Below are 60,948 nucleotides of genomic sequence, written 5' to 3'. Positions count from 1 at the left end.
CCTCAAAAGTAGGCGAAAGGGAAAATATTTTAAAATAAATTATAGTTATTTTTCAGTAAAAATAGTAGTTAAAAATATAATTTATACGAAACAAATTATCACAATAATTAAAAGAATTGTTATTATTTCTAAAGACTTTGAATTTGAACATATCATAATATTTCAACATTCATTATCAAATATATTGAAATTATTTTGGACAATAATATTCTATAATTATTCTTAAACTAATAAAAAGATATTAATTTTACACATAAAATTTGGGCTCAATATTCAATAAATCAAAATTCACAACCTTACGATTTAAGCTAAGGCTTCATGACATTTGAGTTTAAATTACAAAATTAACCTGAAAACGTTATTTATTTATAAAAGATTTTTTTTGTAATTTACCAATTAAATTGGTGTTAGTTAACCTATGGTACCATCAAACACTTAATTAAGAGTATATATAAATATATACTTATCATAATTATTTAGTAATATTTAGAAACGGGATAATTCATATATATAAACATATAAAATAATCCATAATATAATATAAAAATATGAAATTAAATAATAATAGTATATAAAAATAGAAAGTTATAAAAATAAGAAAAAAATAAGAAATATAAATATTAAAAAATTATACTATATAGAATATTACCTTATTAGATTCATTTAACTAAAATATTCTATTACTTTTTTTAATGGAAAGGAGGCCGAAGCCGATACATTAATGTTTCACTCGAGCATAGTATATCCCTATGAAGGTGACACTGGAGGGGAGACGAAAAGTAGTCAAGAGCTTTCCAGGAACCATCTAAGGGAGCAGTCATTTTTGCGATGAAGTCAGAAGCTACGTTTGCTTCTCTATAGATCTTTTGGGAAGCAACATACCATGCACGGTTGTAAAGGTCGGCGATAGTACAAACCAAAGCCAGAGGACTAGTCGGGGATGGAGGAGTGACAAGCTGGAAAGCATTATTACTATCCGTCTGAATAACGATACGTTCAAAACCATTTTGCCTTGCAAGTTGAAGTCCTTCAAGAATTCTCCACAGTTCAACTTCAAGGACCGTAGAGGTGTCGATGTCTTTGCAATAAGCAAACAAGCAATCACCAGTGTGGTCACGAAAGAGACCGTCGATAGAGCCTCGGCCAATGACGTTGGAGAGCGCACCATCCGTGTTCAGACAAACCATTCTATTACTTTGCTTGGTCCATTTAATTTAAATATAAGTTTATTAAAAGTTATATATATTGATAGAAAATTACATTATTATTTTTAGCTCAAGGGTTATTTTTGTCTTCGTAGTTGATTCAATTTATTATTTTTGCTCCCGTAGATTTTTGCATAAATTTAGCTTTCGAAGTTGTTTAATTGCATTAAAATTATTATTTAGGGTTTAAAGTTAAGAATTATGTTTTTTGGTTTCATGTTAGGTTTAGAGTTAGGTCTAAAGTCTAGGGTTTAGATTTTACGGTTTAGAACGATGCAATTAAATAAATTCAAGGGTTAAATTGATACGAAAAAATAAGACTGAAAATGATAAATTAGGTCTAGTATAGGTACAAAAGTAGCCCTTAAACCATTATTTGTTGATCAATTCAATTGGAATATAAAAGTTTACTCTTTAATTTACGTGACATATGATTTTTTTAAAGTATTTTAATTAAAGAAAATATCTTCTAAGTGTACATCGAAAAATAGATTTCATATTAAAGTTTTTTATCAACTGTCACACTTAGTGTCTCACACAGAACAATAAACACAATGTCAACGTTGATAAAATTTACCGCCATATAAGTTAATGTCTCTTATTTTTAATGGAAAGTGATTTGTTTGTAAGTTTGTAACATTTGATTATTAAGTGATCCACTTGACACTTTTTGAAATTCGATGATCAATTTGCAATTTTACTAATAATTAAGTGGCATGTTGTTCATTTTACCCTATCATTTGTCACTAATCACAACTATTGGAGCCAAATGCATGTAAAATTATACTAATCTAATTTAAAAATAATTTGATTTACAATTAAAGTGTTATGTTTATTTTTTAAATCAAAAGATAAAAAAAGTTAAAAAACCAGAAACTACAGCAACGAAGTATGTTCAACAGATCAAAGGACACGAACATTTCCTAGTTCAAATGGAACAGAAGAAATTACTTTAATCAGGTGGCAAATGTGTACTCCTCATTGGATAACCATTTCTTATTTACTCTAAACCTGGACACACTGAATCTCTTCCTTTTCCTTTGATAATTAACAAATTTTCTTTCCGTCTTTCTCATCAATGATTTATTAGATTAGAGCCATTGCAATACAACACAAGCCCTTTGTTTTCTCACTTAAGCTATATTCCAGGCCGAAATAACGAAGAGCACAAGTAGAATCAAGAGAAAAAAATGGCAAGCGGAGGAGGGTATGGGGACCCAAGCCAGAACATTGACTATGTCTTCAAGGTAGTTTTGATCGGTGACTCTGCTGTGGGAAAGTCTCAGATTCTTGCACGGTTTTCTAGAAATGAGTTCAGTTTAGATTCCAAGGCTACCATTGGAGTTGAGTTTCAGACGAGAACTCTTGTTATTGAACACAAGAGTGTCAAGGCTCAGATCTGGGACACTGCTGGTCAAGAACGGTACCTTTTTTTTTTACTTTTCATGAAGATTTGTTTATTTCCCCTTCTTTTTGGTGAAACCTTTCTGTTTTCTCATAGATCTGTAGTTTGTGGAATGAATTATAAGCTTGGAAAATGCTATCTGAAATATGTAGTCATAGTTTGTTTGTTAGATTTACTGTTCACTGACAAGATATTGTTGTATTTAGTTGTATAAATTGTTTGGAGGCAAAAAGATTTTCAATGTTTGATAAATGGATTATGTAATTACTGTTGCTTTTAACTTTTGACGGGCTGGATGGACTCTTACAAGGTGATCAGTTGTCAATAGGAACCTCAGTTCTATCTCAATGCTCTATTTGATCAGATGAAATTGTTTGGAAAACAAGGCCTTGTATTCAACTAGGTAAACAAGGCCTTGTATTCAACTAAGTTCTTGATTTCATCGCATTTGCAACAAATTGTGATGTAGACGTCGGAGATTTGAGCATGTGCGAATTCATATTTAAGTTTGTGATGTTGATAAGCAGGCTTGTGATCTCTGTCATCCTTGTTGAATTTGAGCCATTTTAGTTGCAAACTTGCAATCCGTCCTGATATTTGCAGTAGTAAATAAGTGGTCGATGACTCGATGGGATAGTCTTGACTTGGTCATCTTTTAAGCATTCAACCTCTTTGTAATGGTTAAAGCATATGAATCTAACTCTTGACGGTTAATGTTTAATAGGTTATATATAATTGGTTTTGGTACTGTTAATCTTGCTGGTTCCACCTAGGACAATTGTCATTTGAATTTGATTATGGGGAATTGGGGATTCTTTTGCCTTACGGTGATCCTGTTTGGATATACAAACCTATCCATTTGAGTTGACCAATACTTTCTGCCTAATTTTTTGGCTTCTTATGATATGCTATATTGAACAGATACAGAGCTGTTACAAGTGCATACTATAGGGGTGCTGTCGGGGCTATGCTGGTTTACGATATAACAAAACGCCAGACCTTTGATCACATTCCACGTTGGCTGGAAGAGTTGCGCAGCCATGCAGACAAGAACATTGTTATTATTCTGATTGGGAACAAATGTGACCTTGAAAACCAACGGGAGGTACCAACCGAGGATGCGAAAGAATTTGCTCAAAAGGAAGGACTGTTTTTTTTGGAGACCTCAGCTCTTGAAGCGACTAACGTGGAGACGGCCTTCATGACTGTTCTTACTGAGATCTTCAACATCGTGAACAAGAAGAACCTGGTTGCTGATGAGAATCAGGGAAACGGCAACCCCGCATCTCTAGCAGGCAAGAAGATCATCATTCCAGGTCCAGCACAGGAAATTCCAGCAAAGAGCAACATGTGCTGTAGATCATGAGTTAATTGGATCCGGCCTCCTATTGTCTGTCAGGTTATTTCTTTTACATTCTTAACAGCAAATTTTCAAGGGTTTGGTATATCTGTTTGTATATTTTACATTGCATTAGTCTAGTTTGCAAGTGCAGCTAAACTAATTGCATCTCTCAGATGGGCAATTAGAAAACCAAAGTTTGCTTCTGAGTTGCAGATTGTGTCAATGTTGTTTCTTGAAGTTATATATTCAGTCCAATTATCCTGCTAAAGTTGTTGTCTTTGAATTTTTCCCTTGGAACAAGAATATAAATTGCCTACCAGGTCCAATAATTGCAGCATGTTGTATTTGTATGAATTATGGAAAGCTCAGATCTGCTGAAATGACAGTCCGAAGAGGCAGTTCTGTAAGAATTACCAGTTCTGCCTGCATGTTAGGGATGTTAGCTGGTCAATGTTTATTATTTAAGTTCAAGTTAATTTCATTCTTGGATCTCTATGTATGATATATTTTTGAATTAAATGAGTCGATTTTACAAAATAGATATTAATTTTAAATTCAAAATCACTCATGACCAAGATAATCACCTGGTTTGTTAGTAGATTGGTAATAGTGTTTGTATTCTTGATTGACTTTCTTTTTACTAAACACTATATGGATAATAACACGATTTATTACTATGTTTAATTTTTAAAAAATATTTTTTAAATTGTTCAATTTTATTGAAATCTATAATCTGATCTTAGTGGCTTGTTTTAGAATTAACATCAATTTATTTGAGTGTGGTTGGGAAGCCACAAAATAATTAGATTTTAGTATAATTGCTGGTAATTAATTATACCGATAATGGAACACTTCAATTTTACTATTCAACTTTTAAGCAAGGGCTGTAAAGAAAAAAAACTTTTAAATAAGGGGGAATTTGAGTAATTATGCTCGAAATCAGTCATAATGATTTAATAATATAATCAACGGGAATTTATTAATAAAAATATAGATAATTAATCGAATTTAATATTACACAATTAAAAGTAGGATAAACTATGTGAATAGTCTCTTATGTTTTCGGTATTATCAACTTTAGTCACCAATTTAAAAATCAAGGGTAAATGATCTCTAATGTTATTGATCTGTTCGATTTAAGTCCATCCGCCGTTAACCGTTAACGAAAGTGACAATTAAAAATTAAAAAAAATCAAAACTCAAACCCACGTGTTTTCTTATTCTTCTTAACGTTCCAAGTTAGAAAAAATCTGAAACAATAGAATTGTAAGCTTAGGTGAAGAAAGCATCGGAGTAGGTAGCGATCGAGCATCAACCATATCCACTCGTTCTAACAATTCTCTTATATATTTACGTCGACTTAATATAAGAGTACCATCAGAGCGTTTCACCTCATGGCCAAGAAAAAAACTCAATTCACTGAGTTCTTTCAACGAAAATTCCAATCCCAACATACGCACAACATCCTCAACCAAAGCATCATCACTCCCGGTGGTGTCATCAATGTAAACAAGAATAAACACACAACTATCACACTCCTGTCGAACAAACAAAGAAGATTCAGATTGAGTCCCAACAAAACCAATACTAAATAAAAAAGAACGAAGTTTAGAGTATCAGTTCCGAGAAGTTTGCTTCAATCCATAAAGCGCTTTTTCCAACTTGCACACTAATCGTTCACCATCGGAAGACACTTATTTAAAGCTTGGAAGTTGCACCATAAACACCTCCTCAATGAACTCACTATTAAAAAAACATTATTTACATCAACTTGACGAAGTTTCCCATTATTTTGAACTTCCAAAGATAAAATAACATAAATCGTTGAAGATTTCACTAGCAGACAGAAAGTATCATGAAAATCATGTCCCGGAACTAGAGAAAATCCTTTAATAACAAGCCTCGCTTTATAGCGAGCAACTGAACCATCAGGATTCCGTTTAATTTGAAAAAACTACTTGCACCCTATCGCAACCCGATCTTTAAGTAACGAAACAAATTTCCACGTGCCATTGTTGAGCAACGCCTCATATTCAGAAAAAAAAAATCAGCTTCTTTCCACTGAGGTGATGCGAGAGCTTGATAGACAGTCACAGGTTTGGCTTCACTTCGACCTACATTACATGAAAGAGCTTACGTTTGAAGATCCCTCGTTTGTTTCTAGTAACCATACGATGAGTATTCTCAGTCAAAAGAATTCTCAATAATACTCACAACATTAGAACCAGGACCCAAAGTAGATATAGGGACAGCAGCATCGGGGGCAGAACTGATCATCACACTGCCCTGCGAACATCCCACAGCACTTGCACTTGGTACACCTGGCACATACTGAAGATCATTTGGCTGTTCAGCAACACAAGGCACAAAATTGGAGGCACCAGGCCCAGCATTTAATGGTTCAAAATTCGGGACTTTTGGACTCCCACATGCCTGCCCATGCAACGCAACATCACCACCAAGTGTAGTGGAAACATCACGCAAGTGTTCACTAGGTAGATTATTAGCAAAGCCATGCAAAGCTTCATCAGGACCAACATTTAATGGTTCAAAATTCATGAAATTTGGACTCCCACAAGCCTGCCCATGCAACGCCACGTCATCACCAAGTGTAGTGGACATATTACGTGATGGATCACTAGGTTGCTTATTGGCAAAATCATCAAAGCTTCATTGCACGCAACACGACGACCAACGAACCCCACCACCACATGATCCGAGGAGGAACCTCCATTGACATCCCCAGAATTTAAAACTTGCATAGCACCAGGGACAACAAACAGATCAGCACTCAACGAGGAAGACACTTGAGTAGCAACTTGATCACTTTTAGATGAGCTAAACAGAAATACTAACTCATCAAACACAATCGGGACATAAACACACGACCATCTTCTGCTAAACAATGATAACCTTTGTGTTGCAGACTATGACCGAGGAAAGTACATAGTTACAAACGAAAATTGAATTTGTGAGATAAAAATGATCGCAAGCAAGGAAAGCACCGGCATCCAAACACTCGTAAACGATGATAGCTAGGCTCCTTCACAAATACTTTCTCAAACAGAGAAATGCCACCCAACACCTTGGTAGGTAACCTATTAATCAAATGAGTAGTCGTTACCACCGCATAGGACCAAAACTTCAAAGGTATCGAAGCTTGGGCCAACAACGTTAGAGTCATATCAATAACATAACAATGTTTCCGTTCCACAACACCATTTTTTTGAGACGTATGAGGACACTGACTCGATGAAGCATACCACCATCTTGAAGCACTTTAGACAACGAACGAAATTTATTACCCCAATCACTTTACATTTCTTTAATGCTCACACCAAACTGAGTATACCATCTTTTGAAACTGAAGAAAAGAGCTCAACGCTTGAGATTTATCACACAACAAATATGCCAAAACATGTTGAGAGAAAGCATCCACAAACAAAACATAGTATTGAAAGCCATTAGTCGAAACATGAGGGGGACCCCAAGATCCGTAAAAACTAATTGGAATGGAGAATTATACGTTGATTGAGAATCTTCAAACGGTAATCAATGATTCTTTCCCATTTGGCAAGCAACACAAACATATTTATTGAAACCATTAGTGATGTAAATATTACATGAAGTGCTCACTTTAAGAAAAACATCATGTAATACTCCAAAAATTTGATTAGTGACCAAAATGAATAAAAAGGAAGTTTGGCGGCTAAAGTATAAATTTGGAAAAGTTTCAGAACCAAAATTGTAATTTTTCCAAATAGATATTTTATCACATAAATGAATAGTTTACCCAAATAATGATGTTTTTGTGTCACTCGTATTTTTTATATGAAATTTGTATTAAAAGTTATAAATCGATTAAGTCTGAGAAAAATTCAGATAATTGGATCGAATCGAATAATTGTGATATTTTGAAGGATCATAAGATAAGGTTAATAAAGTAATTTCCATGCCTTAAAATGATAAGATTTAATATGGACAATTGGATTTAAGTTGATTTCCATGTTAAATCTTAGCCACTAGATTAAAAAGGATAAGTTGAAATTTTGGAACTTTAAAGGGCAAAGTTGGTAACTACTAACTCCATTGTTTAATTTCAGCCCTTGAATGATAAATTTGACATATGGCATGATTAGGATCATTTGATCTTAAGGTTAAAGTGATCATTTTGGATTAAAATGAATTTTAAATTCATTTAGGTTATAAAAATCCAAAAAGGACTAAAAAGAAAAAAATTTCAAGATTTCTCCATTTTTATGTGTTGTTGCTGTGATCTTTCTAAAGCACCTAGGTAATTTTTTTATTTGATTTTCAAACCTTTTTTTTTGGATTTAAGTTTAAGACATGAAATACAATTTTATCATTCATTGAATTATCTTTCATTTGGTGTAATTTGTTCATGTTGTTCATGCTTGTAACCCTAAATTTATGAAAAGGGTGGATGAAGATAATGATGGAATTTGATGTTTCAGCTTGAAAATGATGAAACAAGTGTTGTGATGTTAATTTCATGCTTTAAATGATGAAAAATCTATTAGTTTTCCTTTAGGGATCAATCCAAAAGGAGATGAAAGTTAAGGGGTTGATGTTTTGAATTGATTTTTATGTTAGATATGATGATAATATTATGTTGTATGTCTGAGTATGTTTATTCAAGCTTGGAAATGAGAAAGAATGGTTGAATCTTAATAGTGACTAAAATGACACTTTAAAAAAGTTTGAGAATTATATTCTAAGCTTGAAATTGATGAAGGTTATGGTAGAAAATTCAATACATGCTTGTGTTGTTTGGAGCTTGAAATCACTTTGGATGGTGATGGACTGTATTCGTTCATATGGGTTTCTTAAGGAAAAAATTATGAAAAAAATTCAAGTGACTTATTTATGATATTTTTATATTTCAAGGATTAATTTAGTGATTAATCATTGAATTTAGACTTGAAGTGTGAAATTTCTATTATTAGTCCTTAAAGCCTGAAAGAGAAAAATAAGGGTTTAAGATGAAATTATGATTTTAAAGGTGAATTTGAGTAAGTTAAGGTGGAAATGAAGTGTAGGAAACATTGTAATTACAATATTGCATTGGAATATTTTTTTATAAATTTTTCCTATCCCATATGTTTATGGGTTGGATGGATACTAACATGTGATTTTGATTATTCGTGTTACATGTTTGATATATTTATAGACATAAATCAAAATCAAGATCAAACTAACAACAAAAGAAAGAAAAAGGATCGAGCTTAAAGCTTAGTGAGACTTAAATATTGACTTGTATAAAAATGTCAAGGCGAGTGTAATGCATACATAACATGATATATGGATGTTTTATACATCATTAGAAAGACTTACGATGAGTCTACTTTACTTATATTTGCATGATTTAAATTTAGATATTAAAAGAGATTTAGATGAAGTAAAACTCTCTCGAAATTCCCCTATAAATACTAAGCAAACCTATCCGTTTTTTTAACATCTCAGAATTCAAGAAGTTTTCTTCTCTTAAAAAATATTTTCTCTCATTCTTAGAAAATATTATTTTCTCCCTTAGTTTTTCCGGTGATAGTTGAAGGTAAGGAAAGTTCTTGATCTCTGTTGTTGTGCTACTGTAGTTGATCATCAAGTTGTTGTATCCTAGGACACAGACGACCAAAAGATCTCGAGCACCAAAGAGTGGATGAAAATCTGTCTTAAGGAAACTGTGTAGAGACATGCCTCAACTGATTCATATCACAAGAACAAATATAAAGATTATCTTATTTCCTTTTGATTCTCTTTAATTTATAAAGAATTTGATTCTTTCTTTTACTTTTTCTCAGGTTCTATTATTGTCTCGGATTGTTACTCTTGGATAACAAGAAATGCTAAAATCGTCGAGCCCCAACTGGTTCTGCAACACTTGCCGAAGTCATCTAATATTTGTAAATATTGTGTGTGCGCAAATTACTAGATTTATCGGTAATAATATCCCTCCGATAAGTTGGAGAAGATATGCTTAGGACGCAAAAATAACCTTGTTCTAGGTAGAGTTCATCGTTACTTCGAATTCAGACTCCAACCACGTCATTCTTACTCGATAGCCCTCCATGACATTTCAAGGCGACAACTTTCCCAAAATTTGATACACCAACGCTGAGGGGTCGTACATGTTCTGCTTCACGACCGAGTCTCCATTGATAGGAACATTGAGTTGGTAAGCGATGTCTTGAAAGGTAATTGTCGCTTCACTACTCAGGAAATGGAAAATGTGCCTCTCGGGCTGCTAACGTTCGATTAGAGCCTTGATCAACGCCGGGTGCACCTTGAAGCCACGTAGAAATATGGTTGGATAAAGACCAAATTGTTGAAGATATATTAACATTCGTTTAGGCAGATCTTTCAAAGTCATCCCGCGCTGACGAATACTTCCTTCTCCTTCCGGTGGGACTTCGATCGATGAAACATGAACATTGTCAAGGTGCAATATCTCTACTTGGGAAGCCATTTTTTGGGATTTTTTTCTTAATTGTTTTTGGATTTAGCGTTTGATGAGAAAGCAAAACCCGAAACCCCTATTTATACCCAAATTCCATCGGCTCGAGGTGACGAGTTGCATATGATAGTTGACAAAAGGCTAGAAACGACTATTCTTTTTTGAATTCAAAGGGATCATCACTTCGAGGTCACGAGTCTCCCTTTTTTTTAATTTTCTAAATTAATTTTTTAATAAAAAAATATTTCTTTCATCATGTCGAGGTGACGAATCCCAATAAAATCAATAATTTAATAATCCACGTGGGACCCACCCATCTGGGTTTATTAAAAAAATATATTTAATAAAACCCGTCACCTCGAGATGGCGAGTTCAATGTGAACTATAGAGAATGTAGTAGTTCCCAAAATAATTTTTATGTTAACTCAATAACCTAAGTAATTAACCCGCCTGGGGTATTGGGTCAAAAAAACCTCAAGTGGAAGGAAGCTGTAAGACCACTAAGGGTGTGTTTGGTTAGGGAAATGTGAGATTCCCATGGGAATAGAATTCACATTCCCCGTTTGGTTGGCCGGGAATGTCATTTCCGGTAATCTTACATTACCAATAGTGGATTTTTTGGGGTATATTACCGGGATGTCATTACCTCTCTTTTCTTAGGTATTGTTGGATTACCTGCGTTTTGGACTAAAATGCCCTTTCAAAAATATCATTATTCTATCATTGAATAATAAAAATTCTACGAATTGCAAATTACATATTTATCCTTAAACTATTTTAGATTTATAAAAAAAGTCTATAATTAAAATTTTATATGAAGTTTAGGGGTTAAAACAAAATTTTACCCTTTCATTTAACCTTTTTATATTTTCAATTTTGTAAAAAAAATATATAAATTTTATGAATTTAAATTTTTTAAAGAAAATATATAAATATTTTCCAACTTGTAATAAGGACAATTTGGTCAAATATACATTCCAATAATCTTTTATTCCTTTAACTAAACACGATAATCTTACATTCATGCTAAACCAACCAAACACAAAATACAACATTCCCAGTAATCTTATTCCCTGATAATCTTTTATTCCCACTGGTAATCTTTTATTCCCACTGATAATCTTACATTCCATGAACCAAACGCACCCTAAAGGACTAGCTGAGCTTGAAGAGCATAGCATTGGTACTTTCATTACTTTATTTGTTATTATTTTAGTGTCTATTTTGTTATATAATTATTTTATTTATTATTATGCTTTAGTAATATTTAACAAACTACTAATTGCATCATTTTTTTCTCTCTCTAAATCAGATTAGTATCAAACCCCAGAGCATTGGAGATTTGTTCATGGAATTGATTTTCCCTAGTGAAGATACTAATTTTTTTACCCATATTATTATTATTATTATTATTATTATTATTATTATTATTATTATTATTATTATTATTATCATTATTATTATTATTATTAAATATATATTAAATAAATCTATATAAATAAATAATTACAGACCAATTACAACTGGACCGGCCCAGTTACAAACAAACCAGAACCGGTCCAGATTAAACCAGAAACCCTAAACATCTGGGGTTCCAGTTAGGGTTTCCTAACCCTAATTATCTCAGCCGCCATCTTCAATTCCAGCCGTTGGATCTGGTTTGATCCAACGGTCCACAGTTTGCCAGAGGAAACCCTAGGGTATCTATACCCTAGGGACACGTCCCAGCGCCGCCGCTGCTGCTTCCAGAAGCCTTCACCGCCACACCAACGTTCCAGCCTCCACCATGTCTGCCAAAGAGTCCAGAAGGCCGGCCGTAGCCGCACACGTCTCCCCCAAATGGTGAGTCACCACTGGGAGTCCGGTGACTCACCAAAGGGCATTCTTCGAAACGGAGAGGAAGAAAGGAGAGGAAGACAGAGGGAGAGATACAAAGAAACAGAAAAGAAAGAAAAGAAAAAGAAAGAAGAGAAACTTACTGTCATCGGAGAACCCCAACCGCCACCGGATCTCGCCAGAACCTTCGAAACGCCGAAGGTATTTTTGTAGATTCGCTCCGATTCAGAGCTTTTTAAGGGAAGAGAACACCGGGACCGTCCTTAGGACGGTCCGATCTATCCAATAGTATAAAAATAAAATTTTCCGGCCACCGGATGCGGTGGCCGGCGGTGACAGTCACGGCGGCAGACGGTTGCCGTCCGGTGACCGGCTTTCCTCCGGTGAGGGAAGCTAGAGAGAGGGGAGAGCTTTGTTCATTCTCTCTCAGTTAGAAAGAGAATGAAAATTGAAAAATGAAAGAGATGGCCCGAAGGGCCGGCTGTCTTGGGCATTAAATAGCCCTTCCCAAACGACGTCGTTTTGGGGAGGGCTATTCGTGTAATTAAAGAATAGTTAAATCATTTCCGCAGCCATCTAAACTTGTAAACTTTATATTTTAGTCACTAAATCGAATTTATAATAATTTTAATTCAGTCTTCGAATTTCAATTTTATTCATTTTAGTCCTTTATATTAAAATAATATATTTAGGATAAATAACAGATTTAATCCCTTAATTTTAATAAATAAATATTTTAATCCTTAGTTTATATTTTTAATTTATTTTATTATAATATCCGAATTTTAGATAATTTTATTTTAGTCACTAAATTATTAAATAAGAAAATAGCATGTTTAATCCCTATAATTTTGGTTAATTATGAATTAGATTTTAATTTTATTTTTACTGTAATTTAGTCAGTTATTTTATATGTTTTCATTTTCTTATTTATTGTTTTTAAATATATTGTTTTAGTAGTATGTTTATTATATGAATAAATATTTTTATATATTCATATATATATAATAAATAGTAATTTTTAAATATTTATTTTAATATCGAAGAAAAGGACAGTCTTAAAACAACTGGATGTCCTATTCTGATGTTTTAAAATTAAAAATTAAACAATATTATTTAAAATTTATCAATATCAAAGAAAAGAGCTGTCTTAAGGCACCTAGAAGTTCTTTTCTGATATTTTTAAATAAATAAATATTTTTTTATATAATTTTGAAATAATAAGATTATAAATTAAATATATTTTTGAATTTTTAAATTTTAATAATAAGAGACAATTTATAATTAAAAAGTACCAATTTTGGGCGTTGTAGGGGTGCTAATCCTTCCCTAAACGTAACCGACCACGAATCCCTTTTTATTAAAAAGAACGAATTTTTGATTATAAAACGCAGATCAGTTCATTTTTTATTAGTGTTTTCTTAAAACTCTTTTAAAGAATAATTTTTAGGTATTCGACCTACCTAACCCAAAAGGCCGATGGCGACTCCCAAATTATTTATTTTCAAAATTATTTATTCACATTAATTTTCCCTCCAAATTTAATATTTCGTGCCTGGACGAAAACCGGTTACGACAGCTTGGCGACTCCGCTGGGGACTGGTCAAACTTTTAAAAATCAATTATAAATTGTCTCTATTAATTAAAAATTAAAATTTATATATTTAATTTCTTCTTTTTTTTTATATATATTTACTTATTATTTTCATAATATTTATATGTTTTATTTGCAAGTATTTTATTTCATTATTTATTTTTCTGTCAAAGGTTTGAGCATTTCTCCTCACACACAACACTTGCATTGCATAACATAAAGCTCTATAATTGAGTTGTCCCTTTTAAGTGGGAGTGAAAGCGACGTCTTCGTGAGAATTTATTCTCCGTGTCAGACCTAGCAAGTAACTTCCGGGGTTCATATGCTCTATGTCTTCGTGAGAATTTATTCTCCGTGTCAGGCATAGAGAAATGTATCCCCTCGAATTGAACTCGATCCACTTTAGTCTGTGATGGACTAGGATTGAGGGTTAGCAACCCAAGGGGGCACTAACAAGGACAATTCGGGTACCTTTATTCTTAGATCTGAAACCTTGCATATAAAGAACCTTAGAAACTCTTCCGATCAGAAGTCATGCCAAAATTTTATCCAAAATAGGTATACACACAGGAGAAATGAATTCTGACTTTCCTGTTAATTTATTGTTTAAATTACATGTTTATTTAAATTATTTAAATTTAGAAAGGCATGTTTAAATAAAGAATATTTATGTAAATGTTATTATTAAATTTCTTTATTATGTAAACTAATTTATTTTCTTTTTGTGTGTTCTTTATTTTTCTGTTTGCATTGCATCATACAGGATAAAAGACATTGATCCTTGTGTTAATTGTCTCATTGGAAAGCCTTCATCTATGGATAAAAAGTGTTCAAATCAAGTAATTCTAAACTCAGAAGTAAGACAGTGGGCTGAGGACTTACAAAGACAAGAAGGAGATAGTCTGCAGGATGATTATGTATCTGACTTGGCCAGTTATGCTCCAGTTTCACTAAAAAGAAATGATATGCAAGATTTGCGAAGCATTTGGGAAAGTTGGGATTCAAACAAAAAATTGCAGTTTTATCAGACGTACGGAGACATCCCATATTTGCTCTATGTAGAAGTTGATGATGAATTACTCCGAGCCCTAATTCAATTCTGGAATCCAGGGTACAATTGCTTCACTCTCAATAAAGAAGATTTGGTCCCTACTATTGAAGAATACACAACTTTGCTACATATAGATGGGGTTTTGGAGAATCGAATCTATTCAAAGTCAATTAAAACTCAACCCTTTCGAGTTAAATTAGCAAAGATTGCTAGGGTACGAGAAGAATGGGTGGCATCCCGTACAAAACAAAAAGGCGAAAGCGAAGGCATTGCTTGGACCAACATTAGTGAAATTATTCAGAGCCATCCAGATTATAAAGTACGATTCGATTTATTTGCTCTGGTATATATGGTATGGTCATCTTCCCAAAAGTATTGGGATATGTTGAAGCTGCAGTGGTAGATTTGTTTGAACAGCTACCGAAAAAGATTAATTATGTTTCTGCAATCCTAGCGAGACCTTCAGATCGTTAAATGCTTGTAGAAGGCTAGGAGGTGGACGATTCTTAGGGTGTACCCAGTTGTTATATGTTTGGATCCGTAGTCATTTCTGGAGGACAGAAAAGGTTTCATACCGACGCTTTAATACGGATTATTCACCATTAAAAGAATTTCTGGAGCAGGAATGGCCGAAAGAAATTAAGAAGGATATGTGGATTAATGCCTTTAGAAATCTGCAAAGCAATGACATTGTTTGGCGAGCCCCGTGGCAAATACAAAGGGAATTTATTTACAAATGTGGAGATTATAACTGGATAATGCTGCTCGGATTATGGGGAGGAATTGGATATGCACCACTTCTGGTTATAAGACAGTATGAAGGTCGTCAATTTGTACCTATCACTGCTGGATTACAGTCATCTGAGTTCGCATTCCACAGCAAAAATTATAAAAGAAACATCATGGAAGCCGTTACAGCTTGGAAAACAACTTTTTGTATCCGAGCTAAAGCAGCAAAAGAAATGCTAACTCCTGATTATGAAGAATGGAATCTGTCAGAAAAAATGAAAATATTCCTCTACCAGATCAAAATGAGGATATCTCTATGGAAGATCGCATTAAGGTGGTTCCATCAGAGATTGAAATCTTGAGAGTTGAGTTTGAAGCAGAAAGAGAAGGCTGGTCGAAAGAGTTAGAGCAAATGAGACAAGATAAAGCTATGTTGGGGGTTGACATTGACTTTCATTCATCACAATGTGCAATGTTGAGAAAAGATAAAGAAAAAGGTGAGGATGAATACAGAGCCTTACAGAAAAATTACCAGGAGTTATATAAATCCCGAAAAGCATCAGGACCCAGCCAATCGACGGTACAGATGACCAGAGAATTGGATATCGAGAAAAGACGAGTTGAAGATCTGAAAGGAAAGAATAGCCGTCTACTCAAAAACCTTGAGAAAGGAAAGCAAAAAATGGAAGATTTTGAGGTCGACAGAAGAGAGCGAATTATAAAACACAAGGCTGAACACCGCGAGATCATGATTGAAATGCATAGAGAAAGGGATCGAGCCAAAGATTTAGAAGAGATGAAGAATGACATCTTTAATAAGTTTGAAGGTGAGAAAAATAGCATGTTCAAGGGATTTGAATCTGAAATGAACCAGTTGATTGCTGAACTTGAAGTCAGAGGCCAAAAGATGGAAGAATCCAATATTGAAAAGGAAAAATGGGAATTAGAAAGAAAAAATTTCAACACCAGACTTGAGGTAGAGCAAGAAGTGGCTAGAAATTGGATGCAAAGATGAAGAAACAAAGATGTTCAAATCCAGAAGCTTAATCAAAGAACGCAAGAAGCACGAACAAAACTTGAAGAAGATCTGGATCAGTCTAGAAATAAAAACTCAGAGTTTAATGCTTACATTTTGCAACTTGAGGAATCGTTGTTTCAAGAAAAGGTTCGGCTAGGACCTAATGATCTCAAAGAAAGTAATGAAGAAAATGCTTCACTGCGAAGACGCATTAGAGATCTTGAAAAAATTCTGCACAATTGTCAAGTCAGAATCACTGAGTTAGAGCAAACTCTTGAAGGGACGAATGAACAATGGCAAAAGTCAACTGAGTTCTATGTCGAAAGAAGTGAAGAAAGAAGCAATATGGTGTTCGAGGCCATGGTACAAATGAGCGATGTTGTTAGATATGTTGGGGAACTAGCTGTTGAAGCCAAAATAATTGAGCATCATGTTGATCCAGTTTCTAAGTGTGGAAAGAAGGTTTTATGGTTAATGAAAGAAATTATAGAGCTTAATAGGAAAGCTATGCCTTATCTGTAGTTATGAACTATTATAAAGAAACTTTTGTATGCCGATGAAAGTTGTTCTATGACAGTTAACCTTTTGGGATCAATGTTTTTTACATACATGCATTTTGCATACATTCATCATTCATTTCATAATTTTCACTATGAATTATTTTATTTATTAAGTTAAAATTCATTAATTAAAATTTGAAAAAATAATATTAAAAGATTTTTCAATCGCAGTTACTCTGGCCAAAAGAGAAATACTACATCACTACGGTACTAGACAAGCTACTAAGAGAATTATGGAGGATAAAATACAGCGTATTGAGGAACAACATCATAAAGAACAAGAAGAAATGAGAATGAAGCTGGAAAAAATTGAAGCCAGTATTGCAAATTCACAAGACAGTATGATGAAGAAGATAGAGGACATGTTTAAAAGGCAGGCTATCAGTGGAAAAATGCATGAAAATCCTGTATCTTTCGACCAAGAACCCATATATCCTCTAGGTTTTCCACCAGAACCAATTTATCACTCTGGTACTATACCTATACAAATCAATGCTCGTACATCTGCATTACAAGAAGCCAAACCACATGAAGATCAACAAGTGAATCTTGCATCTTCAAGCAAAAATCCGCTTATATCCGATGTGAAAATAGGCGATCTTAATACTGAGCATTTGATCCCAGATTTGAATGAGCTGAATGAGAAACAAAAAGTAAATGAAGAACTGACCAGACAGATCAAGAGCTTAGAAGAACGAATGAAATCTGTGGAAATAACTGAATCATTCTATGGGTTTGATGCTAGTGAATTAAGTTTAGTTCCCGACTTAATCCTCCCCATCAAGTTCAAAAGCTCCTGAATTTGATAAATATGATGGTACTACATGCCCTTCATCCCACATTACAATGTTTTGTCGAAGAATGGCAGGGTATGTGAAAGACGAGAAATTGTTAATTCACTGCTTCCAGGATAGTTTGACAGGACCGGCTTTAAAATGGTATACTCAATTGACCAAAGCCAACATTAGATCCTGGAAAGATTTGGCTAAAGCATTTTTAGAGCAGTATCGCCATGTAACAGACATGGTTCCTGATAGATGGACTCTCCAAAATTTGGAGAAAAAGAATAATGAAACATTCAGACAGTATGCCCAGAGATGGCGTGACACTGCGGCCCAAGTTCAACCACCCTTGTCAGAAAAAGAGGCCACAGTAATGTTTGTCCATACATTAAAGGCTCCTTATTTAAACCATCTAATGGGGAATGCAACCAGAAATTTTGCAGATTTGGTTATTTCTGGAGAACTCATTGAAAATGTCTTGAAAAGTGGCAAGATTGAATCAAATGACGGGTCTAGTTCCAAAAGACCTACTTACCGGAAAAAGGAGAATGAAGTCAACAATGCCAATTCTTACAGCAAGGATTCATCGAAAAGTGTTACAATAACCCAGCCAAGGGTTAAAAAAGAGGAAACAAACACTAATTGAGCAGATTCTAGAGGATCTCGAAAAGAAAATGAAAGGTTGTCTTTTACACCATTACCAGTACCATATGCGGAGATCTATGATTCGCTGTTAAAAGCAGATGTTATACGGCCTTATCCCTTGGTTCCCATGCAACCACCATTCCCTCATTGGTATGATACAAAGGCACACTGTGTTTACCATGAAGGAATTACGGGTCATTCCATTGAAAACTGTTTAGCATTCAAAAGGGTGGTTCAAAATTTGATCAACACTGGGAAGTTGGAATTCAATACACCATCTGCATCAAATCATCCATTGCTAAATCATGGAGATAAAAACGTGAATGTAATTCAGGAAGAGAATAGAAAGAAAGCAAAAACTGACATTTCTGAAATTAAATCTCCGTTGGTTTGGGTATTCCAACAACTCTCTTTAGCCGGTATAATTCCACAACAATTCAGGCCAAAGCAGAATGAAGGCAAGAATTATTGTGAATATCATCAGGAGCAAGGGCATAAAATTCAACTATGTCCTGAGTTTAGGGATTTGGTGCAAAAATTGATGAACAACAGAGAAATAGAATTCTTTGAAAAAGAACCAGAGAAAAAAGAAGATGATGTTTGCTCATCAGAGGATTCTAAACCAAGTCAAAGAATAAATGATCCTGTGATCATTAATGTGAAATCATCTACGGCGGTTCCTGCACCAATAAGGCCGAAAGTAGTTATCACCACTCCTCTACCATTTCCATATAAAGATACCCGCAGGGTACCTTGGAATTATACTACCAATGTTTCAATGGTAGAGGATCTGTTTCTCTAGAAAAAACAGAAGAGAAAATACAAAGTCTGAGTACCACATCGACGTCTGAAGCAGTGAGCGAGGTCGGTTTCTTTACAAGAAGTGGGAGATGTTACTCTCCCGAAACATCCAATGCTCCAGAACAAGTGAAAGCAAAAGGAAAAGCCATGGCAATACCTCAGAAGGTATTTGAGGATGAATCCCTTCCAGCATTCAATGAGCCTGTGACAGAAAAACAAGCTCAAGAATTTTTGAAATTCCTGAAACATAGTGAGTATAGTGTGGTTGAACAACTACACAAACAACAAGCGAGAATTTCTATTCTTGATCTCTTGATGAATTCAGAAGCACATAGAAATGCTTTGATGAAAATTCTCAATCAAACATTTATCCCCGAAGATATATCCCTCAATAAACTTGACAGAATTGTGGGACATATAGCCGCTGACAATTACATAACGTTCACAGATGATGAAATACTGGAAGGCGGAATGGGGTCAGTAAAAGCTTTGAACATCACGACACATTGTCATGGTCATGTGTTGCCGGGAGTATTGATTGACAATGGATCTGCTCTCAACTTAATGCCTCTAGTTACACTTCAAAGAATGCCTCTGGATCAATCACACATGAAGAGTTATCAGAATGTAGTACGAGCATTTGATGGTACTCAAAAAGAAGTGCTTGGGAAAATGGAAATACCGTTGTTAATCGGCCCAGTCGTGTACAATATTGACTTTGTGGTGATGGACATCCACCCCACATATAATTTCTTTTAGGGAGGCCATGGATTCATTCAGCAGGAGCCGTTCCTTCTTCATTACATCAGAAATTGAAATTTGTTGTTGATGGACAACTAATATGCGTCAGTGCTGAAGAAGAAATCATTGCGTCTGTAACAAGCGATGTTCCATATATCGACACCAATGATGATGCTCTTGAATGCTCTTTTCGAGCTCTTGAATTTGTAAATGCAACCTTTATTGCACAAGGAAGCAAAATTCCATATCCCAGATTGTCTGATTGCACCAAGATGACAGTACAACAAACTTTAGGCATCGGAGCTAAAGCTGGGAAAGGTCTAGGAAAGAATCTTCAAGGGATTTCAGTTCCTATTAGTATAAAGATGAAAAAAGACCGTTTTGGGCTAGGGTTTAAGCCCAATCTTCAGCAAAAGAACAAAGAAATGAAAAGAAGATGTGAAGACAGAAAGGCAAAATTGAAAGGGGGAGAAATCCTTTGGAAACACATGTCTTTCCCACAGTTGAGGACCACATTCAGATCAGGGGGAACAATTAATGTAGAACAGCAGCTTGTTGGAGCCTTTAAAGAAGAAAAGTTGGCGAAAGATCAAGACATAGTTGAAGAAGCTATGAATGGTTTATTTATCAACATGATCATGAATGACAACAAAACTGGCAAATACTTGGATAGGATTCGACCATGTCTTCCTGGAGAAACACTCACCAATTGGACCACTGAAGATCTTCCTATAGTTTTTAATATTAATGCAGAGTAATATTCAGAACTAATCTTTATGTTTAGCTCAAAAATATGAAAACTTTTTGTTATCTTGTAAAAGAAATTATGTTAAATATAAGGAACTTTCTTTAAAATTTTCAGATGGCAATCATTCTTTACATTTTTTTTACATTTTTACATTTATTTATTTCATAAATTTACTATATTCTTTCGGAAATATGTCCGACTTAAATTTGCAGGTGTCATCGTGTTAATAGCATGTGTATTCCTAAATTTAATCCAGTGATAAATTTAGAGCATCCTATATGTCTGGAAGAAATCAATGGTTGTGAGGATGAACTGGATGTGATATTCCTACTGAACTATTAAGATTAGTAGAAAAAGAAGACAAACAAATTCTACCCCACAAAGAAGAGGTTGAGACTGTGAATTTGGGAACAGATGAAGAAATAAAAGAGGTGAAAATTGGTACCACTATGACAGTCCAGATAAAACAAGAATTGATAAATCTCCTTCAAGAGTTCAAAGATATCTTTGCCTGGTCTTATCAAGATATGCCCGGTTTAAGCACAGATATAGTGATACACAAGCTTCCAATCAATCCAGAATATAAACCGGTTCAACAAAAGCTCAGAAGAATGAGGCCAGAAATGTTGTTGCAAATCAAAGAAGAAGTGATGAAACAAATCAATGCAGGTTTCCTACAGGCATCTAAATACCCAGAATGGGTAGCCAACATTGTTCCCGTACCAAAGAAAAATGGAAAAGTTCGAATGTGTGTGGATTACAGAGATCTCAACAAAGCTAGTCGAAAGATAATTTCCCTTACCCCACATAGACACATTGGTGGACAATACTGCAGGGCATGCATGGTTTTCATTTATGGATGACTTTTCAGGATATAATCAGATAAAAATGAATCCTGAAGACATGGAAAAAAACAACATTTATAACCATGTGGGGCACATTCTGTTATAAAGTGATGCCATTTGGATTGAAAAATGCAGGGGCAACGTATCAAAGAGCCATGGTAACTTTGTTTCATGACATGATGCACAAAGAGATTGAAGTATATGTAGATGACATGATTGCCAAATCCCGAACTGAAGAAGAATATATTCAAAATCTGAGAAAGCTTTTCCAGAGATTGAGGAGATATCAATTAAAGCTCAACCCCGCAAAATGCACTTTTGGGGTAACTTCTGGGAAACTTTTGGGATTTGTGGTCAGCAAAAAAGGAATCGAGATTGATCCAGATAAAGTCAAAGCAATTCAAGATCTTCCACCACCCAATACAAAAAAAGAAATTCGAGGCTTTTTGGGAAGATTAAATTATATATCTCGGTTCATTTCTCAATTAACTGACAAATGTGATCCAGTGTTCAAATTACTTCGAAAGAACAATCCTGAAGTCTGGAATGAAGAATGTCAAGAAACTTTGGATATTATTAAGAAATATTTATCCAATGCCCCAATTTTAGTATCACCAATGCCTGATAGACCATTAATTCTCTACTTGACGGTCTTCGAAAATTCGATGGGATGTGTACTAGGACAGCATGATGAATCTGGAAGAAAAGAAAAAGCTATTTATTATCTGAACAAGAAATTTACTGATTGTGAAATTCGATATCCACCAATACAAAAATTATGTTGTGCCCTGGTGTGGGCTACTCGAAGACTCAGACAATATATGTTATACCATACTACTTGGTTGATATCAAAACTTGATCCTTTGAAATTCTTAATGGAATCACCAGCTTTGACAGGCAGAATGACTAGATGGCAGATGTTATTATCCGAGTTTGATATTGTATATGTCAGCCAAAAAGCAATAAAAGGAAGTGTAATAGCTGATTTTCTGGCCAGTCGTGTATCAAATGATTATCAGCCTTTGAACTTTAATTTTCCCGATGAAGATCTGTTGTGCATATCCATGAATGAAGAAGTCAGAAATGATGAATTTGCAACTTGAAAGCTTTATTTTGACGGAGCATCTAATGCTTTGGGACGAGGAATTGGGGCAGTGTTAATTTCTCCAGAAAATGTTTATTATCCCTTTACAAGTAGACTGGAGTTCTTTTGCATCAATAACATGGCGGAATATGAAGCTTGTATCATGGGGTTGAAAGCAGCTATAGAAAGAAAAATCAAATTTCTCAAGATATATGGAGATTAATCGTTAGTAGTGTATCAATTGCGAGGAGAATGGGAAACAAAAGATCCCAAATTGTTGGAATACAAAATTTTACCCTTGAATTAGTGAAGGAATTTGAGAAGGTTACCTTCAATTATCTCCCTCGAGAAGAAAATCAAATGGCAGATGCTTTGGCTACATTAGCTGCTATGTTTCAAGCAACTAAGAAGGTTGATATGATGCCAATAAAAATGCAAGTATATGAAATTCTTGTACATTGTTATAGTATGGAAGAAGAGGTAGATGGTAAACCATGGTATCATGATATTCTGCAATATATCAAAAATCAAAGTTATCCACCAAATGCATCGGAAATTGATAAAAGAACTTTGAGAAGAATGGTTGCTGGATATTTTCTTGATGGAGAGATTATGTATAGAAGAAGCAATGATCAAATGCTATTGAGATGTTTAAATACCAGCGAAGCTCGAAACGTTATGGAAGAAGTACACAGTGGAATATGTGGAACACATGCAAATGGTCTTTCCATGGCTAGAAAAATAATGAGATATGGATACTATTGGGCTACTATGTACACAGATTGCATTGATTATGCAAGGAAATGTCATAAATGCCAGATATATGCAGACAAAATTCATGTACCCCCATCTCCTTTACATGTAATGACAACACCCTGGCCATTTTCTATGTGGGGAATAGATGTCATTGGAGCAATCACACCAAAAGCATCGAATGGACATTGTTTCATCCTTGTGGCAATTGATTATTTTACCAAATGGGTTGAAGCTGCTTCATACACCAATATTAAGAGGTCCACAGTCTGCAAATTCATAAAGAAAGAGATAGTTTGCCGATATGGTCTACCAGAAAGGATCATTACAGATAATGCTCTGAACCTGAACAACAAAATGATGACCGAACTTTGTGCACAGTTTAAGATCAAACATTCAAACTCAGTGGCGTATCGTCCAAAAATGAATGGGGCAGTTGAAGCAGCAAATAAGAACATCAAGAGAATCATTACAAAGACTACTGAAACTTACAAAGATTGGCACGAGAAGTTACATTTTGCTCTATACGCATACCGAACTACTGTTCGAACATCTACTGGGGCAACACCGTTTTCTTTAGTCTACGGGATGGAAGCAGTCTTACCAATTGAAGTTGAGATTCCATCGCTTCGAATATTGAGAGAAACAAAATTGGATGAATCTGAATGGATCCAAGCTAGAGTTGATCAATTGAACTTTATTGAAGAGAAAAGATTGAAAGCTGTTTGCCATGGACAGATGTATCAGAAACGGATGATGAAGTCTCATGACAAAAAAGTACATCCAAGAGAATTCCAAGAGGGTGATCTAGTATTAAAAAAGATCTTGCCTATACATAAAGATTTCCGTGGGAAATGGATGCCTAATTGGGAAGGGCCATACGTTGTGAAAAAGGCCTTTTCCGGAGGAGCATTGATCTTGGCAGAAATGGATGGAAAAATTCTGAGAAATCCAATAAACTCGGATTCTGTCAAGAAATATTATGCTTGAAAAAAAAAAAAAAAGGGGGGTTCAAGGTGAAAACCCGCAAAGGGCATCTTGTAACCAAAGGAAGGATTTGAGTTGAAAACCTGAAAAGGCAGCTCAAATGCAGGTTGATATTAGGCATCTGGCAATTGAACCCTCTTAAGATTTTGACAGTTTGGAAGAAACTTCACATCTACAAGCATTTCGACAACGTTTGAGATCTTCCAGACAAAAGCTTATATCATTACTCTAAATTGTGTCAACTTGATTAATTTAGAAATACTTATGCTTATAATTTGTTGAGACATTTGAATTTTTATTATTCTTATGCTTGCCAAAATTTTGAATACAATTCTATTTATTTCAAGTTCAATTTATTTGAGATTCAATTTATTTTCGAAAATTCAATTTATTCTTTTATATGAATTAACATAATTTTGAAATAATTTAAAGATTTCTGAATATCACTTTATGTTAATACATGGAATACAAAGTAAGCAAATCATCACTAGCTTAAAGCCATGAACATCAAGATTATTACACGGGATCCTACCGACAACAAAGTCGAATCCGCCAAATCTACTCATCAATTGCTCCAACCGATCACCATTCAGTTCTTGCACATCTGTTTTCAAAAATATACTAAGACAATAGAAGGTGATCTTTGCAGCACTGATTCCAACAAAAGGAAACAAGACATTGATATCACTGGGAAATATGTCTCTATACAGATCCTTGTGTATGGTTTTTAAAGAAAACTAGAAGTATTTCCACCTCATCAGGTTCAAGTGGAGCAACTTTATTCCTTCCAACCCATACTAGATTCCATTTTCAGCACTCATCAAGAAAATACTTCTGGACACTCAAAGGAAGGCCATCATTTCTTTGTCAATGGAAAAGCATCAACACATGGAGGAAGTAGAATAAGAGAAAATCTGTTCTTAATTGGCAGAATTAAGAATATAGCCCTTTTTAGTGTAGCAGCATGGAAATGCTTCGAATCTACAAATTCTGACTTTACATCGAATAAGTACTGTGATATCCCAGTCCAAACATTAAATAGAACAAATGAATTTGCCAATAGCATCTTCTGGAAGTGTTCTTTGAGTTATCTGACCTGGTTTAGCAGAACCAATCATTGAGTTTAGAAGATGAATTTGCCAATAGCATCTTCTGGAAGTGTTCTTTGAGTTATCTGATCTGATTGGACAGAATCAAGCATTGAGTTTAGAAGATGAATTTGCCAATAGCATCTTCTGGAAGTGTTCTTTGAGTTATCTGATCTGATTGGACAGAATCAAGCATTGAGTTTAGAAGATGAATTTGCCAATAGCATCTTCTGGAAGTGTTCTTTGAGTTATCTGATATGATTGGACAGAATCAAGCATTGAATTTGGAAGATGAATTTGCCAATAGCATCTTCTGGAAGTGTTCTTTGAGTTATCTGATTTGGTTGGACAGAACAATCATTGAGTTTAGAAGATGAATTTGCTAATAGCATCTTCTGGAAGTGTTCTTTGAGTTATCTGGTTTGGTATGAACCCAAAAAACCAATCATTGAATTTGGAAGATGAATTTGCTCATAGTAAAAATAAGGATACTCAATAGCATCTTCTGGAAGTGTTCTTTGAGTTATTTGATCTGGTAAGAACTACAGAACCAATCATTGGAATTGAAAGATGAACTGCATGATCATCTTCATTAAGAAGCTTATTTTCAAGTTTCTTCTGCTTCTTCCTTTTCAAAAATCATAGCCCAAGTTTTGCCTTTGCTTGTAATTGGGATCATTGCATAATGACTTCCTATCTTTTACTAGAAGAAGTACATCAGCAGCCTTAGTCATACTATTGAGTTTATTCTCCTCATCAGAATCAGAATTCAAGATTTCTCGGTATTAAAAGAACTATCGATATCTGTGAAATCATCTTGAAAGGTCACTTCATAATCAGATGAGTTGTTATCAGAATCAACATGTTGCCTGAATGCAAGCTTTTCAAGAGTTTATACTATTGAGTTTTATTCTCAAGAAGTTTTGTGACATTATATCTACATCTACATTTGTCAAAGATGATAGATTCTTTGATTTGAAGAAGACAGATATATTGGGTTTTTACAATTGAAGAAATACTCAATTCACCAGTCTGAAATCAAACAACTTAATATTCATGCATCATATTTAGGCATTTGCAAAAATAGATGCATTTTCATTCATTTTTATTCTTGTTGAATTTCTAACAGGAATTTCAAAGATTTTAGCAAAGATTCAAATCTATCATTTGAAAGATCAGCTTTTCCAGAGAAGTTCATAATGAGAAGAACTCATCTGAAGAAGGAAGAAGAAGTTCATAATGAGAAGAATTTGTTCAACCTTTTACCTGAATCATCATTTGATGGATCAGCTTTTCCAGAGAAAGTTCATAATGAGAAGAACTCATCTGAAGAAGGAAGAAGAAGTTCATAATGAGAAGAATTTGTTCAACCTTTTACCTGAATTCATCAAATTGATGGATTATCTTTTCCAGAGAAGGTTCATAATGAGAAGAACTCATCTGAAGAAGGAAGAAGAAGTTCATAATGAGAAGAACTTGTTCAATCTTTTGCTTGAATTCATCATTTGATGGATCAACATTGCCAGGTAGAGTTCATAATGAGAAGAACTCGTCATCTGAAGAAGGAAGAAGAAGTTCATAATGAGAAGAACTTGTTCAATCTTTTGCTTGAATTCATCATTTGATGGATCAACATTGCCAGGTAGAGTTCATAATGAGAAGAATTTGTTCAATCTTTTGCTTGAATTCATCATTTGATGGATCATCATCCCCAGCAGAAAGTTCATAATGAGAAGAACTCATCTGAAGAAAGAGAAGAATTTATTCAATATCTCCATTATAATCAAGTGAAGCCAAATGGATAAAAAATTTTATTATCTTTTCATCTTTGCCCTATTCTTGTTAACACAAGAATGAGCAAAGAGGGGCAGCTGAAGATACTAATTTTTTTACCCATATTATTATTATTATTATTATTATTATTATTATTATTATTATTTATTAATATATATAAATAAATCTATATAAATAAATAATTACAGACCAATTACAACTGGACCGGCCCAGTTACAAACAAACCAGAACCGGTCCAGATTAAACCAGAAACCCTAAACATCTGGGGTTCCAGTTAGGGTTTCCTAACCCTAATTTCCTCAGCCGCCATCTTCAATTCCAGCCGTTGGATCTGGTTTGATCCAACGGTCCACAGTTTGCCAGAGGAAACCCTAGGGTATCTATACCCTAGGGACACGTCCCAGCGCCGCCGCTGCTGCTTCCAGAAGCCTTCACCGCCACACCAACGTTCCAGCCTCCACCACGTCTGCCAAAGAGTCCAGAAGGCCGGCCGTAGCCGCACACGTCTCCCCCAAATGGTGAGTCACCACTGGGAGTCCGGTGACTCACCAAAGGGCATTCTTCGGACCGGTCTGAGACGAACACCGGTGATGGCTATAAAGCCATCACCCCATCTGCAAGCAAGAAAGGAGAGGAAGACAGAGGGAGAGATACAAAGAAACAGAAAAGAAAGAAAAGAAAAAGAAAGAAGAGAAACTTACTGTCATCGGAGAACCCCAACCGCCACCGGATCTCGCCAGAACCTTCGAAACGCCGAAGGTATTTTTGTAGATTCGCTCCGATTCAGAGCTTTTTAAGGGAAGAGAACACCGGGACCGTCCTTAGGACGGTCCGATCTATCCAATAGTATAAAAATAAAATTTTCCGGCCACCGGATGCGGTGGCCGGCGGTGACAGTCACGGCGGCAGACGGTTGCCGTCCGGTGACCGGCTTCCCTCCGGTGAGGGAAGCTAGAGAGAGGGGAGAGCTTTGTTCATTCTCTCTCAGTTAGAAAGAGAATGAAAATTGAAAAATGAAAGAGATGGCCCGAAGGGCCGGCTGTCTTGGGCATTAAATAGCCCTTCCCAAACGACGTCGTTTTGGGGAGGGCTATTCGTGTAATTAAAGAATAGTTAAATCATTTCCGCAACCATCTAAACTTGTAAACTTTACATTTTAGTCACTAAATCGAATTTATAATAATTTTAATTCAGTCTTCGAATTTCAATTTTATTCATTTTAGTCCTTTATATTAAAATATTATATTTAGGATAAATAACAGATTTAATCCCTTAATTTTAATAAATAAATATTTTAATCCTTAGTTTATATTTTTAATTTATTTTATTATAATATCCGAATTTTAGATAATTTTATTTTAGTCACTAAATTATTAAATAAGAAAATAGCATGTTTAATCCCTATAATTTTGGTTAATTATGAATTAGATTTTAATTTTATTTTTACTGTAATTTAGTCAGTTATTTTATATGTTTTCATTTTCTTATTTATTGTTTTTAAATATATTGTTTTAGTAGTATGTTTATTATATGAATAAATATTTTTATATATTCATATATATATAATAAATAGTAATTTTTAAATATTTATTTTAATATCGAAGAAAAGGACAGTCTTAAAACAACTGGATGTCCTATTCTGATGTTTTAAAATTAAAAATTAAACAATATTATTTAAAATTTATCAATATCAAAGAAAAGAGCTGTCTTAAGGCACCTAAAGTTCTTTTCTGATATTTTTAAATAAATAAATATTTTTTTATATAATTTTGAAATAATAAGATTATAAATTAAATATATTTTTAAATTTTTAAATTTTAATAATAAGAGACAATTTATAATTAAAAAGTACCAATTTTGGGCGTTGTAGGGGTGCTAATCATTCCCTAAACGTAACCGACCACGAATCCCTTTTTATTAAAAAGAACGAATTTTTGGTTATAAAACGCAGATCAGTTCATTTTTTATTAGTGTTTTCTTAAAACTCTTTTAAAGAATAATTTTTAGGTATTCGACCTACCTAACCCAAAAGGCCGATGGCGACTCCCAAATTATTTATTTTCAAAATTATTTATTCACATTAATTTTCCTCCAAATTTAATATTTCGTGCCCGGACGAAAACCGGTTACGACACCTAGAATTACAAATTCAAATACTCAGGATAAGAGAACATAATTATAAATATCGGGATTCGATCTTCAATCACATTGATTAATTAAATATTGATTATATTTTACCTTTAAAAGTTAATCAAGAAAAGCACATACAAAATCACCACTGGTATCTACAGCGTCTATATCAGCATCATCAAGATCCATACTACCACCAAGGATTTGAGCACCCACTTTGGGAGCCTCACTAGCTTCATCTATTATCGACACTACTTCTTCAACACTCTGAGACTCATTATTTCTTTGTTCAATTTCCTGTTTTCCATCCTCTCCTTCCATTGCCAGGTTCTTTAAAAACCAAGGGATACTGCTTGATTTCTGGTATGCTTATTCTCTACGAAAGATTGCGATTCAAAGTCATATGAAGAAAACTGTTAAAAATACTTCAACTTCTAAAAATGTCGAAAATCGTATGGACCTTTCCGGGGTCTGCTACAAAAATCCTGGATAGTAGATTCTTGCAGTCCTTGGAAAGTCGAACATGATCAGGTATAGAATAATGGACACTCAGAATCTGCTGTCGAAATCCGATTGCATCAGATCTTTTTTTAATCAAAACCTTTATTTTCACAAGTTATGGAAAAGGACAGCTACCAACTAACCTGAATTGTTTTTCTGAAGTTTCTTGGATCTTCAGGGTCTTCAAAAGGATAAGCTTCAACCAGCATGACATACAAAGTAACCCCACAAGACCAAACATCTGCAATCTGCAGTTCTTTTTTGTCAAAGATTAAGCACCAATAGTCGATTTTCGAGCCGCAAACTCACTCCTGATATCAGTTGTTGAAAGACAAACCTTGCCTGATGCAGTAAAACAATAACAGTAAACCAAAGAAACCAAGAAAAACATGTGGAAAGTTAGAAAAATGTTAATAAAATTTTACCTCGTCCTCACTGAATCTACCAACATTGCATATTCTTTCAAAAAGTTCTCCCCCAGCTGCATATTCCATGACTATGGCAAGATGTGTTGGTGTCAACAGAACCTGATAGTAAAAAAGAATAACTGAAGAAGAAGAAGAAGCACTTGAAGGTCTGCAAAACATAAACAATTTCAATTTGACTACTTCAAGCTACGGATAAACATATAGTTGTTTGGTGTTTGAGATTGAACCAAAACAAACCAGGGCAGGGAGCCCTGTTGTAGGTCACAAACACCTCTTTGAATCTCATTATATTGGGATGCTTCAAAGACCTATGGTTCATTATCTCCCTTTCCACATGCTCATCAATCTGCTTACCCAGGAAAAAAGAAAGACAACCCAAATTAGGCTATGAATACAAAGCCAAGTGCACATGAACCATGGAAGAAAGTAGTACCTTGGGGCCTCTTTCAATATACTTGACAGCAAAAAGTTCACCAGTTCGTTTATCCCTAACCAGCGTAGCAACACCGAAGTTGCCTGATCCGATATCTTTTAGTATCTCATAACGCTCCATTTCCCAGATGAATCTTCCATGTAAGAGCAAATCAATAAATATATAAGCTTTAATATAGAGTTGGATGATTTTCAAGGACTTTTTTTGATGTTTGGTGAATGGTGAAAGCAAAGGGCAAAGCATGATATTAAATGAGGGTGTCAAAATGGTGTCAACGCCAGAGAGAAGAAGCAGACATTACACGTGGAAGATTATTAGGGGTTAGCGATTGAAGAAGAAGTTACCTGCCGACGTAGATTGCTTTTTGGATTATGTCTTCTTTCCGGGAATTCAACGGTGGTGTTTTTGTTCGCGTCTTATTTGTTGTGATTGTAGATATAAGGGATGTTATTACTATGATTACAAAAATTACAGAAGACACTGTTACCACTATGCATCGAATGTTATCGCGTGATGTATATAACTATTTAAATCTATATTTCTTTTAATTAAATTTTATGTTAGAGATAAATTTTAAAAATTAAAAAAATTATTTTTTTAAATAAAGTATAAGCAAATGTATAAAAAGATTAAAATATACTCATCTTTTTTTGCTTGCCAATTTATATAAAAATAATAATAATTTTTAAAAATGCAACCAACTTGAATTATCTTAATATTGCTACAAAGGTTTAAATTCAAAATCTTTATGAATTGGAAATGTATGAGTTAATCCTTAACGTTTTATAATGTATAATTTCATGTATTATTGATAAATTAGATATTAACACATTATATTATTATATGATTTAATGATAATATTTAAAATTAATAATATATCATTCATAAAATGTTTATCTTTTATTATATAATATAAAATCATACAATATTTTAAAAAATCAGTTATTTTTATAATTAAATTTGTAGTGCATTGATAAAAGATATCATTTTAATTTTGTTTAATTCTGAATAGTTTTTTGTATTATATAAAAAGATTACATTTATATTCATTACGTAAATTTTTAATCTAATCTGATGGAATTTTTTTAATTAAAAAATTATTATTTTTAAATAAATTATTCTTATTAAAAAATTTCAAATATTATTTACGTATTATAAATTTAATATTTTTGCTTCTGCAATAAGTGGGAACTATTTTGGTGTGGATATCAAATGGCTTATTTTTAAAAGGAAAAATCAGAATCGACGGTTGCTAAGGCGAGTAGACAACGATTTCTGATGTTGGAGGCGAGTAGGGGTCTAATCTAGAGAGAGAAATTGAAGAATGACGTGGAGGATGGAGGATGGTTCCTAAAATTATATTTCATTTTTTTAGTGTATTGTAAGTCTCGTTTTCATCTTTGGAAAATGAAACGAGATTGAAAAAGATAGCTAAGGGAGCACATATGTCTTTTAAAACAATATGTATCTGCCGCCCATCAATTATCATTCGTTTCCGTTGCTCTTTGCATTTATCCATCACATGTTCCTTTTATGGGATATATCGAAATTTGATTCTCCTAAATTGTGTTAAGGGTAAATATTCCAAAATATTATGGGTAATTTTCTTTTTTCTTCATTAAAATTTTAAAAGGTTTGGGGTCATTTTTTTATATTATAGTAGATTCGATTTATCATTTTCGTATTCTCGTGTTTTTATATTAATTTAGCTCTTAAAGTTATTTAATTGCATCATTCTATACCTTACATTTAACTTAAAAATTTAAATTAGATTTAGGGTCTAGAGATTTAAGGTTTTAAGTTAAAAGTAAGATATAAAATGATGCAATTAAACAATTTTGAATGCTAAATTGATGTGAAAATATGATAGGGGTTAGGCGAAAGTGATAAATTGAGTATACTACATGGGTAAAAGTTAATCTTTTACCTTTCTAAAAATTATAAATTGATCACTAACATAATCGATTTATAATAGAATGATCATTTCATGTTAATGATTGTTAGTAATGATGACGGGGAACTGAATTGAACCGTCGACCGCTTACTGGCCCTTTGACGGAAAAATATTTGTTGTTGTGCCTTCACCGTTTGAGGTATTCATAGGAGTACCGGAGAAGGTGGAGAAAGGAAAAATTAAGTGGGAAAGTGCGTTTTGTGACTCGCTCTTCTTGAAATTCAAAGCATTTTATTGATTAGATTATCATAGAAGATTAATGTGCTTTTCAGAAGGTACACTATTTCCTTAAGTAGTAAAAAATGAGTATCATTTTTTTAAATAATCTTTGGATGATATTATATTCATAAATAACTAAAATATAAATATATTCAAATAATAAAACCTGTTTCGAAAGCAAACTATTATCTATAATTTAGTATATATATTTTCTGAAAGTTTTTAAAATAAGGATTAAATTAAAACAATGAATAAATATTGAGAGTTGAAATTTTAAGAATCTAGATCAAATTAATACAATCTGCAAACATTAAAGACTGATTATATTGTACAAACCAAGTGACTTCGGTTGTAAAAAATTATTATCATTCCTTAAAAGTATGTATAGCTTACCTAAAATAATTCGATAAGGAGTTTTAATTGGTATCAACAAACTCAAAAACACATAATTTTGGGTAATTGTATGCATTACTTTTAAGTATTGCATCAGACATATATCGAGTATGAAAACATGATATTTTGAAGACCATGTGAATATATGAAAGGGGTTTCTTGTAAGAAAAAATTGAACATAGCTGCAAATCTATATAACATATATATTGATATTTGAGATACTAGCTCTCGCTAAACCATTTGCATGGAGACACGTAATCTTATGGTAGGGTGCAAAATTCTAAAATTTGAAGAGAAGTGAAATTTATAAATAAGAGATGAAAATAAATTATCAATAGAAAATATATAAAACATACGATGATTTGAATTTTTTGTTTAGAAGGATGATTGTGTGTGCATGGATAAAACTAGAAGAGTTGGATAGTGGCCTTGACATTGAATGAGAGGTTGGTGTAATTTAAGTAAAGTTTAAGGGTCAGAGTTGCCCCTGTAGTATATCAAATTTATCAATTTCGTATCTATCATATTTTCGCATCAATTTTATTTTTGAAGTTGTTTAATTGCATCATTTTATACCGTTGGCCGTTTTGGAAAACAGAATCTTTAAGTTCTGCTGATGTGGATGCCAACTGTTTCCACATCAGAGGACTGCAGTTGTGGATTTTTTTTCTAGAGGATAGAAGTTGTGATTTATCCTTTTTCTTTCTTCTACCACCCCAAAACTACATAGTTTTGGAAGCAAATATATATATCACCATTTTAATAATTTTTTTCACTTTATTTCCCCCCCTTCCACCCGTGCTCTTCAGTCTCGGGCATGGTTGCTCCATCGGGTTCCAAGTCGCTCCACTGATTGATCACCGATGACCACCGCATCAGTCTCATTGTCGGTGGCCGATCAAGACCAGACTTCACTAGTTGACTCGCTTAGACCTTCTGATCATGGATCTGAAGTTCGTTTTCTCCAAATCACTGTCGTTTGCTGTAGATCTTGAAAAAACTTTTAACTCCTTCAAAGTAAAATACCTCCATTCGTCACCGTTGGCCGTCTGATGGTGCGATACCCAGAAAAAGGTGACAATCGACTTCGTTACGGAGGAAAACATGGCTCTCCTTTTCTTTTTTTTTCTTTTTTCTTTTTTTGAATATTTATGATTTTCCATTGAAATTTTGTGTGTTTTGCAGTAGTTTTAATAGGTTCAATCTCATTTTCTTGCCATTTACTACAATAATGTTAGTCTTTTCATTTTCTTTGGAATCAAAGTTTCATTCTTGATCTTTTATTGAGTTGAGTTATTTTTTAATCAAAGAGAGATATAACTAATCATGAAAAAGTATTACATCAATTTCATGCTTAAGCTATCATAATTTAAGAACCGTAAAAAATCATGGGGGGTTTCTTCAAAGATGACAGTGTTTATGCTCATTTTGTCAACATCCTTGGCTAAGTAATCAGCTATGGTATTGTTATAGCGCATCTATTTATTTATTGTCAACATCCATGAGGAAATTGTATATCTATCTTTTCATTCGTTTTTTTAAGATAAGTCAAGATTTGAGTTTCTTAATTATAATTTTGTTGACGAGAACGAATGAGTTACTGTGGTTATTAACAATTTATCCATTTTAACTTAGACAAAGAGTCGCAATCAATTAAAAATTGATCGTGCATCAATATATATAAGAATGGATCGAGGAGTTTGGTAGGGACAGTCGCCTCCTTAAAATTAAAAATTATCATATATTTTATATTTTTTATATATTTTCTATTGAAAATATATTTTAACGCCTGAAATTTTATAGTTTATCTCTCTTAAAAAATTTAGAAATTAGCTATTCTAACATAAAATTCTACGTCCGTCTCTGGGTATAAAATTAGTCTCCATGAGAAGGTAGAGCGCATAGAAGAGTTCAGGTGAGGTGATTTTATTAAAATCGCATATTGTCTTTTGGTCATGTTTTAAAAAAATTATAATAAAAGATCTTTAATATATACCAGTCGTAGGATTATAAAGATTACTCGTAAATTCACAGGTTAGACAAATATGTTGAGCAGGCCATGAATTTGATTTTGATTGATTATGTGGACTCGAGAAGTGATGTCGGTAAATCTTTGAAATCACTCTTCTAAAGCTTTCGAAGGATGTTAAGTCTTTAAGACTATCTTTGAGATATCTTGTTCCATAGACGCCATTCCAAATTCATTTATTGCGAGCTTACGAGGTATAACAAATCTAACCATTTGTTTACGTTAGGATTGATTGAGATTTGTATATTTTGATAATTTTAAAAAGAGCTGACAAACTCGTAAATTAAATAACAAAATAAAAAGTGATATTTTTGGATTCATCTTCGATCACTCTCACAATATCTATTTTCTTCTTCTTAAATCTTCGAATACAAGTACGCGGGAAGTTCTAATACGAGGAACACTAAAATAAGAAACATAATGTTTTAAAAGTGCAAATTTTATTATATTTTTTATTAGGGTAAAGTACACACATGATGTTTCAATTATAAGGTATTACTTTGTTGAGTTTTCCAATTATTAAAAGTTACAAAATGATTTTCAACTATAAGTTATTATTCATATATTCCAAATTTGTCATTTTTTGTTAAAAAATAGAAGTCGTCTATACTAGACAATAATCTATTGTCTGTGATATAATAAAATCTGACCCCAACTATTTGAGCTATATTTTGTGAATCAACTCTTTGTTTACATTATGTGGTCAAGTGAGTGTTTGAAATATTATGTTACCGGGGCAATGCTTGAAAGCAATGTTAATGTTTGTAGATATAATTAAAATATATTTTATAATATCTCAGTCATTAGATTAATGTCTAGTTCAGACAATTATCGATATATTATCTTATGTATTCTTTTTAAAATTTGTCACTAAACATTCAAACCAACATCATTTTTGTCTTTAGTTCTCTGTTCCTATGAGTAGGCCTAGGAGAGAAGTGGTTGTCAGTTTGTCTTCTACGGCCACTGGCTACCGTGCAGTTGGGTTTCGCTCGATAGATCAAGTTTCTACTTAACTACTTTGAATCAATGACCATCCCTATCGGCTCAATTAGGATTTTTTTCATTCAGTATACTTTAATATCTATGACATGCATGATGCATAATATAATTTGACTTCTTAATTTTATATTATACTTTATAAGATCAATATAAATGATAATATGCCCACTAATATCATATTTTAATCCTACACAATAAACCCTAGTGCAAAGTTCTTATCTTTAAAAGATCACTAACCCTACTCAAAAATGCTTTCTTTTTCCGGGAGGCCTTATCGTTTTCTACATAGAAATGGCCCGTCCCAAGATGATAAAACTCCTCACTGTTATTCATAACTTCATCAATGGCCACAAAAGCAGACTTTTTCTGGTGTTCTGGACTTTCAACCACATCAAATATAGAACCCCTCAGTGGATCAGACAAATCAGACTCTGAATCTTCATCACATTCTTTGATCAGGTTCTTGGCTTCATCTTGATCAACCTCCTTGAGTTTATATGGGAATTTTATATTCAAACAAGAGGCGCTGAATTTATGTTGTTTTGATTTCTTGTTATGCGCTTTACCATCTTTATGTTTATTACTTTGCTCTTCACAAAGCAATAGTTTCCACTCCCTAATGATCTCGAAAGTTGCTGATCCATTACTGTTACGGTTTTCATTTCCTGGGTAAAGTTTATTTGAGCCTTCTTTATTTTGGGAATTAGATTCATACACAGCCTGTTTTTTGTTGTCCTTCAGTTCTTTATTCTCTTCCATGGCTTTTCTGTACATGTTTTGAGCTTCTGTTAGTGATTCAAGCAAGATTTTGTTCTCTTCTTGTGCAGCATTTCTTTCGTCTTCCAGTTTTTTAATGCAATCGACAAAGCCCGTCTCTTTCATGTCCCATTGCATTAGGCTATCTTCAGCTTCAAATGTTAACCTTTCGGAAATGTATTTGAATGTTTCAGCTTCGTTCTTTGCTTCATTGAACATTACCTCGAATTTTTTCAACTCTAGCTTCAGATTTTCTACTTCGTGTTTTGATTTCTTGAGCTCGTCTTTTAACATTGAGGCTTCCTCCTTGGTTTTGATCGCTTCCGTTCTTACTTCTTTCAATGCTAAGGCTAAGTCATCCAGGGCTCTCAGATTGTTCTCTTCGACTTCTCGGGTCGATTTCAGTTCAGATTTTAGAGAGTTTATCTTGGCCTTCAATGAAGCAATGCTCTCTTCGTTGTCTTTAGTTGATTGAAGCTCGAACTCGAGGCTATCTAATGAAGAACTCTGAGATACAGCAGCCTCGGATGAACCTTCCATTTTCTCGAGGATTTCACGGAGGGATGTGATTTCTTGCCTTGATTCTTCAAGTAAAACCTTTGTTTTCTCGAGCACTTTGGTTTGAGCAACGAATGAATCATGCATCTTCTTCTCGGATTCTTCCCTTCTCTTAATTTCGTCTTCCAGTTCACGAATTCTCCTCTTATCTGCAGATTTCTCAACTCTTTGTTCTTCTTTTGCAGACGACAACGATGAATCCTCCTCAAGCAGCCTCATTTATTGCCTTGTTGCTCTCAAACCCTAAACTTCCTTTCCAATCACAAATTTCACACGACGGAAAGATTATCTATCTTGGTAGACAAGATTCCAAGCAATACCATGAAAAGTTGAGACGTTTATAATGAAGAAGCTAAAATCTGTATTGAAATGGGAAGGTTTCTTGATATGTGATGATGTTGTTAATGGAGTTTTCCCTTGAGAGGAAGAACAAGGGTTTCTTTTGTATATAAAGGAGAAGGGATTCTTTCTTGGAAAACACAACGAGTTCTAAAATTAAACGGAAGTTTAACGAAATTAAACTGTTTAACAATGCTCAAAATTTAAGCTAGAGGATAAATATTGAACAAGAACAGTCCAGGAATGTAGGGGACAAAAAAAGGGTGTGGCTTTTTAGGGATATTTGAGGTTGTCGGCTATTAATTCCACTCGAACCAAAGCTAAAATTTAGAGTATGTACCCGTAACGCCCAACTTAATTCGAAAACTTGCTCTAATGAAAAATAAACGAAATCAATCATTTAATGCATCCAATTTAAAGCAAATATTCAATCATGAATATGCAATGTATAAAAATTTCAGGAATTAATTAAATCAAAAGCAGTTCGTTTGGGACAGGGGATATGTTATTTTGGGTTAGAATTTGTTTCCGCTAATGAAGAAAAAGTGAGCTTAGAAGTTTGGTTCCGCCTGTTGATTTTGGTTATAGAGTGTTGTTAAGGATATTTAAAGAGACTCTTTCCCCCTCTTTGTTGAATGTCGATAAGATATTTTCTCACACGCGCGCATCGCCATTGACCGACTCGTATCGTGGTCATGAGACATGAATGAGTGAGACATTTAATAGGAAACAAAATACTCTCTTTAGAATATGTGAAGTCAAAGAGGAACCTAGCTGATCTGCTCACCAAATGGTTCTGGATTCGTCGAGGGGATTAGTCTAAAGCCCATTGGTCAAAGTATTCATGGCGAATACCCAACTTAGTTATCTAAGTTCTATGTGGTCAAACGAAACCACGGAAAGAATCATAGTGTACATTTAATTATCTATCCCTATGATGAATAATGTACATGCACATAATGAGCTTAATTGCTCTTAATAAATTCATAGCACAGACTTTTGGGTGGTCTTAGTGAGAAAGACTTGATGAATTTACCGATTTTTGGCTGAATATCTATTCTTAATAAGTTCACAACCCAATGTTGAGTGGGTAGTCCTAATCACGAAGGACTAGGTGAACTAAATGTTGAGTTTTATTAAAACTCTTAATGAATTCAAACCCAATAGTTTGAGTGTTCCTAATGAGAAGGACATATTGAATTCACCAATTATTGAGGTTGAATATTTATTCTCAATGATTTCTTATCCTTGAGTTTGGGAAGTTTATTTAATATGAAATTGAAGAAATTCACCTTACCTATATGAGAGGATGAGCTATTATAAAAGCTTTTAATTATTTAATAGACAGATTTTGGGTGGTTTATGTTGATATAAACTTGATGAAATAACTTACGTAAGTTAGAAGAATTAATCTTATTCGATGAAAAACATTGGGTCATTTTTTCTAGTACACTTAATATAATTATGAGGAAAGAAGGCTACTTGTATATACATTCGTATATACTCCTTGTAGACACATTGAGGACTCCGGTGGATGAAGAGATTAGTTATGTGTTATAAATTAACCCTAATATTAGGAAGTTCAAGATTCTTTCACTTATCTAAGAGAGGAATTACTCATTATTACTATGTACTAGTTCTAGATAGTTCACTAGTGCTTAAACAACTAATCTATTTCATATTTTATGGGGGAATCTTGATTGTGCTTAAGGATACTTATCCCACATTGGGATGAAACATCCCTTGTGAATGGTATTTAAAAAGACTCCTTCTCACCTCCGTTTTGAATGTGGATAAGATACTCCAACGCATGCGCGCACCACAGTTGTTATTTTTTCCAGTCGGTCTGTTAGGCTTGTGGTCGTGGTAATACGTGTTTTCGACAAGTCCACATGTGCTTTTTTCTTTTTAGAGAAAATACAGAGGAATTTATAATGCTTGTAAAACTGAAATGAGAATTTTTTAAAACATATTTATATCGAAAATAAAATTTCAAACCGGTCAAATTAATTATTGGAAATTATCTGTTTGATTACTGAAAATCCAAAAATTTAATTTGTTGTCCTTCTAACATCTGTTCTAGCTGTTAAATTCTGATATTAACTTTCACATATTGAACTAGACGATTCTGGGGCTAGGTTTGAATCATTATGACAGTAGACAAAATATAAATTTCACGACTTCATTTTAATAGTTTGTCTGTTGATTTAAAACTGTCACAACTAATATTTTTGTGAATGAACCTAAACAATTTTGAGGCTAGGTTCAACCAACTATTACAGAATATTTACAATATTTAATTTTCATAATTAAATCGATGATTTATTGTCTATGTTATTACCCCTTGTGTAAGCCTATAAATAGAGATGTTTTACTCTCATTTTGATTATCCAACAATTCAAAGCATTTCCTCTCTTTTACGAATTCTCTCAAAACTTTTCTTATTTTTCAATTGAGAAGAGAAATTCCACCACTATCTATTCTGAAAATTTGGGTATACGAATTTTCTGAGAGTCGTGCTAATATGGGGGATGACCGCCTATAGTAGCGATTACACACATCGATGTGAAATTTATTTATGAGGTAGTGGTCTATACCACGAAACAGTTGTTCAAATTTACTGTTTTATTATTTTATCAATTTCAAGTCAATGCTAACGATTTCATTTTGCAGTTTTTATTTCCAACAATTTAGAAACAAATTTTGAACTGAAAAATGTCTAACACTATGACTAAGCTAGTTTCTAACTTATCCAAGATTGACTCTCTTGATGGGATAAATTATCAGAGATGGTCCAGAGGATAATCATTTTATTCGAATAAGACGACCTTGACTAAGTGTTGCTAAAGTCGACGCCCCAACCTACTTCGTTCTTAGATTCCACATTTAATGTTATCAGATGTTACTCAACTCATGCTCCTTCTAGTGAAGTTCTTTCATCCGTTGTTGTTGTTGTTGTTCCTTCCCAATCGTCCTTGGAAAAGTACGATAAAGGTAAGAAAAAAGTTCATGGTTTTCTCCTAAGTCACATGTCGAATAAACTTTTTGACATGTTTCTTAAGGAGAACAGTGCCAAGGAGATAAGGGACACGCTGGAGAAAACGTACGGAGCCGATGATGCTAGGATAAAGAAATACGTGGTGGGCGACTGGCTCAAGTTCAAGATGTCTGATGATAAACCGATCATAGATTAAATCCATGAATATGAGAAGCTTTTTTTCAACATCCTAGCCAAGGCCATGAAGATGTGTGAAGTTTTGCAAGCAAATGTCCTCATCGAAAAGCTGCCCAAGTCCTAAACCAACTACCACAACTTTTTGAATCACAAGAAGAGGGTGTTTACTATTGAAGATCTAGTAAGTCACATAAAGATAGAAGAAGCCAACCGACTTTAGGATAATTTGACTTGTTATGGTAATCTTTCTTTTAAGGCTAATATGGTTGAATATGAGCTTACCTCAGGGTCTATGTGTAATAAGCCTAAAAGATATGGTGACCAACAATAGAAGATCAAAGCCCAGAAAGTTGTTAACTTCAAGAAACCTGCGAAATATAAGGCTCAACCAAATCCCTTCAACTATTATGTGTGCAAATGGGTCAGACAAAAAAACCTAACAATGCCAACAACGATCCGACCGCCAGAATGAGAACAAACCACAACTGAATATTACTGAGAATATTAAAGGTGTCATAGCAGTGATGGTTTGTGAAGTCAACTTGGTAGAGAACAATTCTAAGTGGATCGCTGACACCGGTGCTTCCAGACACTTCTGCGCCAAGTGGGTATTGTTCACCGAGTTCGAGGACATGAAGAATGGTTAAAAAGTGTACATGGGGAATTCTAGCAGCTCTGAAGTGCGAGGCAAATGGAATGTTTTACTAAAGCTAACTTTCGGTAAAACGTTAGCCTTAAGTAATGTTCTCTATGTACCTGCCCTATGTAGAAATCTTATTAGTGACGGATTACTAAATAAGACATGCATTAAACTAGTTATTGAAGTAGATAAACTCATACTTTCCCAAAGTGGAGATTATAAGGAAAGGTTATTTAAATAGAGGTTTATTTGTAATCGAAACTCAGTTTAATGAAAGTAATAAAACCACCACTTCTGCTTATATTGTTGAAACTCTTGATATGTGGCATACTAGATTAGGATATGTGACATTCACTCTCTTAAAAAACTAATTAAAATGAATTTACTTCCTAATCTAGACAAGAATAGCTTTAGAAAATGTGAAATTTGTGTAGAAGCCAAGCATTCTAGACCTTCTTTCAAATTTATTCCTAGTAGAAAGACTGAATTGTTAGAACTTATTCATACTAATCTAGCAGACTTTAGAAAGTCTAAAAGTAAGGGAGGTAAACACTAATAAATAACCTTTATAGATGACTTTTCAAGATATACAAAGGTATATCTCCTTAGAACTAAATATAAAATAGAAAACTTCTTTCTTATTTGTAAGAAAAAAGTTATATTCAACTTGATAAGAGAATAAAATAACTTAGGTTTGATAGAGGTGATGAATACGAATCTAACTAAGGAGGTGTGTGAAAATAATGACATTATTCATGAAACCTTTGCCCTTACTTTCCTCAACATAATGGGATAGCTGAGAGGTAAAACATAACCTTAAAGGAAATTATGAACTCTTTACTTTTAAGTTATGGGTTGTCTGATAATATGTGGAGGGAAAGCCATTTTGTCAGCAAATCACATTTTAAATTGATTACCTCATAAGAAATTAGTCTGTAACCCATATGATTCTTGAAAAGGTTATGCACCTAATTTGCAATACTTGAAATTGTGGGGGTGTTTGGAAAAAAGTTGGATTTCTTGACTTCAAGAAGTTCACCATCGGTCCCAAAGTCGTTGATACAGTGTTTATCGGGTATGCTTCAAATAGTGTCGCATATAGGTTCATGTATCTACATGATTTCTCAATTTGTGAATCTAGGGATTGTGTGTTCTTTAAAGAAACTTAGATTAGGTGTTGAAACTCAAATAGAAAATCGTGCTTCAACTTCCTCTGTTACTGAAAATGATACTCTAGATAGAATTAGAGCCTATAAGAAATAAAAGATAAATAATACCCACTACCTTTAGTCTAGATTTCCTAACTTCCTTTATTTCCAAATTAAGTGATGTAGACACTATTTATGTTCCTATAGCTTAGGATTTCCTATTAGATGAGGATTCAAAGTTGTATGATAAAGTTATAAGTTCTATCGACACTAGTTTCTAGAGAACTATAATAAATGAAGAACTAGAGTCAATAATGTCTAATCACACGTGGGAGATAGTAGATTTACCTATAGGGTTTAGGCCGATCAATTCTAAGTGGGATTTTAGGAAGAAACTTAGGCTAGATAGGTTAATCCAGAGATATAAAGCAAGACTAGTAGTCAAAGGATTTATCAGAAATTTGGTATAAACTTCTCGATATGTACTATTCTGCCACGAAAATCTTAACGCCCGTGCCTTGTTTGCAATAGAGTCTATTCATAAGATGCACGTACATCAAATAGATGTAAAGACTGAAGATCTAGATGAGGAGATCTATATGGAGCAACCATTGGGGTTTGAAGCACATGTTTCGGAAGACAAAGTATATAAACTTAAAAAGTCACTTTATGGCCTCAAACAAGCTCCAAAATAATGGTATGACAAATTTCACAAAACCCTTTTGAGTTTAGTTTTATTGTTAATAGAGCGGATGGTTGCGTGTATTCTAAAATGTTCGAGATTGATTATGTCATCATAAGTTTATATGTTGATGACATAGTTTTATTCAGTACCAACATTGAATGCATTAACAAAGCTAAAAATTTCTTATCTATTAAATTTGAGATGATGGACTTAGGATAAGTTGATGTAATCTTATGAGTTAAGGTTACCAAAACTTATAAGGGTTTTTCTTTAAATCAAACACACTACATTAAGAAGATGTGAAATAAATTTGACATTTTTTACGCCAGAACTTCCTATGACGCTAGTATTCAACTCCTTAAGAATAAAGGAAGTAGCGTTTCCCAACAAGAGTATGCTAAAATCATTGGGAGCATTATGTTCTTAATGAACTAAACTCGACCATATATTGCCTATGTTTTGAGTAAGTTGAGTAGATATTGTTGAAACTCTTGATATGTGGTATACTAGATTAATACATGTGAAAATTCACTCTCTGAATAAACTCATTAAAATGAATTTACTTCCTAATCTAGAAGAGAATATCTTTAGCAAATGTGAAATTTGTGTAAAACCCAAGCATGTAGGACCTTTTTTCAAAATTGTTTAAAATAGAAAGATTGAATTATTAGAACTTATTCATATTGATCTAGCAAACTTTAGAAACTCTAAAAGTAAGGGAGGTAAACACTACTATATAACATTTGTAGATGAATTTTCAAGATATACAAGGGTATATCTCCTTAGAACTAAAGATGGAGTTGAGAACTTCTTTCTTATTCATAAGACAGAAGTTGAGAATCAGTATGAAGCTTGCTTATTTTGAATCACTCCACCCTCAATAGACAAATATTACACAATCAATATTTACTTTGACCCAACTATGATTTCTCTCTCACCCATCATATGACTCTTTTTACTTTGTTAAGATTATTCCCTTCAACGTCAGTCAAAGAAAGACTTTAATATGTTATGGAATACCAATTCAGTAAATGAGTTTCCATCATGCTCAATTCTAATCATTCTTCTATACATCCAATCCCATATATGTCGATTGTATGGTGAACATTTTCCAACTTAACTAACCTAATTTACCATAACACTTCTTAGACAGGGAGAGTTTAGTGTGGCTAGATTCAAAAGTCTTTGAAGCTACTGGAATTGGGTGTGGTTGTCCATAGTATCTGACAAGTGTCATAATTATCAAATAAATATTCATTTTTCTCAAATAAAATAAATTAAAATGTAGTATAGAGAATAAATGGTCGACCCATAGAGACTTAGAAATTTCCAACTTCAAATTGTGTTGATCATGATCCAAGGAAATTGTAAGTAAAAAGAAAATAGGGGTTTGGTAATGTAAAAACTAAATTAAATGAATTAATTAAAAATGACAAAGAATGAAAATAAATAGTTGAAAATAATAATAATTAATAATAGCCTTAAGCTTCGCTTTGCCTCAATTCATTTTGATCATCGAAAGGAGATTTTACTTCAGGATTCTTGCTGGTTACAGTCTACAAGGCCCAACCCTTGTAATTTACTTTTATTTTTAGTACACCAATATTTCCAAGTCAATCTTTGAAATTCAGTCATTGTTTGGACTAAACCCGACTATTACCGTTAGCACCAATACAACTTTAAGCGCTGGAAAAACCTGACTCAGGTTATGTTGTCTCAATGAGAATTGAAGTTAATATCAATTTCTACTAGCAGACCACCGCTAAGTGTGTTCATAGGAAGTTGAATTCGCTACCATCCACCTTTTCCTCCCAGCTGTAAATCAAAACAACGATCAAACCAACGAGCTCTATATGAAATGAAAGTGTTAAATTCTTTAAAGGAAATATCGATCTTCAATCCAAGTTTGCAGAAAATTAAGAATGATGTCTGAAGATATTAAGTGCTTTTCAATTCCTACTAAATGAATTGAGTCATCGCTAAGCCATTGGCTAATTAAAAGTTTAGCCAAGCGTGATGAAAATCATACTTAGAATTTTAGAAAAAAAAGTAAAAAAATTAAAAGAAAATTTGAAAGAAAATTATAAAACAAACCCGAGAAAACTTTTATAAAAGAAAAATGAAAAGATATTACATTGTCAAGCAATACCTCAAGGGGTATTTATAGTCTCGGGATTACTAAAAATAACATGAAAATTTAAAATAAAATATCCAAAATATAAATCCTAAAAATAATCAGAATATAAGTTCCAAAATATTTTTTCAAATTAAAACTTAAACTTCTTAAATAATCTCGTTCGTCCTCTTTCTAGATAATGTTGATATGATTGCTTCTAGAAACTGTTGCTACTGACTTGACCTTCTAGAAACTGCCACGTCAGACCATGTCATGCCACAAGTCGTGCCCATGTCTCCTGCCACAGTTGAATAATAAAAAAATACAGAATGCCCCCTTGTTACTGTTGTTTATGAAAAATAGGTTCCTATACATAAATAAGTTAAACAGAACCAAATCAACAATAATAAATCGATAACATGAGAGAATTAACAAGTAAATATCTTCAATTTAAAACAATCATCAAATTCCCCCTCACACTTGTCCTCAAGCATGCTTCAATCAAACAAGTTAAAAACTCCATTTACCATTCTTCGTATCGTCTCATATCTTAGAAAGTCATGCGAGTCAAGTTTACAACAATCATCCAAATCAAGGTATCAATCAATTAGAAAGTACAATTAAGATCATGATATCCATTCATCCATTAATATCAATGCAACCTAACTCAATTCTTCACCAAGATTCACTCAGTTCACTCAATGTGTTATGGGTGCAAAAATGCTCAAAGTCAGAACCGAACATGATATTACCTTAAGTTTGAAAGAAAATCAAATTTCCACTACTAATTAGAACAAGTTGCAATAATCAAAGGGTCTTAAATAAGTTGTAATAATGAGGCTTAGGTAAAGGTGGAGAGAAAGACAATAATATGGCTAAAGATCAAGACAAGACTCACAAATAATTAGATCAAATTTCAAAAAAAAAAAAAACAAAAGTGATACAATCAAAAATATGAAACAAAGATCAAACAAAAATATTTCTTTTTTCCTTTTTGAAACTATTTTTTTTTTTTTTTTTTCGAATTTTTTTCTTCTGATTTTTTCGAACCTATTTTCTCTTTTTTTGTGATTTTTTCTTTTTGTGTGGACCATGATCATACATCTATCTCATTCTCTATTATTTAGAAATGTAGAAAGTATGAATAAATAAAAAGGCTTGGATTTTAAAATGTGGTAAAAAAGAAGCGAAAAAGGCTAAAAAAATGGCTAACTAGGGGAATTCAATGGGTAGGCACTTTTAGGGGTAAAAAGTGGGTGAATCTTAAGCTCACTAATCACATTAAAACATTATGTTCATATGCAATCTCGACATGCATTTAAGTATAAGTTCTAAAATATCGATGTCATGTTCGACACACTCAATCAAACAAGAATAAGGGAAAGAATGTAAAGAATATGCTCGCAAAGACTCAAATCTTATCGAAGTGTGTACATGCATTAAGTTAAGCACATTTCAACTAATAAATTCATATAATATCACAAAAAAGTTTAACAAGATCGTTACTAATGTTATTCACTAGCATGTGTATCCAAATTCAAATAAGAGTGTGTTATTAAGCAGTCATGGCATACCAAAACACTCTACAAAAATGAAAAGTTCCAACGGAAATTTCCACAAATTCAACCAAAGCATACTAGAATCAAATCATAAAGATAAGCAAGGGAAAATACAACTAAATACTCTACCCTCACTTAAAGTGTATTCTCCCAATTCATAGAATTAAAGTGCAAGAGAATGAATAGAGATACTCCTCGTGTTTAATGTTAATTGCGGTTGCGGTCGCAATGAGAGGGGTTGGGTCGGAGATAGAATAGGATCTCGACTATATTGGTCTTGTTGGTGTGGCTGTGATCTTGGACTTCATCCGTTAGTAAAAGGGTCTCGTTTCCTTGGTTTCGAGTTCTAACCATGGTGGCAGGGTTTCAAATTACAGAACGAAAACACGATAGCGACCATGATATTGTGATAGCATCGCCGTCCGAAACCAGTTTTCATGATTTTTGCGGTGGGTAACGGATTCACACCAATAACGGTATGTCGCGCCCGTAATTTAACGGGTAACGGTGGATTGCGTCGATCACGGGATGCTATAAGCGTTATTCCAACCGTGATTCCAACCATAATTTTTTCTTTGTTTCAAAAAATGAAAGGTCGGGGGGAGTTGAGAGTGAAAGCAGAATTATTTTTTTTGTTTCAAACAATGAAAGGTCGGGGAAGGGGGAGAAGGAGTTGGTTTATTTATTTTATTTTTTAAAATAATTTTAAAAATATAATTTTAAATGATATATTAATATGACATCCCTCCCACTTTTAGATTTTAAAATTTAATCCCTAGTTTAAAATGTAAACTTTAATTTTTATTTAATTTAGTCTTAATTTCAGTAATCTAAATTTCTTCAATTTAAATTTTATAATTTTATTTTAATTATATTTAATTTAGTTTTTTAGGGTAAGTTGTGCCAAATTAAAAAAACACGACCGCGATACCCGTAATGACATATGTTATGTCCATAATCGTGATAAATTCGCCGCGATTAAAAACGTGACCGCAAACGCTATATAAATCACTGCATGATGGCTTAGAAGAGGAACGATAGCAGATCAAGTGGTGCAAAATAGATCGGCGCAAGGTGGGAAGATGGTGAAACAATAATCAACATGTGGTGGTTCGATTGTGGAAGGGTGTTATCGTGTAAAAATAATAGAAACAGGGAAATAAAAAGGCGGTATTGAACGGCTGGGTTAAGATAAAAGAAAAAAGACATGGGTATTAACTGTAGGAACACACAGAGTTAAAAAAATAAAGATTACTAAAAGATAAGAAGATGAATTTAAATTGGAGAGGAATGGTGGGTGGAGTCGGTCAAGAGGTTTTAATGAGAAGGAGAAGGGAATTTATTTCAATATTTTAAACAAAAGAAGATAGGGATACGAAGGTTCGTGGGCCCACGGATGAGTAAGTGGCCGGTTAAAGAAGGGTGCCGAAATTTTTTTTTCGAGGAGGGGGGAATCATAAATGTGGGCGGCAAATAAAAAAGGATTTTGAGTTTTGCTAATCTACTCCGAATTAGAGAGGTCTTTGCTAACGCGGACCATTTAATGAAACGATGTGCATGGGATCAGGGGTTTTAAACTTTGCAGCTTCTAGCAGCTAACCATCTCCACGGCTTAAAAGTTCTTTTACTATTCGACCCAAAATATTCAATCCATCTTCATTTAAGTTCGATTAAAAATGCTGATTACTTGAAAAATTCAAAATTCAAAATAAAAATAAAAAAAATACTTGACAAAGATAAAAATAAAAATAATCAAAGAAATGAAAATAAAATAAAAATGTGTTACCTCCCATTAAAGTGTTTTGTTCGACGTCGTTTAACTCCACGACATGATTCAAACTATAGGTTTCACGAGAGACATATCCATTTCATCCACTTTTTCCAACTAAGAAATTCCTTATGGGAAATTATACGATAATTTTTTTCTTTTTATCCTTGTAGAAATTCTCATAAGTTTTTCTTCAAATCTTTTTCGGCTTTGAAAGTGTTGAAAACATTTTGATATTTTGATATAACAAATATATGTGTTAATGAATTTTAAGATTTTATATTCGATTTGAAATATAATATTCGATTTATTTATTCAAATATTACAAATATTACTCCAAGTTTTAAGATGTCATATTTTAGTCCTTACTTAAATGAAAATTTGAGTTTAACTCTAAAAGTATTTTTGAAATAATTTTTACAAAGTATTGAATTTTAAGATTTTATATTCGATTCAAATATAATATTCGATTTAGTTATTCGAATATTTGAATTTTATACAGGTAGTATTGATACCCCTTAGTGGAGTACCGATACCAAGACGCTCCCAACAGCTTTTAAAGCGGAAGACATACAACAACAACTCTATTGACTCCATGATCATCCTCAATGTTCAGAATTCATTCAAGGGGTATTTAAACAAGTTTTTGAAGCCATTGTTGAACAAGAGAAGCTAGAGAATCAATTGAGAAAGCCTTAAACTTATTGTTTGAGCAAATCAAGCCAACATCCATTCAATATTCATTTTGCTTTCAAGAACACCATTTGTGCTCAATTGTATCTATTCTTGAGTGTTCTTTCTTTGTTCTAGAATTGTGCAAACATCTTATCTTGTTAGTTTTTCTGGAAGTTTGCAAGTTTATAATTTTCTCTTTGAGAAGACACTGTCTCAAGAATTTGAGGTATAATTCTTGAGGGAGTTGTATGATTACTCTTTGTCCTCAAAAGAAAGACAAATTAGTGAATTTGTGGAAAATCCTTAGTGTGGATAGCTAAGGTAGTTGACGTAGACATTGGTTGAGAAAGTCGAACTAGTTTAAATCGATGTGCAAATATTTTTATTTTCTGTCAAGCTTCCACCAAAATTTTAATTGCCAATTCACCCCCTCTTGGCTATTTCATCTTATCAATCGACTCAACAATTGGTATCAGAGCTAGACTAATTTGAAGATTTTACCACCTCTTGAGAAGATCCAAGAAGAGTTCAATCGTTATCTAAGTCATTCATGACCTCTACATCAAACTTTGACTTCGTTCTTGATTCTCAGCCCATCAACAAGCCTCCTTTCTTCAATGGAGCTAACTATGCCTATTGAAAGAATAAGATGAAGTTATTCATTCAAGCAAGTGATATGGGAGCATGGAATATCATGATAAGAGGATACTCTGAACCATTCACTGACCGGAGATGTGGAGTGAAGAAGAGACAAGAAAATTCCAGCTCAATTCAAAAGCAATCCATATTCTATTTTGTGCACTTTGACCAGATGAATACGGGAGAATATCATCTTGTTCAACTACCAAGGATATATGGGACAAGCTTCAAATCACACATGAAGTAACTGAGGATGTAAAAGAAACCAAAATTAGTCTTCTTAATCATAGCTATGAAAATTTCATGATGAAACCAAATGAAGATATCAAAGCTATGACATATATATTTTCCTTAATTGTCAATGGCCTCAAGGGATTCGAAGAAATATTCCCTAATGAGAAACTTGTGAGGAAGATAATTTATCCTCTTCCAAAAGCTTGGAAATCAAAGAAGATTGCAATTATCTAAGCTAAAGACCTAAAGTCTTTAACTCTAGATGAGCTCATTGGTTTTCTCCTCACTCATGAAATGATGATTCTAGATGAGGTAGATCACGAGAAGAAGGACGATACAAAAAAAGAGATGGAGAAAAAGAACAACGTTGGTATTTCTCTCAAATCCACCAAAGATGAGAGTGACTCTAATGATGACGAGGATGAAGAAATGACATTACTTTCCAAAAGACTCAGAAAATTAATGAAGCCAAATAGAGGAAGAAAATTCCAACGTAATGAAGGCTTCAAAAATGAGTCAAAGAATAATGACCCAATTATATGCTATAAATGCAAAAAGCCTGGACATATGAAATATGATTACCCACAATTGAAGAAAAATGATATTTTAAAGAAGAAACATAAAGAACACGTGTCTACTTGGAGCGATGATGAATCGTCCGATGAAGAGGAACAAGAAGTAGTAAACTTGTGCTTAATGGCCACTGAGGAGGATTCTCATGTAACCTCTAACTCATCTAATTTAGAAGATTATTCATTTGATGAGTTATTAGAGGAATCTTATAAGTTGGCCTCAGAATATGAGAAGTTATTTCAAAGTACAAGAAAGACACTTCAAAATTGAAATGAAAAAGATCTCATATCCAAGACAAATAGTGAACTCAAAAGTAAGGTTAAAGAATTGCAAATCAAAATAGAAGATTTTGAAAAGAAAAATCCTTATTTGTAAAACTTACTTTCAAAAATTAATGATGATCATAAAAAGAAAATTGATGATCATCAAAATAAAATTGATGATCTTAAAGCTTCTTTCGATGGAGTTGGATCAAAACGTTTTGAAAAAGAAGAAAATTCAAAATCCAACTATGTAAGAAATAACTTTAAATCTTATAATCATAGAGGTCCCCAAAGAACCTCGAAATGTAATATCATTAGGAGTATATGGGTTCTTAAAGGACTTAATACTACTAAAGATAAGGATATCCTAAACAAATGGATACCTAAGGGGACAAGGCTTTTAAGAACTAATGAATATGGACCCAAAAGAATTTGGGTACCAAAAACCAAAAATTAATATATGTTTGAAGGAAAAGGAGCATTGCTTCAAGGCACGAATTACAAGCTCAAATTCATGGTACCTTAATAGTGGATGCTCAAGACATATGACCGAAGACAAGAGCTGGTTTACAGAGCTTAACGATAAAAATGGAGGAGTAGTAACCTTTGGTGATAATTCTAAAGGTTACATAGAAGGTATAGATACTATAGGTAATACCTCTTCCATACAAATAAAAAATGTTTTATATGTAAATGGGTTAAAGCATAATCTATTAAGTATTAGTCAATTGTGTGATAAATGATACAATGTCTTGTTTGAATCAAACGGTTGTAAAATTGTTCACATTGTATCTAATCGAATTATGCTTATTGGTCATAGAATAGGAAACATATACATGGTGCATTTAGATTCAACCAAGATGACTAACTTATGCCTAGTTGCCAAAGATGAGCATGATAGTTGGTTATGGAATATGATACTATGACATACAAGCATGAGTGTTTTACAAAGACTTATTCAAGGCAATTTAGTAAGAGGTTTTCCAAACCTAAAATTTGATAAAGATAAAATCTGTGATGCATTCGCAAAAGGAAAATAAAAGAAAGCGTCCTTTAAATCTATTAATGATGTATCAACTAGTATAGTATTACAATTGATCAATATAGATCTTTTTGGGCCAATTAGAACAACTAGCTTGGGTGGAAAACAATATGATTTTGTATTGGTTGATGACTATTCTAGGTTTACTTGGGTTCTATTCTTAAGTACTAAAAATGAAGCTTTAGAAAATTTTATCACTTTTTTCAAAAGTAATCCAAAATGAAAAAGATTACTCCATTTCAAGTGTTTGGAGTGATCATGGAACTGACTTTGAAAATATTGGATTTACTAATTTTTTTAATTCAAATGGAATTAGCCATAATTTTTCAGCACGTAGAACCCCTCAACAAAATAGAGTTGTTGAGAGGAAAAATAGAACTTTAGAGGAAATGGCTAGAGCCATGCTTTGTGAAAACAATTTGCCAAAATATTTTTGGGCGGAAGCCACAAATATCGCTTGTTATGTAATTAACCGAGTAATGATTAGGCCTATTTTAAAGAAAACTCCATATGAAATTTTCAAAAATAAAAAGCCTAACATTAGTTATTTTCATCCTTTTGGATGCAAATGTTTTGTTTTAAACAACGGTAAAGACAACCTTGGCAAATTCGATGCTAAAAATGATGAAATAATTTTTCTGGGTTATTCCTTAAATTCTAAAGCATATCGTTCATTTAATAAAAGAACTTTAGTGGTAGAAGAGTCTATCCATGTTGTTTTCGATGATAATCCCCTTTTGAGGAAGGATTCTTGTGTTGATGATGACGTAGGTATATTGAATGCAAATGCTGTAGGAAAATCATCATCAAAGGAAGAAGTGAAGGATGAGGAAACTCAAGATGCCTTCAAGAATCTAACCATTGAAGAAAGGGAAGTCACATACCCAAGAGATTACAACTATGTCAAGGATGGTGAGATTTTAGGTGATCCATCCAAAGGGGTAACTACTAGATCTTCTCTTAGAAATATTTTTAATTATGTTGCATTTATCTCGTGCATAAAGCCTAAGAATATTAAAGAAGAATTAGATGATGAAAATTGGATTATGGCTATGCAAGAAGAGTTAAATCAATTTGAGAGAAGTAAAGCATGAACATTAGTTGAAAGGCCTAATAATAAATCTATTGTAGGTACTAAATGAGTGTTTAGGAATAAGCTTGATGAAAGTGGTAACATAGTGAGGAACAAGGCTAGACTTGTTGCTCAAGGGTATACTCAAGAAAGAGGAATATATTTTGATGAAACATATGCTCCCGTAGCTAGGATGGAAGCAATAAGAATGTTATTAGCATTTGCATGTTTTAATGGATTTAAATTATACCAAATAGATGTTAAAAGTGCATTTTTAAATGGTTTTATAAAAGAAGAAGTGTACGTAGAACAAACTCCTGGTTTTGAGGATTCAAAATTTCTCAATCATGTTTTTAAATTGACAAAAGCTTTATATGGTTTAAAACAAGCTCCTAGAGCTTGATATGAAAGATTGTCAAATTTTTTAATTGAAAAGGGATTTTCAAAAGGGAAGGTTAACACTACATTGCTTTTAAAACGAAAAGGTAAAAATTTATTAGTAGTTTAAATTTATGTTGATGGTATAATTTTTGGTTCTACTAATGATGCTCTTTGCCAAGAATTTTCAAAGCTAATGCAAGGTGAATTTGAGATGAGCATGATGGGGAAGCTTTCATTTTTCTCGGGGCTCCAAATCAAGCAAAAAACAGATGACATCTTCATCAATCAAGCAAAGTACGTCAAGGATATGTTCAAGAAGTTTGGATTTGAAAATGTCAAACCCCAAGCCACTTTTATAAGACCATCTACAAAGTTTGACAAAGACGAAGAAGGTAACTGTGTAAATGTTCTCTATAGGTCTATGATTGGCTCTTTGCTTTATCTAACCGCAAGTAGACCCGAAATTATGTATAGTGTTTGCTTATGTGCTAGGTTTCAATCATGCCCTAAGGAATCTCATCTATAAGCCATTAAGAGGATCTTTAGATACCTTAAGGATACTCCTAGTATAGACCTTGGTATTCTAGAGACTTAAAGTTTAGCTTGCATACCTTCTCGAATACGGATAATGGAGGGTGCAAAATAGATAGGAAAAGCACCTTCGGTACTTGTTAATTCCTAGGAAACATGTTAATTTCTTGGTTTTCAAATAAACAAAATAGTGTTGCATTATCTACAACTGAAGCGAAATACATTTCAGCCGGTAGTTATTGCGGACAAGTTTTATGGATGAAACAACAACTTTTGGACTATGGAATTAAAGTAGGTACCATTCCTATCAAGTGACACAATACTAGTGCTATTTGTCTCACTAAAAATCCTATTCAACACTCTAGAACTAAGAACATTGAGATTAGACATCATTTTATTAGAGATCATGTCACAAAGGAAGATATAGTTCTAGAATATGTAAAAACTTTGCATCAATTATCAGTCATTTTTACAAAACCTTTAAATAAAGAAAGATTTTGGACACTTAGGAGAGAATTAGGTTTAACCAACCTAACTTGATTTAGTGTTTAAAATAAGTTTAGCACTTTTAAGAATAAAAGAAAATTGCATATAAAAATGACATTTTTAAATTCCTTCTATGCTAATAGTTAGGGGGAGTTTATGATCTTTAGTGAAAATTAATAATATTTTCAAATTAGGCTTAAGTGTGATTTGATTATTTGAACATAATTAATTTTCATAATATGAGTTGTCAATACCACTAGTGCTGATTAATTTTGCATGCAAAGTGTTTAAGTACAAATTTTTGTCCATTTTGTGCACTCAGTATCGATACTGGTCATCCAGTACCGATACTACTCTTGCTAGGTATCGATACTTCATATAGTACCGATACTACTTGAATAGGTATAGATACCCTCGTATCGTACTACTAAAATATGCCTTGAAGTATCAATACTCCTCGAGGAGTACCGATACTACTAGTCAGGTTTAGGCTATAAATCCTAAAAATATCAACATTTTTCCAAAACCCCAAATACAAACACTCTTTACTGTTCTTCTCCTCTAAAACCCTAATCTCCACATTACTCAAATCCAACATCTACAAGTCGGAATTCAACTATTTTCAACTCCTAAACCTACTACATTCATCAAATTCATGCAATCTACAATACATTCCTCTCAATCATAATTTTCAAGGTAATTTTTCTAAACGAATGTTTTATTGATTTTTGAATATAGGACTAGTTTTAGTTAGTTTTAGTTCAAATTAGTTAATGGGCTTTTCGTAGATTGTAGTATTACACTAGAATATACAACCAATTTTATAAAATCATCATTTTTTTAATTTCAAAAATTAATTTAAAAACAATTATGTGTTTTTCGCTTTAATTAAATACTTTTGTTTTTCATAAAAACTATAAGTTTTTAAAATTGGTTTTAAATTTTTCCCATTAGACATTAGTTTTAGAGAACCTTTAAATTAAGGACTCATATTGAGTTTCGGGAATTAATTGTGTTGCATACATATTTTATTTTAATTACAGGTGCTCTTTTATATTCTGATTTAAACCATATCTAAACGAGCTAGGTCTTTGTCTAGTCGATCAAACCAACCACAAAACCCACCTCCTATTCCACCTCCAAATACAAATCCTAATGAAATCGAAATGACTCTTGTAAATTCTTGTTTCAACGAACCTAACCGTAGGGGTCTCTACAATAGGTACATTAACCATTTTGAGTCATATAATATTAGGGATGAGCGTCTCTCGTCTTTAAAGGCTATGGAGGAAATGAACTTCAAATACCTCCCTACCCTCAAAGTATGGAAGTTCGATAAACTTTTTAAAGTTAAACTCGTTGTCTATCAACAACTTGTACACATTTTCTATTCCAATGTCGTTTACCTACAAAACGAGTCTCAAACTGTCACTGAAAGTATTCAGTCCTATCTCTTGGGCCAATACATTACTATAGACTTTGATTACATAGCTGCAACCTTTAGATTAGATAATCAAGGGGTAGATAATGAGAGAGATTTATTGTCATCCTCATATGAGGTCAATAAAAGCGCTAGTGTTTTAGACTATCAAGAGCGTTTCATTCACCTAATGATCTCTTGGTGGTTTAGACCATCCGAAGGAAAATACTCATCTTTTAGAGATATTGATATATGGTGAATCCATTACATCCAACATAATAAGAAAATAAATCTCCCTCAAATTATCTTTGGGGAACTAATAGAAATCGTAAACAATATACCTTCCAAATGAGTTGAAACATTAGTTTATGGTTGTCTACTTAGTAATATATTCATAAAAGTCGTCTTAAGGTAGACCTTGATGTAGCCATCCCACTAAGTACCCATCGATTTCACTTCTTTGCGCAAGTCGGGATGGAAAGGAGACAAAACAGAATGGGTTCGATCAACGAAGAAAACTCTCGGTGCTAGTTTATCACGAGTAGCTCCGGCTCCGGCTTAAGAACTCGAAGATCTTTTACAGAATGTCTATGATCCTGTAAATCAACCCGAAGATGAGCCAACTATGCAAGGTAGTACAATGCCTCCATATTTTCAGTCATTTTTGGAGACATTGAACCTAAGATTCATATTCTTGGAGTCCCATTTGACTGCTATGGGAGCTCAACAGATGGAAAATCAAAGGGAAATTCGAGCTCAACGCGAAGCAATGAGTAATAGATTCAATACAGTAGATGAGAGGCTTAGTGCACTCACTCGCGATGTTGCTTTCCTTAGAGTACACCAATCTAAACCTGGCCCTCCTATAGATAACTAACCACTCTACTTTGCTAGTTTTTCTTAAATTGTTCTCTCTTTTGACCCTAAACATTATTTAAACATTTTGATTTTATGGATTTGATTGTTTGAATGTTTTGGATGTTTGTTTGATTATGAATGATTGGTTTTATTTTGAACTAAATTGAATATTTATGATGATTTCATTAGTTCATGCATCTTTTACATCTTAGTACACTTATGACCAATCTCAGTTGCATATTGAATATGAATATTGAAAATGTTGACTAACATTTCTCTTGGCTTGATCTTAGCAGCTAAATATATAATCAATTGGCTATCTTGTCTATAATTTATAGTCTTTTTGATTTAACAAAAAGGGGGAGAAATCTTAAAGTAAGGGGGAGTAATTTTACAAAGTAATTTTTCAAAAGCAAATCTTAAAATTTCTAAAATGTTTTTGTTATATCAAAAAGGGGGAGATTCTTGAAAACATTTTGATATTTCGATATAACAAATATATGTGTTAATGAATTTTAAGATTTTATATTCGATTTCAAATATAATATTCGATTTAGTTATTCGAATATTACAAATATTACTCCCAGTTTTAAGATGTCACATTTTAATCCTTACTTAAATGAAATATTGAGTTTAACTCTAAAAGTATTTTTGAAATAATTTTTACAAAGTATTTTGAACCATAATCGAGTCAAAAATTGAGATTTCAATAGGGTAGTAACGATATTTCCTTAACAATATCGATACTCTAAACATCGAATAAAAATGGGTACCGATACCCTACACAATATCAATACCCTTACATATAGTAGTACCGATATCATGATTATGGATACGATACTACTTTAGTTTTGACTCCGAGACAAACATCGAATGCAAAACGGGTACCGATACCATGACTGGTATCGATACTACTTTACATAGTAGTATCGATACTCCTTGAGAGGTATCGATACCGTTGAGTTGCAACGGTCTAAATATTTGAATTTTATACAGGTAGTATCGATACCCCTTAGTGGAGTACCAATACCAAGACACTCCCAACAGCTTTTTAAAGTGGAAAACATACAACAACGGCTCTATTGACTCAATGATCATCCCTAACGTTCATAATTCATTCAATGGGTATTTAAACAAGTTTTTGAAGCCATTGTTGAACAAGAGAAGCTAGCGAAACAATTGAGAAATTCTTAAACTTATTGTTTGAGAAAATCAAGCCAACATCCATTCAATATTCATTTTGCTTTCAAGAACACCATTTGTGCTCAATTTTATTTATTCTTGAGTGTTCTTTCTTTGTTCTAGAATTGTGCAAACATCTTACCTTGTTAGGTTTTTCTGTAAGTTTGCAAGTTTGTTATTTTCTCTTTGAGAAGAGACTGTCTTAAGAATTTGGGGTATAGTTCTTGAGGGAGTTGTAAGGTTACTCTTTGTCTAAATCTGCAAATATTTTTATTTTTTGTCAAGCTTTCACCAAAATTTTAATTACTAATTCACCCTCTCTTGACTATTTCATCCGATCGATTGAGTCAACGGGAAGTTTTTCCAAAATAGATAAATTATCTTTTTCACCTAAAAATGTGTTCTTCAAATGTTCCGAAAGTGATTTTAACATTTTAGATTTCGATGGAGTTAGGCACAAATCAAAATAAATGGAAAAAATATTGTCTAACTCCCTAATCTTTTCATCGTAGTTTTCCAATTACACACACAAATCATTGGATAAGTTAGTTTTCGCAAACTCATATACTAAAAGCTCACAAATATCAGCGAAACTAATGTTCACAACAATATCATGACACTTCATCATCTTGAAAATGTCAAATTTAACAACCTAATCATTGAATTCTAGGTAAGAATTCCACTCATAACGTAAATTTTGGTATATGTCATGCTTAGAAAAGGTAGACCAAGTAGAATTTAAGATGAATGTTGGTTCGGCCATATTCCATGTCGATGACATAGAAATTTGTTGAAAAATAAATTTGTTTACCTTTACCAACACATTTTTCAAGAACTCATTCAAGATAAATAACAGGTCTATTGGCTAGCTGGATTGTCACACATGTTTCCTTCAAAGGGTCAACACTAAGTTATAAACACAAAGCGGCATAACATTTATAGAAGTAACAAGATCGCACATAGCACACTTTATTCTTACCTTACCAATTTTACAAGGTATCGCAAACATACCTTGATCTTTGTACTTAGGTGGAAGCTTACGTTGAATGGCAGTTAAAACGTTTTTACCTAAGTTTACCTTCTAATTGCTGATAAGTCTCCTTTTGTTTGTGGAGAAATCTTTTAAGAATCTAGCATACCTTGGCACTTTTTAGATCACCTCAATGAGAGGTATGTTTATCTCCATTTTTCAAAAGATATCAAAAATTCCCTTTTCTTCAGCTTGCTTATCACATTTAACCAATCTCGATGGAAAGGGAGGTGGAATGGCATAGAAGGAGTTTGTCATCCATCTACTTTCTTCTTCTAGGATCTTACAACAACTTTCTCTGGGACTTTAGGTGCGATAGTCTCACTTCGAAGGGTGATGACACTAACGTTTTCTCGTAGGTTCAGTTCAGTTTGAGATATTAACCTCCCATGCAACTCAAATCGACTCACAACTTGTGCTAGTTGAATCATTTTTTTTTAAGCTCTTGAAAGAGAGCTTCAATATTGATCTAAAATTTATCTCGAGATAATGCCAAACGTTCTACAATCGTCTCCAAAGATATTTTATGGTTGATACTACTAAGGTAGAGGTAGTTCTGATTGATATGCTCGATTTGGTCTTGGATTCTGTCCATAGCTGAAATTCAATTAATCTCTCCACCCCAGATTATAGGTGTTAGTCTGAGGATTGTAAAGACTCTAGGAGGTCCTAAAACATTTTCCAATGCATTTACTTGCGCGAAAACATCTTCTTGTAACATCGGACAACAATCTGTAAGATAGTCCGACATTGTGTATATCCCACATAGTCTAATTGTACTTATTTTGCCTGTAATAAGAGATTGAACCACATTAGTTAACTTATCGATTTTATTCTCTAAAGAAAGTATACTTATATCGTGATCCCTTCGAGTGGGTTCATTAGAAGGGTGAAACTGCTGAGAGCTGGCAGCCATTGTAGAAATTAAATTTCTGGTTGTATTTGGAGTAATGTTTACAAGATCCCCTCCACTAGTTGCGTCAACCATCTTCATCTCTAAGGGAAGCAAACCTTCATAGAAGTATTGGTGTAAATTTTATTCGGTTAAACTGTGTTGTGGACAACTAGCATAGAGTTTCTTGAATCATTCTCAATAGTCATATAACGACTCTTCATCCTTTTGTCAAATTCCTAATATATTTCTTCTTAATTCACTCGCCTTTGTTGTAGGGAAGAACCTACCAAGAAAATTTTGAGTCATATCAACCCATATTGTAATAGAATTAGGCGATAAGTAAAATAGCCA

General features: G+C 33.3%; 3 protein-coding genes and 1 pseudogene across 3 annotated transcripts; 1 reads left to right on the top strand and 3 right to left on the bottom strand.

The window, feature by feature from the left end:
- Positions 1 to 689: 689 nt before the first annotated feature.
- On the bottom strand, positions 690 to 1,187 carry LOC120196141. Its single transcript, XM_039198022.1, has one exon. It carries the CDS (start codon positions 1,185 to 1,187, stop codon positions 690 to 692), a length of 498 nt encoding a protein of 165 aa, XP_039053953.1.
- A 1,110-nt stretch (positions 1,188 to 2,297) lies between these two features.
- Positions 2,298 to 4,286, top strand: LOC120196334 (ras-related protein Rab11A-like). The gene is made up of 2 exons (XM_039198159.1): positions 2,298 to 2,628; positions 3,532 to 4,286. The coding sequence occupies exons 1-2, from the start codon at positions 2,396 to 2,398 to the stop codon at positions 3,974 to 3,976; spliced, it is 678 nt and encodes a 225-aa protein (XP_039054090.1). The 5' UTR covers positions 2,298 to 2,395; the 3' UTR covers positions 3,977 to 4,286.
- A 25,525-nt stretch (positions 4,287 to 29,811) lies between these two features.
- LOC120196072 lies at positions 29,812 to 31,163 on the bottom strand (annotated as a pseudogene).
- A 5,610-nt stretch (positions 31,164 to 36,773) lies between these two features.
- Positions 36,774 to 38,105, bottom strand: LOC120196131 (WEB family protein At4g27595, chloroplastic-like). Its single transcript, XM_039198009.1, has one exon. It carries the CDS (start codon positions 38,103 to 38,105, stop codon positions 36,774 to 36,776), a length of 1,332 nt encoding a protein of 443 aa, XP_039053940.1.
- Between the last annotated feature and the right edge of the window lie 22,843 nt (positions 38,106 to 60,948).

The sequence above is a fragment of the Hibiscus syriacus genome, unplaced genomic scaffold (genome assembly GCF_006381635.1).
Source record: "Hibiscus syriacus cultivar Baekdansim isolate YM2019G1 unplaced genomic scaffold, ASM638163v2 tig00004630_pilon, whole genome shotgun sequence".
Lineage (NCBI taxonomy): Eukaryota > Viridiplantae > Streptophyta > Magnoliopsida > Malvales > Malvaceae > Hibiscus > Hibiscus syriacus.
This window is presented reverse-complemented; position numbering and strand designations above follow the sequence as displayed.

Bases quoted from the DNA above. Each gene is read 5' to 3' on its own strand.
- LOC120196141 (XM_039198022.1), bottom strand. From the start codon at position 1,187: ATGGTTTGTCTGAACACGGATGGTGCGCTCTCCAACGTCATTGGCCGA.
- LOC120196334 (XM_039198159.1), top strand. From the start codon at position 2,396: ATGGCAAGCGGAGGAGGGTATGGGGACCCAAGCCAGAACATTGACTAT. The intron at 2,629-3,531 runs GTACCTTTTTTT...TATATTGAACAG, and splicing joins GACACTGCTGGTCAAGAACG to ATACAGAGCTGTTACAAGTG.
- LOC120196131 (XM_039198009.1), bottom strand. From the start codon at position 38,105: ATGAGGCTGCTTGAGGAGGATTCATCGTTGTCGTCTGCAAAAGAAGAA.